Genomic DNA, 72,089 nt, shown 5'->3' on the forward strand with positions numbered 1-72,089 from the left:
AAATGCAAGGGTTGCACTCCTTTCCTTCCAAGGACACAAAACCTCAAAGAATATGCAAACCAAAGAACTAAAGACAATAAATGACCCAAATATGCACTAAAAAGCATGGGAACAAGGCTAATTCGGGGACTAAATATGCTCTAATTATGGTCACATCAAATATCCCCAAATCGAATCTTTGCTCGTACCGAGTAAAGAGGTGACAAAGACTAGGACCATTATTTAAACTAACCTAATAAAATAGCCGATATGAGACAAATAGCGGGTCTCACTCCGCCCCTTCAACTCACAACAAGACAACCATGAGGTAGGATGCCTTCTTGCAAGGCAAGTTGGGTCTTGCCAAAATGGCGACACATCCAAACATTAAGCACACAAAATTAAATAATGGATGCATCTACAAATGAATAGCAACTTTCCTCATCTAAGTGGCGGAAATTATCTACAAGGGAAGCAATTCAAGGGTACACACTCCTTCATAGATGCAATTTCTTCAAACTACTAAGCCTAGAAGGATACCAATAAATCACCTCCAAGTTGTGTCAAGCTAGGGTACCTTTGTCCTCAATCGTTAAATGCTTTTGTCAAGAGTAGACTCCCTATGGTGTTAGAAACACTGGAGGATCGCGGAATTCCCCCTCTTGCCTAGACAAGAAAAAGGGTCGTCCCCTCTCTACCATGCACAAAAATGGATACGGTGGATAAAGGGATCAATAGATATTTGAGTTTCACTTTGGGAGTTTGCTTTCATTTTTGTTTTTCCCCCCAATTTCATGTGGCATATAACATTTGAGAACACTTTCTTGCCATTTCTTTTTATTTTTGGCATTTCAACACTTGACAACTTTCTTTGCATTTCTTTTGAACATTTTCAAAGTCACCCCATATGTAGTGAGGGTGCCTTATATTTGAAGCTTTAGGAGTTCTATTTTTGCTCCTCTTTTCATTTGGTGCATTTTTTTTGCAAACTTTCTCTCACTTTTCATTTCATTGAACTCAAATCAATTTCTTTTTGTGCCCATTCCCTTTGATGACAAAAATATGGTAGAACATGGATGATGGATGGATGGATGCATGGTTTCAAGGGTCACCTTGGAATAAACGGTAGCCAAGGAGTTATCACACCACAAGGTACTCTTGACTAGGCCTTAATCCATGGGTCAAAGGATATTAGCATGACACATCCTAGGGTGTTTTACAAGTATTCTAACAAGCAAAGTCTTAAGAAGAAAAAGCATCTACTAGGGCCTATATACACTTGTCAAGCTTCCCAAGTAGACGGTTTCGCAAAATTTTTCTAACATGCAACTACATGCCATGATGAAACTAGCATATATACATCCTAATGCAAATGATTCTACCAACTAACATGACATATAAACTAAATGCAAGTCCTAAGTTCACATTGTTATACCGCATCAATCAAGATAAAGCCACATAGTCATTAACATAAAGAGGAAAAAGGAGATTTGAAAGATCATACCATGCGGTCTTCAATATCCTCATGTCTCGGATGTGGCGTAGTCAATCAATGTGAACAAGGGTAAAACAAACACAATATATACAATAATATATACACGACTACACTACAAAGGAAATGAACTTGTTTTTGGTTTTTCAATTTTTCAAATTTTTATGGTTTTTTGAAATTTTCAATTTTTTTGGTTTCCATGCACAAAAGTTAAGTTAGAATTCCCCATCCCCACACTAATATGGGCATTGTCCTCAATGGCCAAAATGATGGGAAATCATGCAAGCATGATGCATGAATTCTACACTAAATGCAATCTACACTACATGATGCATGGGTTTTTTTGTTTATGACGGAGAGGATAATTTAGATTACCTCCCGTTGTGTATGTATGTACTTCCCCAAACCGAGTTAGACATTATTTCTAATGTCCTGAGGTTGGGTGTAGTTCATGCACACACGATGTAATGCATGAAACTAAATTTGTCATTTTGGATTTTCAAAAGTGGGAACAATAAAATAAGAACACCTCAATGGGGCCGAGGTGTTAGTCCGCTATGTTGCTAGGACTACTCTAATCATGATCAAGATAAATAAATAAAACAAAGAGGGAAATAGACAAACCTCAAGAGGGTAGGAGCCTCCAAAGCTTGCTAATCTTCCATCATATCATCACTATCATCATCTTCCTCAATAGAAGTGGACTCATCACCACTTCCCTCTTCACTTTCTTGTTCACTTTGTTCATCATCCCTTTGTTGTCGGATAATGTATTCGGCCTCTTTTGAGAGGGGAAGGAGGTAGTTGGTCCGATGGACACTTAAACGACAAATCTTCGAAAGCAAAGTAAAAGATCTAGCCTCGCTAGTGAGCCATCCATACTTGGTGTCAAGAGGGTTATGAGAGACCCACTTGTATTTGTTTATCATAGCATCAATATCAATGAGATGACCACCCTTTTTCACCACATACTTGCTATCCTTGTTGAAGTTTTGATCAAAGTATTTAGCCAAAAGAGTGACTAGACCTCCATTCACAATAACGGTAGTGCCTTGCTTCCCACAATCAACATTTAGCCATCTATCCACCAAAAGCCTTAGAGAGTTGAAAGGCTTGGTGAATTCCCTTCCAATGTTTAAGGCCGACTCAAGAAGAACAAAATCGAGCTTGGTAAAGTGGTTGGTGTCTTTTCTTGCAATGATGGTATTCCCTATGACCTTGTGCCACACTCTAATGCCCGGATGGTGGACTAAAAGAGCACGACTAGCATGATAGTTCTCAAATTTCCTTCCGGAAATCGCCTCCCAAAGAGGAGCAGGGTCATACTTGCCAACATTCTTGAAATAACTAGGTGAATCACTAAGACCCAAAGCTTTACTCATTTTCTCAAAGGAGATGCGCCTACTAACATTAGCTAGGCGGAACTTGATGCTTTCCATAGTCTCAACCTTTGTAACTTTCAAAGAACTTAAGAATTCTAAGGTAAGGGAGGGGTATGTTAATTCTTTTGTTGTAAACAATTTGCCCAACCCCATGGTTTCAAAGAAGGCTCTAGTTTGCTCAAGGACACCCAACTTATCTAAGTCATCTTCACAAATAAACTTGGTGGATAGAAAGGATTTTCTAGCATACTTGGCAAAAGTTTCCCTATGGGAGTTAGAGATGAAAATTACCTCCGGATAGTTCGAAAGTTGAGAAATTTCCGGAGTAGTAGAAGTTGTTGCTTCCAAGGAAGGTTGTTGTTGTTGCACTTCCAAGTTTGAGCTAGCTACCACCATAGCTAATGAGGCTTTCTTTGCTTGAAGACACTTTTGCCTTGTTGATAGTGTCTTTGCCTTTGGTGCCTTTGTTGCTCCTTTTGTCCTTGCCATTGATGCTTGAACCAAGAAAAGAGTGAAAATCTTCAATTTCTAAGTGTACCCAAATCGATTTTAATATGAAAGGCTTTGCCTTTATAAATTCAAAAATCGACTCAAAGGTTGAAGATTTTGGTGCTTGGTTTGATTTTTGTTGAAAGAGGAGTGATTAATTTTTGTTAGAAGGATGTTTTGATTTGATTTTGATGAATGTGGTTGAGGAAATCTTGTTTTTGTGATGGAGAGGATGAGGGTTTTGAGTTTTGGGGTTTATGGGTAGTGTTTTGAATGAAGGAATGAAGAAATAAATGTGGGAGGGGGTTTATAAAAGACCCGAAAAATTTGAAATACAGGGGGAAGACGGGCGGATTTCATTCGGGACGCCCGGATTCTGTCTGTTCTGGGCTTCATAATTCTTGCCAAAAGACGGGCGTCTTTGAGCAAAGACGCTCGGATTGTTCAGATGCGGGACGGGCGTCTTTCAGTGAAGACGGGCGGATTCTTTTCCAGGGAATTTTCTTGTTTTTCTCAACAAAAAAGACGGGCGTCTTCTCTTGCAGGACGGGCGTCTTTTTGAGGACGGGCGGATTCTTTTTCAGGACGCCCGGATTTGCTAACACTCCCAAAATTTTAAAAATTCAGCTCAGAGGGACGGGCGTTTTGTGACAAATACGCCTGGGTTGCCTGAAGACGGGCATATTCTCTTGAAAACGCTCGGATTCTGCCCCTTTTACCCGGATTCAGTTCCATCCGTGTACTTGCATATCCCGTGTCATTTTTCATTCTTGAAAATCTCGTGTTCTTCATTGTGGGGGCACTACTAAGGCATGGATAACCTTGGCAATTGTTATCCCCACACTAAGCTAAAGCACTACACATCAATTGAAATCATTAGTCCCTCCCTCACTTCTCTCAAACATGATAATTATCTTGATCAAGGCATAAAAATCCAAAAATGACAAAAATGCAATATGAGAATTAAAATGCGAGTTAGGGAGTTAGAAATATTTACAAATGGTGGTTTAGGGAGGACTCCACCAAACTCTCATCCTTAGTGAGATGTCATGGGGGCATGTCCAAGGTGTTGTTGATGTTGCTCAACACCTTGAAGAAGTAATCAAAAGCTTGTTCATTGTCATGATAAAGATCTTCAATAGATTTTTGCCCTTGTTGTCGGTCTTGATCGATAGCATTACCAATATAGGGATTGAAAATCCCTTCAAACTCATCATCCCAAAGACCACAAACTTCATCTACTTGATCACTAAAGATCTCTTGAATTGATAGAGACAATTCTCCCATTTTCTTGTCTTGGCCAATGAGGCCATCTTCTTCATTGCTTCACTTTGGTGAGCTTTTCAAGCTCTCTTTGTTACAATTCACTTACTCTTTGAATGGAGCATCTTCAATTTTCTTCTTCCATTGGGGTTCCGACTTCTTCCTATCATCCTTCCGGCTATAATGATCAATCATAAAACATGGTTCATGCAAACGGGGAGCTCTCATGGTCTTGTCAAGATTGAAAGTTATACTCTCATCTCCCACTTCTAGAGTGAGCTCTCCATGTTTCACATCAATCACCGCACCCCATGAGTGTGTAAGAAAGGTCTTCCTAGAATGATTGGAATGTTGGAGTCTTCTTCCATATCAACAATGACAAAGTCCACCGGGATGAAAAATTTCCCAATTCGTACGGGAACATCTTCCCATATCCCTAATGGTGTCTTCGTCGATCTATCGGCCATTTGGAGTGTGATATTGGTGCATTTAAGCTCTCCCATCCCCAACCTTTTACTCACCGAGTACGGCATAACACTCACACTAGCCCCTAGATCACATAAGGCTTTGTTGATCGTGGTGTCGCCAATGGTACACGGTATTGAGAAGCTTCCCGGATCCTTGAGTTTTGGAGGTGACCTCCCTTGAAGTATTGCACTACTCACCTTAGTGAAGGCGATAGTCTCAAGCTTCCGGATCGACTTCTTCTTTGTGAGGATGTCTTTCATGTATTTCGCATAGGCCGGCACGTGATTGATTAATTCCGTGAAAGGAATTGAGACTTCCAAATTCTTCACAATTTCCATAAATTTTCCAAGTTGGTCATCAAATTTGGGCTTGGCTTGACGACTTGGAAAAGGAAGTCTAATCACAATGGGCTCCTTCTCCTTGACCTTGTCTTCATTTTTCTTTGAAATTTCTTCTTTTGATGGTTCTCAATCCTTGGAGTTTTGCACAATTTCTTCTTTGTCACTAGCTTCCACAACTTCATTCTCAACTTGCTTCTTCGGTGCTTCATTCCTTGTACCACTTTTCAAGTGAATGGCACTAACCGTTTCATGTCTTGGGGGATTACTTTGAGGTGGTAATTGCCCCTTTTGTCTTTGTGAGCTTGAAGATGCTAGTTGAGCCAATTGGGTTTCCAACATTTTGGTGTGAGCTAGGATGTTGTTGATGGTGGTTTCCTTTACTTGACTATCTTTTTGCATTTGAGTGAAAAACTCTTGTTGATTCTTTTGCATTTGAAGGACCGCTTTTTGAACATCAAAACCTTGGTCATTTTGTTGATTGTATGGAGATTGATTTTTGTAACCTTGGTTTTGGTTGTAAAAGGGTCTTTGATTTTGGTTTCTCATGGGAGGTGGGGTGTATGTTGTTTGAGGGTTTTAAACATTTTGGCTTTTGTATGAGAGATTTGGATGGAATTTGGTGTTTTCAATGTAATAGTTGGAATAAGGGGTACCACTCTTGTATGCTTGGAAAGCATTCACTTGTTCATTTGTTCCCCTACATTCACTTGGGTCATGTCCCAAAGTTCCACAATTCTCACATATCCCACTTGGGATTGGTGAAGATGTCGTCATGGCATTAACATGATGCTTTGGTGATTTTGAGGCTTCTTCAAGTCTAGCCATAGCTTTTTCAAACTTGAAATTGATGGTATCAATGTGAGCACTAAGTTGAGCACCCAATTGAGTAACGGAGTCCACTTCATGCTTTCCTCCTCTAGTAGCCTTGCGAGGTCTACTATATTGTGAGTTATGGACCGCCATTTCCTCAATTTTGTTCCAAGTTTGATTGTCATCAACTTCGGTGAACATTCCATTTGATCCTATGTGGAGAATGTTCCTTGAATCTCCATATAGACCGTTCCAAAATTGTTGTACCAAGAACCACTCGCTAAGTCCATGGTGAGGACATGAGCGACAAATTCCTTTGAACCGCTCCCAAGCTTCATACAAAGATTCTTCATCTCTTTGCTTAAAACCCGTAATTTGAGCTCTTAGCATGTTAGTCTTTTCCGGTGGATAGAACTTTTAGTAGAAAGCTAGAGCCAACTTTTTCGAAGAATCAATTCCGAGAGTGGCCTTGTCAAGGCCCTTCAACCATTGTTTCGCGGTGCCAATTAGAGAGAAAGGAAATAAGACCCATCGAATTTGGTCTTGAGTTACACCGGTTTGAGAAATCGCATCACAATAGTCACAAAAGGTCTCCATATGAGAGTGAGGGTCTTCACTAGGCATCCCCCCAAAATGGCTTCTTTCGACTAATTGGATAAATGCGGATTTGGCAATGAAATTTCCGGTTAGATATTGTGGTGTGGGAGTACCATTGGGTAGGTTCTCCTCGGTGGGTACGGAATGTGATGAAAACTTAGGCAATGTGGGTTGATTTTGTGTTGTATTTTGTGTTGGGTTCTCTTCACCTTCTCTTGCAAAAGGGTTGATGAACTCAATAGTTGGTTGAATATCTACAACCTCACCAATACCTCTCAAATTTCTCCTAGCAAGTCTTCTATTGGTTGTCAAAGTTCTTTCAATTTCACGATCAAAAGGTAACAAGTCACCTTGTGACCTTCTAGACATGCAAAATATCAAACAACTCGAAAACAATTAGAACAAACCTTGAGGAGTTTTACTTCCCCAAGGCAAAGAAAGACACAACTAATAACAATATAAGAAAATCTAAATCAAGTTAACACCGTCCCCGACAACGGCGCCATTTTTGGCCGGACTATATCTTTTCGGTAACTTGTCGTTAGGAGCACCTAGACCAAAACACAATTTATAGCTTCACAAACAACTCTACAATTAGTAAAGAGGCAAGTAAAGGTCGGATCCCAAGGGACGGGAATTGAGATGAGAATTCTATTGCAACTAGCGGTGTCTTGGGGGTGTCACAATTGGGTTGATGTAGAAGGTCACTAAACTAAATAGCAATGAAGGTAAACAAGCAAGATGAATTAAAAGGGTTGTAAACAATTGATAAAAAGCACTAGGGTATCATGGGGTCATAGGGGATTCATGGGAATTGATCATACAAACATATTCTCAAATTATAAGCAAGCAATTATTGTTGTGATGGATTGAGTTGGGTTATATCTTACAATCCTAGGAAAGTTTGGGTCCCGGAGCCGAATCGATTAGATTGTACAACACCTACAAGTCGACTTAGCCTTCCCTACTCAACAACATGCATGGTCTAATGAGACTCGAGTTGGTTTATGTCTTACAAGTCTCATTGAAAAGATAGGTGATGGGTAAAAAATGCAAGGATTCATAGGCTCGCATTTCATCAAACATAACATGTGCATGAGTTGAGATCATAACAAGCAAGCAAATAAACCATGAAAGCATATTAATTTAAGCATGAATCATTCCCCATGTTGGTTTCCCCTAATTACCCATTAACCCTAGCTAAGGAACTACTCACTCATTATCATGTTGAACATGCTAGCAAGGTTGTCAATCATACCAACAAAGTGAAACATGATGAATAAATGAAAGTAATTAGCAATAATTAAAAAGGGATTAAGAGAATTATACCTACTAATGGTTCCAATAATAAAGCAAAGAATAAAAGAAGTACTTGATGCTTGATTGAGAGGTTGTCAATCTCCCAATAATAACCCAAATAATCTTCAATTACCCAAAATAAAGGATGAACAAAAGAGAGATTAAGGAAATAAAACTTGTATTAAAACTTGATTAATTGTTGATTACAATATTAAAGAGATATTTGATTGATATTAACTACACTAAAGATTGCTAAGAAGAACCTGCTCTTCTAATTAGACTAATGGGGTATTTATAGTGGGGATTAGGTGTAGGAATTAGGGTTAACTAAGGGCTTAAATGACGATTAAGTCCTTACTTAAGGAAACGCCGGTATTTTTGGAAGGATGGGCGTCTTTCTTGAAGCTTGAAGAAACGAAATTGTCTGCCTGGGAATCCGTGCGTCTTTAGCACGGGACGGCGGGATTCGTGGGTCTCTGCTCGGGCGTCTTGGGGAGAAGACGGGCGTCTTCTGGTGTTGCTGCCTGGGCGTCTTGGAGTGAAGACGCACGGATTGTGAAGGTGGAGGACGGGCGTCTTCAGGACAATCCGCACGGATTGCTGGACAGTCTCATTTCTCTTCTTTTCTTCCCTTTTCTTCATAAAATCCTTGGGAATTTCCTCGGGGATGCAAGGATCTTTTCTCATCATTGCCCATCTACTATAGTATGTACAAAGGCCTTCTAATCTTGTTTCTCCTTGATGCTTGGTCATTTGAATTTAATCAATTTAGTCTCATTTTGCCATGAAAATGCAAGGGTTGCACTTCTTTCCTACCAAGGACACAAAACCTCAAAGAATATGCAAAACAAAGAACTAAAGACAATAAATGACCCAAATATGCATTAAAAAGCATGGGAACAAGGCTAATTCGGGGACTAAATATGCTCTAATTATGGTCATATCAATGACCCATTCATATGTAAATAATCTGTTAAATCACTTTCATCCGAGTCAAATATCAGCAATTGATCATTAAATTACTCAAGAACATTAAACGATATGCAGTTCCGGCTTCACAGCCAGAACTCACCTCAGGAACAGATGCAGTGACCACTGCGCCTCTTCAAAGGGACGCAGCTTTGTCGCGCATGTTCCGGGTTGAGTTCTGCCTCTGAACTTCCGTTGTTTCTCTAACCTAGTTTATTAGCTTACGTATTAATTGACTATTACCCGTATTATCACTACTAATCTGTTCGTTTTCTACCCTTAATTTATTTTCCCTTTTCTTTTATCAAATTATCCGTTTTAAGTGTATTTTCGACGTAAATCAATCAAACCATTAAAATTATTGTAATTTTAATTATTGTATTTTATGGTATTTTAATTATTGTTTGTTTGCTTCCACATGTAATCAACGTTAAATCCCTACTTTGACCTAATTGTATGTTAAACTACGTGTTCACCGACTTAGTTAATTCTCACATGCTAGGTTCAAAACGTTGGATGTTGCATTGCATGCATATAATCGGCAACATATCGAGTACAAATGACTTCCCTAATCATTAGTAGAGGCCGCTATCGAGGCGGGCAGGATTAGGTGTTCGATCAAAAGAGCTTCCTAATACGTACCCTCACCCCTTACTCCAGATCTCTGTGAACATCCGCGTTCATTGGCATCCACGAGAGTCATTCTAAACATAGAATGCTAAGGGTAACGAGTTTTTGGTGTTCTTGTCACTACTTAGTGTCTTGACATGACACGAAGTATTCGAACGGTTTCCAATTTTCCACAATAAATTGGTGGCGACTCCACAAATGCAAACGCTTGTTTACCCAAGCGACCCCGTGGGCCCCCCGTGTCCACGGATTCTACGATCCGAAAAGTGGTGAGCGATCCCGATCCTAGGTAGGATCTTAATTTTGTAGGATCTTACGATTCAACTTGTGTCAAATTTTTTTTAAACTAGAATCTTAACCCGATTTTACGATCCTACGATTATACGATCCGATCCTACATTATTAATATTCGATTTTTTCAGTTTCTGTAGATACCCGTATCCGTCGATATTGGAATTTACAGAAAACCCGACAAATACCCGATGATGATAGGACGACATGTATTCACTAGTTGTCATTGTCATTATTTGGAGCTCGTTTTACGACGTAGAATGGGCGTACTCGATGAAGTATTTTATTAACTTAAATGATATTTAAAATAATGTTTTATTAAAGTGAATTCATTTTATCGTTTTTAATTTGAATTTAGTTTCTTAAGTTTATTTTATTGAAAATACAATAAATATGATTTGAAAAATCATTCTTAAGTTATTTGATTTGAAAAATCAATTTGCAATTTGTAATCGTTTTATAATTGATTTGAAAACTCGATGATTTTATATTTAATTTAAATGGTTTTTCTCCGACGGATAAACTTTTTTTTTTTAATTATTTAAATTTTAATAAATTCATCTTGAGTTTATTGTCAAATGTTTTAAGTCGTTTTTTAAACTTTAATTTAATTATCGTTTTAAATAGAATATTTAACTCGGTTTTCATTTCAAGTTTTCAACTCGATTTCAAGCTCATTTTCTACTCAATTTGGGCACAAATTTCGATGCAACTTTGGCCCAATCCCCTCTCCTCCAACCCGTGTTCAAATCCCACCACAAAACCCTGGCTTAGCCCTCCCAAATCACGTCCCAAACAGCCCAACACCACCTTCGCTGCTCTGTTTTGCAGCCCCAAACCCGACACCAAAACAGCCCCGTATTCGACTCCAATGCGACCCATATCTCACCTCACACCTAGCCCACATATCAAGCTATAATTCCAAGCCCTTTCCCATGCAACCCACGTCCAAACTCCTTCACAAACCTCACGCAACAAGCAGCCCCCCTGTTTTCGTTCTCCAAACCCGAGCCCAATCAAACACTTCCAAACCCACTCCAAACGGCTACCAAACCCGTGCCCATGACCACCCATCCATACCTGACTATCCTAAACATATTACCATGCCTTTCCCACCAAGAAAACACACCCTAAACCTTCAAAATAGCTGCTGGACAGCAGCTATGCGAAACAGATCCAAGCTGTTGTTCACCCTTCAAAACCCTACTATTCCTCCCTATAAATACCTCCCCTCTGCCATACATTCAATCCTCTAAGTTCTCCCCACATCATACTGCAAATAACAACCATCAATCATCCAAAAAAACCCTAAACTAAAGCAGTGACAGCCACTCGAAAACAGGGACACAAATCTTGTTTTCGAGTTTCTGTCGTGGTCTTTGGCCTTGATTCTCGTTCTTAAATCCTATCAAAACTTCTGTTTTCTTTACATATTCACAAAATTCAGTCTTTCTAGTTTCTAAAACATCTTTCGGATTGAAAAATCGTTGAGAAACAAAGTCGTGGTGAGTGATTGAAAATCGCTGCTCAAGTCTGCCTTTTGAACGTGTTATTTCAAAATTCAATTTCAATTGTCTTCGTCGACGACGGCCCCTTGAGATAAAATCTACGATCGATTACGACCCAAGACGGTGTCAACGATACATGTAGGTTGAGGGTGCATCAAATCCTCCTTCTTTCCGTTTTTATTTCGTTTTTTTTATTTGTTTTTTATCGCTTATTTTATATATTATATATTGTCTAACATCGTTAACTATGAAACATTAGTATAGTATGAGTATGAGTTAAAGTGCCATTCCGAATACCCGCGTTGACTTGAGTTGGGAAAGAAATCCGCCAGATTGGTCGGTCGTATCCCCTACTCATTTACATATCCTCGTATTTGAAATCAGACAGAATTAAATCGATCTAATTGACGTAGTATGTTATTTGTACCTTTGCTTTAACTTTGATCTTTTCATTCATAGTAATAGTAGGCCACGTTACACACAATTATTTCGATTAATTTATCGCCTCAAATTAGTTTGTTAATTCATTAGGCATCGTAGGATTAAAATAACATTATTGTAAATAAAATTTGCAACCTTCTAATTTTCAATTGAATTCATCTTCCCTTTCACTAATTTTCTCGCTAGCATGGAAGTGCGTGCTTAACACCTTTTCATTTGCACTCGTTAACAAATTAGAATTGCATTTAACCTAGTTCGTAATTATTTTATTCAATTTGTAATTAATTAACCTTTAATTTGTTTTATTTATGTCTAATTTTCGAAAATTTGTTTTTATTATTTTTTATGGTTCAAAATCTATAAATTAAATTTAGTGAATTTTTTCATAATTTATTTTACTGTTTTCAAAATTAAAACGTAATTAACTTTGTTTTTCTACAAAAAACCGTGCACTGCACGGGTCTGTCTTACTTCTGATCCGTGCACTGCACGTGTCTGCTAGTTTTGATTTCTTTTCTTCTTTTGTTTCTTTAATTGTTTACTACTCCTATTTTAATAAATATGGATTGGTGAATAATTTTAATAAGTTGGGTTCAATTTAATTAATAAGTTGTACCTAATTTATTTCAAGCCTTTTGTATTTATTTATTTTAATTTGTTTAGTTTAATTCTAATCTAATTTGTTTATTAACTATTAATTCGGCTAACCTCATTAATCAATCTAACTTAGTTTTAGCTTTTTTGTTTACATTTGTCTTATTTGTTAAGTTATAATAGTTTAAGTTGTATTTTGTTAGTTTGTATTAATTTTTATCATGTATATAGGTTTTATTTCAATTGAGTCAAAGTAATTTCGATAGTTGTTGTAATTAGATCGAGTTGTAATTTATTTCTCGTTGTGTCGGCATGGAATGCCTGGGTTGTAATAGGATAGATCCCAATGGCTCCCCCATTCCTCCTAAGCCGTGTTTGCGCATCTTTTATTTCAAATCAACCAACATGCTAAAACAACTTTGACAAAGTTAGTATTCATGCATTAAACGACATTGAAATTGTTGTCACATGTTAGGGTTTTAAAACAATGTTTGCATATCATATATCGTAGTAGCTACGACCTTGTTTGAAATCCAATACTTGACTTAGTAGAGGCCGTCATCGACGGGCGGGGTTAGGTGTCCTTATGGGCTTCCTAACACGTACCCTCACCCCTTACTCAAGATCTATGGTTTGTGGATCCGTCTAAATACCATTGGATTACGAGAGTCATTCTAATCGAGTGATATAGGGTACAAGTCTTTATCTTTAATCACTCGTAGTCGATTGGCTTTATGCTTTTCGATGAAAGGTGTAAAGTTGACTTGAACGGTTCCAAGTTCCCATAAAACTTGGTGGCTACTCTAATTTGTCTTAATTCGATTCGAAGGAACCTCGAGTCGATAATGCCCCATGTGGATCCCGCGGACGCAGATCCCGCGGGCGTTGTCCACAGTTTGGCAACTCTGCTGGGGAAAAGAGGACTAGTTGCACTTTGTTTCTAGGGTCTTTTCCTCCAAGGTGAAACTTGAAAAGAAAGTATTGGAAAGTAAAACATTACTCGTAGTGTTACGATTCATGCATAAACCCTTAAGGACTTTTCCCGGACCGTCCCAGCGTTTTTTTTTACGTGTGGGGGGCGACATCCCATTATGCCAGGTGCTTGCACATTGCTTGCTTCCACTCCGCTTCTACGTGGTTCTTGGGGGTGAGTGTGCTCTTCTAGGTACTCTACGTAAAGGCCCTTGCCCTACTAGACCCGAAAAGATGGAGGGTATAGACCTTCTTATAGAAGACTTACCGAGACTTAGAAATGTCTAGGAGCATGCATCCTTATAACATGAGAATGACAATGTACAATGTGAATTTCCCGAGTCTTTTTCAAATTTTCCATGTCAATTTCAAAGCTGAACTTTTGAACAAATCACTTTCAAAATAGCATGGATGGTTTTAAAAACCCGGAGTGCTGCCCAAATAGTACTAGATGTTTTTGGCCCAAAATGAGCTTTTATAGCCGGCATGCCGCCCATTTCAAATCTCATTTTCAAATCAATCTTTCGTTTTTCAAAATCAATCCAAAATGTTTCTCGAACCTTGACCGAGCATGAAGTGCGTCGAGTCGTGTCCAAGTACTGGCCGTGTTGGGCTAGGCGTGTTTTGTCCCAAGTGTCTAGAACACGACCTTGTTAGGTCACCCAAGCTCACCTCTTGGGATTCGAGTCATGTGGGTCGACCAACTGGTCCAGGATAGTCCACAGAAACGTCCATGCTAGGCCATTTTGGGCGTTTCACTTGCCTAAGGGATCATGTTTGTCCATTCACGGGTTCAGTCCAAGTCAATGTCTAAGTCAAAGTCAAAACCGAGTCCAGTTTAGAATCGAGCTATGATGGCTTGGGTCATGTCGTTCTGTCGAGTCTAAATTGAATTGATCCAACCGTGAGTCGAACCATTTGGTTAGCTCAGTCTTAAGTCGAATCTTGGTTTGAGTTAAGTTGGTGTCGTGTCCTTAAGTGTGCAAGAGGCTCTTACATTCGAATATTGACTCAGTTCGGGGTTTTCTTGTAGAAAGGCCGCCAAAAACCCGACTTCAAGCAATGGAAGATGCTGTTAACAAGCTCACTGAGGCCGTGAACCTCATGAGAGGCAGAATGGATGCGATCGAATCAAAGCTTGGTGAAGATTCCTTTTCATCCACCCCACCCCTGACTGATCTGGAGAAACGGTTCAAGTTCATTGAGGACTGTCTGAAACTCTCCCAGGGGAAGAACATCCGCTATGAAAATGCTAGGGCCTATGCCCCAGTTCAGGATAGGTTGCCCACAAACATGGTACTTACTGATATCCCAAAGTTTAAGGGCACAGAAGATCCAGTCCACCATGTCAAGGCCTATAAGGGGTACTTAGCACTGAAGGGAATACCTGCTGACATGCTCTCTGAAATTTTAGCCCAATCTTTGGATGAACACCCAAAGGCGTGGTTCTATAATCTAGACCTTAAGAACTTCCCGACTTTCGAAGATATCACGGTTTTTGTAAGCACTATGCTGACAATGTCGAGATTCAGACCAATATAAGAACGCTAGAGGTTATGACACAAAAAGAAAAAGAAGGCTTTACTGAATTCCTTGCAAGATGGCGCGCTGAAAGCGTGAAGTTAGCCAAGAAGCCTGACGAAGTTGAAATGGTAGATAGGTTCGTAAAGAATCTACGACCTGTTTACCGCAATGCTCTTAAATACCAGAATTTTGGCTCTTTCAAAGAATTGATAAGAATCGGGATAAAGGTAGAAGATGATGTAAGAATGGCAAAAGCTGAAAAGCCTAAAGGATACCAAGGGCCCTCGTCGTCTAAGATGAAACCCCCAGCTGCATCCCACTTTGTTGAAACTGTCAATCTCTTAGAAGGACATTCAAAAAGGCCTCTGCGCCAAGCTCCGAGGGCGTTCACTGATATCGGATGCACTTATACATACGCTCTCCAAAGGCTCATAGCCCAAGGAAAGCTGAAGCCTATTGGTCAAACTCCGGACCCACCCGCTGTGCAACAAGGTAAATGGTATAAACCAAATGCCTATTGTGCCTTTCATCAAGGGAAAGGCCATGATACTGAAAGGTGTTATCGACTGAAGCACGAAATTCAAGACATGATTGAGAGTGGAACATTCCCGATGCCAACTGTTAAACCCAATAACATCACCAATCCATTTGGCGATCACACTAACTTTATTTCTGTCGAAGACAGTGTCGACTATTCCCATTTTATTCGCCCATGTCACTAGAAAAGGGTGTTTATTGGGAAAATATTTTTGAATTGCTCTGAATTCTTGCCAAACCCGAAGAATGAAATTCAAGTCGGGAGTCTTGGTCTAGAATGCACTCCTCTCATTAACGAAGTTAATAAAAGACAATTCGATTCACCAACCTTCATCATTGGCGTAGATCCTCAGAGGACTACCTTGGGATGGAGGCAGGCCATCATAAGGATCAAGGACCAGAGCCGAGCATCTAAGCTGACAGCTGAACAAGAGAAAGCTCAAGACCAGATTTGAAAATTATGAGTCGGGATCTGTTTTCTTATCTTAGTCGAGTCGAGTCTAGGACTTTCTTTTCTTGAATTTGAGTCGTTTGTTCCATGATGACCTAGGGTGTGTCCTAGCAATCATTCCTTCGAGTCTGTTAAGGATTTATCATTCAAATAAAAGTTGCAGTTTCATTTCCAAATATGTCTTGTTTTCAATCCTCAATCATTCCGAAAGCATGATTAAATTCACAACACATTCAAAGGCATCCCTGGGGTAGAAATATGTCCTATTTCAAAATGTAAGGTACACTAGGATCCCGTGTTTGATTCCTTTACCTATTCCATGTCTGGATGTAGAAAACCTCCATCATAACCAGTGCTTATGACAAGCTTTTAGATGATTCTATGACGAACTCGTACTAGCTTCTTGTTTCCCCCATCGATGACGGAAGGTAACCCTTTTCCCCATAAAATCGTCCCCTCTCAAAGAGAGAAGAAACCAACCCGCTCTAACAAGGAATTGTTAGTTCTGACCCAAATTAGTTGGCGAAGCCCAGTTTTCAAGGTGTATCTATTTGTGACTATGAGAATGAGTAGAAAACCATCTTTCAAAAAGAGTGAAAAAATGGGAAAAAGAGAAAAATGAAAAAAAAAATGCAAAAAAATGAAAAATGAAAAAAGAAAAAAGAAAAGTGATGAAAGAAAAAGAAAAAAGAAAAAAAGATGTTAAAATTATTGCAGAATTCTTTTGGTTGGATGTCGAAGTTACGGAAGCCAGAACTCAAGTCAAGTACCCATAGTTGAAGTTCAATGGGCGAAGCCCAAAAGCGTAAGTAGTAACCTCTTTACCCTCTAAGTCCTTCCTGAGACAGTTACAAGGGATAGTCGGGAATTTTGAGAATCATTCTACTTGTGTTGCTACACCCAGCCTTTAGGGTCCAGATATGGAGATTTGAACCCACATTGTTTTCCAACCCATTTGCACTCGGGTTTCATGAAACCCGAGACACCATTTCCAGCCACAGCAGCAGCCATAGCCCTTGGCCTTAGCACCACAAGACAAACCTTCAGAATGATTTTTAAGCATTTAAACTTGTTATTACCAAGCTCCACATCCCAAAAGATCCAAGCCTTTTACACCTAACCCCAAACACAGAATTTAACGGTACTTTACAGGCTAGAATGGGATATGACATGATATCTTAGGTGAAACCTTCGAGTGTGTACACACAATCAAAATGCCAATTTAATGCACCTTCATCGAACTACGTCGGATTTGATTTCGCTCCACGCGAATACGTAGGCAGTCCTTCAGAATAAGGGATTCAATCCACTCATCAACCAAGTTGTCATCTTGTCGGTTTCTTACGGGTCCTAACCAAGTCCAAATGAAGCCACCTTTGTTTGAGTCGGTCTTAGCACTCGATGTAGGCTAGGATAAGGATATAGGTTCAGATGAGTAGTGTCAAGTCTCGGAATGAGCTTTATCTAACGGTGTAGGCAAAGATGCTCAGTCATATAGATGTGGGTTTGCGTTAGGAAAAGAAAATATGAAAACCCGCTGAAAAGAAAGAAGGCGTGGAAGAAAAATAGTAAAAGCCCGCTGAAAAGAAAGAAGGCGGTGGCAAGAAATGACGAAAACTCGCTGAAAAGAAAGGAGGCGAGGAGAAGTGTGACAGGATGTTCCCAACAAGAGTGATGTGTGACGTCTAAAGTGTTCTCATAAAATCAGTCTGTGTTTAGTGTCTGGGCGAATCCAACGTTGTTGCTCAGTGAATTAAACCCACCTTGTCAATGCCAAGTGATCTTGATTCTCATGTGCCCTCGGGAGAACGCCCATGCCATAAGATATCTACTTCCTAAGTATGACGACCTTGTGATTCACATTTGCCATCTTTTGGCGCCATAATGGCCAATTTACATTTCTACCCCCAACAAGTCAATAATTGAATTCAAACCGCTGCACACTTACAGTTTTATTTTCTTTTTTGTTTTACGGTAGCGGGCTACGCCCACGTTATTTACGGGTCATACAGAGTGTCTGAGTCGTATTTCCTGCACACCGGTCAAGGTTCGATTTCAAAATGCCAAATATTTCGGAAGTGCGAAATTTCAAAAACTTTTTGCGAATTATGGATAGATGATCCAAGTAGTGGAATCTCGTTTCAAATTCAAATTTCAGGTCGATGGCCAAACATCCAATTGATTCGTTTCAAATTCAAATTTCGGGTTGATGACCCAATTACTCAAAATTTTCAACAGGTTCAAATTTCGGGTTGATGACCTAAGTCTTTCAAATTCAACATCAGGTCGACGACCCAGCATTCCAACACTTCAACTTCAGACCTCGGGTTGATGGCCCAAATTTCAAAAAATTCAAATATTCAAATTCAATTTTTTAGGTCGATGGCCCAATATTATAAGTGATGACAAATTCAAAATTCGGGTCGATGACCCAATTATTTAAAATTTTCAAATTCAATTTTCGGGTCGATGACCCAATCTTTCAAATGATCGAATTTCAAGGTCGATGATCCAAATGTGCATATGTGATGATTATTGCTCGTACATATTTTTGCGTTTCAAATATAGCAGAATATGCTTCAACTGGGGGCTCAAAGTCTTCGACTTTAGAGCCATCACAAACTGGGGGCACTGAAGCCGATGGCTTCAGAGACCATTATCAAGATGAAATGGATGACATCCACTCAGAATTCAATTCAATACAAGAGTATGAAATGGAAGAATTCCGTAGCTGAAAGCAAATGATGAAAGCAGCGGCAACCTCCTCGGAAAGTCCCGTCCCATTTGGGCACCTGGCAACAGATGCTAAACTTTGGGCAAGGGTCAACAGATGATGAATTTCGGACAAGTGCCAGCAGTTGACAAATTTTGGGCAAATGTCAGCAGATGACGAATTTTGGACAAACGCCAGCAGATGATAAACTTTGGGCATGTGTCAGTAGTGCCGAACTACGACGTGGGTTTGATTCCGTCAGAAACGGATAAGTAGGCGCCTGAGGATAAGGCTCAACCCACCATATATGCAAGTTTATGGGTCGACGACCAACGATGATAATTTGACGCAACAGAAGCAAGAGTTGATCCCCAGCGAAGTTTCAGGTATGATCTCTTCTTATGGCTGGCGAGCTTATATACGCAAGTCTAATGGACTATAAACGACCCGCGGAATCCTCAGGTCGAGAGGGACCTGGGGTATACTTTGACTTTCGCCTTGTCCAAGCCTCGGTCAAAGTGGGGGCTCTGCAGATACCTGTATCCGTCGATATTGGAATTTACGGAAAACCCGACAAATACCCGATGATGATAGGACGACATGTATTCACTAGTTGTCATTGTCATTATTTGGAGCTCGTTTTACGACGTAGAATGGGCGTATTCGATGAAGTATTTTATTAACTTAAATGATATTTAAATTAATGTTTTATTAAAGTGAATTCATTTTATCGTTTTTAATTTGAATTTATTTTCTTAAGTTTATTTTATTGAAAATAAAATAAATATGATTTGAAAAATCATTCTTAAGTTATTTGATTTGAAAATCAATTTGCAATTTGAAATCGTCTTATAATTGATTTGAAAACTCGATGATTTTATATTTAATTTAAATGGTTTTTCTCCGACGGATAAACTTTTTTTTTTAATGATTTAAATTTTAATAAATTCATCTTGAGTTTATTGTCAAATGTTTTAAGTCGTTTTTTAAACTTTAATTTAATTATCGTTTGTCGCGCCTCTTCCAAGGGACGCAGCTTTGCCGCGCCTGTTCCGGGTTGAGTTCTGCCTCTGAACTTCCGTTGTTGCTCTGACCTAGTTTATTAGCTTACGTATTAATTGACTATTACCCGTATTATCACTACTAATCTGTTTGTTTTCTACCCTTAATTTATTTTCCCTTTTCTTTTATCAAATTATCCGTTTTAAGTGTATTTTCGACGTAAATCAAACAAACCATTGTAATTATTGTAATTTTAATTATTGTATTTTATTGTATTTTTATTATTGTTTGTTTGCTTCCACATGTAATCAACGTTAAATCCCTACTTTGACCTAATTGTATGTTAAACTACGTGTTCACCGACTTAGTTAATTCTCACATGCTAGGTTCAAAACGTTGGATGTTGCATTGCATGCATATAATCGGCAACATATCGAGTACAAATGACTTCCCTAATCATTAGTAGAGGCCGCTATCGAGGCGGGCGGGATTAGGTGTTCGATCAAAAGAGCTTCCTAATACGTACCCTCACCCCTTACTCCAGATCTCTGTGAACATTCGTGTTCATTGACATCCACGAGAGTCATTCTAGTCATAGAATGCTAAGGGTAACGAGTTTTTGGTGTTCTTGTCACTACTTTGTGTCTTGACATGACACGAAGTATTCGAACGGTTTCCAATTTTCCACAATAAATTGGTGGCGACTCCACAAATGCAAACGCTTGTTTTCCCAAGCGACCCCGTGGGCCCCCCGTGTCCACGGATTCTACGATCCAAAAAGTGGTGAGCGATCCCGAGCCTAGGTAGGATCTTAATTTTGTAGGATCTTACGATTCAACTTGTGTCAATTTTTTTTAAACTAGAATCTTAACCCGATTCTACGATCCTACCATTATACGATCCGATCCTACATTATTAATATTCGATTTTTTCAGTTACTGTAGATACCTGTATCCGTCGACATTAGAATTTACAAAAAACCCGACAAATACCCGATGATGATAGGACGACATGTATTCACTAGTTGTCATTGTCATTATTTGGAGCTCGTTTTACGACGTAGAATGGGCGTAGTCGATGAAGTATTTTATTAACTTAAATGATATTTAAATTAATGTTTTATTAAAGTGAATTCATTTTATCGTTTTTAATTTGAATTTATTTTCTTAAGTTTATTTTATTGAAAATAAAATAAATATGATTTGAAAAATCATTCTTAAGTTATTTGATTTGAAAATCAATTTGCAATTTGAAATCGTTTTATAATTGATTTGAAAACTCGATGATTTTATATTTAATTTAAATGGTTTTTCTCCGACGGATAAACTTTTTTTTTAATGATTTAAATTTTAATAAATTCATCTTGAGTTTATTGTCAAATGTTTTAAGTCGTTTTTTAAACTTTAATTTAATTATCGTTTGTCGCCTCTTCAAGGGCACTTTTGCGCGCTTTGTTCGGGTTGAGTTACGCCTACGAACTTTCGTTGTTGCTCTGACCTAGTTTATTAGCTTACGTATTAATTGACTATTACCCGTATTATCACTACTAATCTGTTTGTTTTCTACCCTTAATTTATTTTCCCTTTTCTTTTATCAAATTATCCGTTTTAAGTGTATTTTCGACGTAAATCAAACAAACCATTGTAATTATTGTAATTTTAATTATTATATTTTATTGTATTTTTATTATTGTTTGTTTGCTTCCACATGTAATCAACGTTAAATCCCTACTTTGACCTAATTGTATGTTAAACTACGTGTTCACCGACTTAGTTAATTCTCACATGCTAGGTTCAAAACGTTGGATGTTGCATTGCATGCATATAATCGGCAACATATCGAGTACAAATGACTTCCCTAATCATTAGTAGAGGCCGCTATCGAGGCGGGCGGGATTAGGTGTTCGATCAAAAGAGCTTCCTAATACGTACCCTCACCCCTTACTCCAGATCTCTGTGAACATTCGTGTTCATTGACATCCACGAGAGTCATTCTAGACATAGAATGCTAAGGGTAACGAGTTTTTGGTGTTCTTGTCACTACTTTGTGTCTTGACATGACACGAAGTATTCGAACGGTTTCCAATTTTCCACAATAAATTGGTGGCGACTCCACAAATGCAAACGCTTGTTTTCCCAAGCGACCCCGTGGGCCCCCCGTGTCCACGGATTCTACGATCCAAAAAGTGGTGAGCGATCCCGATCCTAGGTAGGATCTTAATTTTGTAGGATCTTACGATTCAACTTGTGTCAATTTTTTTTAAACTAGAATCTTAACCCGATTCTACGATCCTACCATTATACGATCCGATCCTACATTATTAATATTCGATTTTTTCAGTTACTGTAGATACCTTTATCCGTCGATATTAGAATTTACAAAAAACCCGACAAATACCCGATGATGATAGGACGACATGTATTCACTAGTTGTCTTTGTCATTATTTGGAGCTCGTTTTACGACGTAGGATGGGCGTAGTCGATGAAGTATTTTATTAACTTAAATGATATTTAAATTAATGTTTTATTAAAGTGAATTCATTTTATCGTTTTTAATTTGAATTTATTTTCATAAGTTTATTTTATTGAAAATAAAATAAATATGATTTGAAAAATCATTCTTAATTTATTTGATTTGAAAAATCAATTTGCAATTTGAAATCGTTTTATAATTGATTTGAAAACTCGATGATTTTATATTAAATTTAAATGGTTTTTCTCCGACAGATAAAGTTTTTTTTTAATGATTTAAATTTTAATAAATTCATCTTGAGTTTATTGTCAAATGTTTTAAGTCGTTTTTTAAACTTTAATTTAATTATCGTTATAAATAGAATATTTAACTCGGTTTTTATTTCAAGTTTTCAACTCGATTTCAAGCTCGTTTTCTACTCAATTTGGGCACAAATTTCGATGCTACTTTGGCCCAATCCCCTCTCCTCCAACCCGTGTTCAAATCCCACTACAAAACCCTAGCTTAGCCCTCCCAAATCACGTCCCAAACAGCCCAACACCACCTTCGCTGCTCTGTTTTGCAGCCCCAAACCTGACACCAAAACAGCCCCGTATTCGATTCCAATGCGACCCATATCTCACCTCACACCTAGCCCACATATCAAGCTATAATTCCAAGCCCTTTACCATGCAACCCACGTCCAAACTCCTTCACAAACCTCACGCAACAAGCAGTCACCCTGTTTTCTTTCTCCAAACCCGAGCCCAATCAAACACTTCCAAACCCGCTCCAAACGGCTACCAAACCCGTGCCCATGACCACCCATCCACACTTCCAAACCCGCTCCAAACGGCTACCATGCCTTTCCCACCAAGAAAACACACCCTAAACCCTCGAAATAGCTGCTGGACAGCAGCTATGCGAAACAGATCCAAGATGTTGTTCACCCTTCGAAACCCTACTATCACTCCCTATAAATACCTCCCCTCTGCCATACATTCAATCCTCTAAGTTCTCCCCACATCATACTGCAAATAACAACCATCAATCATCCAAAAAAACCCTAAACTAAAGCCATGATAGCCACTCGAAAACAGGGACACAAATCTTGTTTTTGAGTTTCTATCGTGGTCTTTGGCCTTAATTCTCGTGCTTAAATCCTGTCAAAACTTCTGTTTTCTTTATATATTCGCAAAATTCAGTCTTTCTAGTTTCTAAAACATCTTTCGGATTGAAAAATCGTTGAGAAACGAAGTCGTGGTGAGTGATTGAAAATCACTGCTCAAGTCTGGCTTTTGAACGTGTTATTTCAAAATTCAATTTCAATTGTCTTCGTCGACGACGGCCCCTCGAGATAAAATCTATGATCGATTACGACCCAAGACGGTGTCAACGATACATGTAGGTTGAGGGTGCATCAAATCCTCCTTCTTTCCGTTTTTATTTCGTTTTTTTATTTGTTTTTTATCGCTTATTTTATATATTATATATTGTCTAACATCGCTAACTATGAAACATTAGTATAGTATGAGTATAAGTTAAAGTGCCATTCTGAAAACCCGCGTTGACTTGAGTTGGGAAAGAAATCCGCCAGATTGGTCGGTCGTATCCCCTACTCATTTACATATCCTCGTATTTGGAATCGGACAGAATTAAATCGATCTAATTGACGTAGTATGTTATTTGTACCTTTGTTTTACCTTTGATCTTTTCATTCATAGTAATAGTAGGCCACGTTACACACAATTCTTTCGATTAATTTATCGCCTCAAATTAGTTCGTTAATTCATTAGGCATCGTAGGATTAAAATAACATTATTGTAAATAAAATTTGCAACCTTCTAATTTTTAATTGAATTCATCTTCCCTTCACTAATTTTCTCGCTAGCATGGAAGTGCGTGCTTAACACCTTTCCATTTGCACTCGTTAACAAATTAGAATTGCATTTAACCTAGTTCGTAATTATTTTATTCAATTTATAATTAATTAACCTTTAATTTGTTTTATTTATGTCTAATTTTCGAAAATTTGTTTTTATTATTTTTTATGGTTCAAAATCTGTAAATTTAATTTAGTGAATTTTTTCGTATTTTATTTTACTGTTTTCAAAATTAAAACGTAATTAACTTTGTTTTTCTACAAAAAACCGTGCACTGCACGGGTCTGCCAGTTTTGATTTCTTTTCTTCTTTTGTTTCTTTAATTGTTTACTACTCCTATTTTAATAAATATGGATTGGTGAATAATTTTAATAAGTTGGGTTCAATTTAATTAATAAGTTGTACCTAATTTATTTCAAGCCTTTGTATTTATTTATTTTAATTTGTTTAGTTTAATTCTAATCTAATTTGTTTATTAACTATTAATTCGGCTAACCTCATTAATCAATCTAACTTTGTTTTAGCTTTTTTGTTTACATTTGTCTTATTTGTTAAGTTATAATAGTTTAAGTTGTATTTTGTTAGTTTGTATTAATTTTTATCATGTATATAGGTTTTATTTCAATTGAGTCAAAGTAATTTCGATAGTTGTTGTAATTAGATCGAGTTGTAATTATTTCTCGTTGTGTCGGCATGAAATGCCTGGGTTGTAATAGGATAGATCCCAATGGCTCCCCCATTCCTCCTAAACCGTGTTTGGGCATCTTTTATTTCAAATCAACTAACATGCTAAAACAACTTTGACAAAGCTAGTATTCATGCATTAAACGACATAGAAATTGTTGTCACATATATCGTAGTAGCTACGACCTTGTTTGAAATCCAATACTTGACTTAGTAGAGGCCGTCATCGACGGGCGGGGTTAGGTGTCCTTATAGGCTTCCTAACACGTACCCTCACCCCTTACTCAAGATCTATGGTTTGTGGATCCGTCTAAATACCATTGGATTACGAGAGTCATTCTAATCGAGTTATATAGGGTACAAGTCTTTATCTTTAATCACTCGTAGTTGATTGGCTTTATGCTTTTCGATGAAAAGGTGTAAAGTTGACTTGAACGGTTCCAAGTTCCCATAAAACTTGGTGGCGACACTAATTTGTCTTAATTCGATTCGAAGGAACCTCGAGTCGATAATGCCCCCTGTGGATCCCGCGGACGCAGATCCCGCGGGCATTGTCCTCAGTTACTAAAATTTTATATATGACTTTTAAGATAGAAATCTACAATAAACGAGAATAATTAGTAGGCACATGCTAAGATAATAATATTTCAGATTTAAACACGAGATTTTTTTTTTTTGGAACGAAAGAACTCAGATTAAATAAAATTCAAGTTCAAGAAAAATACATCAAGGGGGCGGGTCAGGGGGAAGCGGCTCAATGGCCGATACAAAGTCCATAGTACACAAACTAATAACAAAAGAAGGGGCGAAGTCCCAAATAAAACATCCATTACAAGAAGTAGTATCTTTTAAAGAGAACTTGGCTAGAGCATCCGCGACTTCATTAGCCGACCTCTTCTCAAACATGAGCTTCAAATGGTGAGAGTTTTCCAAGAGATCCCTACACTCAAGGATAATGTTAGTATACGGACCACAAGGTGGGGCACTACTCAAAATGCTATTGACCGCAACAAGACAATCCGAGGCAATAATACACTTATCCAAAGATTGAGCACAAAACCGAAGTCCCTCCCGAATGGCGAGGATCTCACAAACAAAGGGGTTAGGGGCAAACAATCTAGACGACCAACCCTTCACCCAAGACCCAATATCGTCCCTAACAATACACCCAATGCCAGCAAAGGAGGAGGAAGGGGAGAAGGCCTCATCCACGTTGACTTTGAGCCAACTATGCGGAGGGAGAGCCCAGCAACACGGGTAGCAACAGGCAGAAGGGGGGCACAAACCAAGGTCGGAGGGGCATAGTGTGCCACGACCCAGGCAGCGGACAAATCAGAAGCAATTCCACGGAAGGCCTGGCTGGGGGTGGGCGCGGGATACGAGAAGATAGAGTCACACCTCCTGGTCCACAGACGCCATAATAGGAAGGAGAAAGTGGTGGGCCAAGAAAGGTTGGAGGACAAACAATTTGAATGAATCCAAGACTGAAGGTCTAAAGAAAAAAAAGAGGGGGGAACAACAAACTGAGCCCAAACAGACGAAGCAAAACTACACTCACGGAGAAGATGCAGGGTATATTCTTCAAGAGACGGGCTAGAGCAAAGGGAGCAAGAAGGAGATGAGGCAATGGAGCGTTTAAAGAGATTGAGGTTTTGTGGGAGTTTATCCCACCAAGCTAGCCAAAGGAAGAACTTGATTTTTGGGAGGGTGGGGAGATCCCAAAACCACCCCAAGTCAGGCGTGAAAGAGGGTGGGCACGGAGAAAGGCTACAAAGGGAGGAGTAGGCGGAGCCAACGGAAAATTTATTCTTGGGGGCAAGAGATGTAGTAAGGATGTCAAATCGACCCGGAGAGGGGAGGGGAATTGCTAAAATGTAGTTCATGATATCACAGGGAAGGACAAAATCAAGGTTATCAAAGCTCCATGACCCGTTAGAAATGATTGAGATAAGTCTAGCATCATTAGAACTCACATTGATCCTACATATATTAATAAGACAATTATGTATTTTAATTAATTTGTAGGATCTTACGATTCTACGGTTCTATCCTACCGATTCGATTCTAGGAAGCTCATCGATCCAAAGTAGGATCTCGATCCTAACAACATTGATCACAGCCATCCAAATCTAATATTTCAAGAGCTGGAAACCTTTCAAGAAACGAATGGAACTCCAAATCATGTAGAGCAACACCGATTGCTTTCAACCTTTTCAAATTAATATTACAATCTCCTTCTTTCCCAGAATACATACGGAGTATAATTTAGGTCTAAGAGATTAGGAGCTGAAATCTCAATCTCTAATGGTTTGTTATTGTACTTAATGGTCACCTTCTTGAGTTTTTCACATCCTGAGATTTCGAGCCTTTTTAAGCCTTGGCAAGTATTGAAAGTGAAGTCGTCAAGCTTAGGGCAGTTAGCAAATATCGTCCCCATTGCTTGTTCTTTAATATATACCGATCTAAGGCACAAATAGTATAATAACGACAGGTTTATATCCCCTAAAGAAGATTCATGTACTTCACAGTTTGTCAGAGTTACCTTTGTGGTTAAACTGGAGCCAAAAACAATTTTTGGTAAAACATAGTAATAAGTCGGGATACCTGATTTATACTTGACCCAGAGCTCAAACTCCTTAAGCCTATACCCAAATGCGCGACTAATCCATTTATCTACACGGGATTTCAACTCCGACACATAACAAGGTACACAAAGCTTAAACTTTTCCGCCACCAAAACTGACTCTAAAGCGAAGTCCACAAAATTGTAAAACAACTCTCTCGTTTGAATAATGCCCGCTTTCCTCCAATCAGTGCCCAAATAATGATCCGATAAGCTTAAATCTACGCTAGGAATTTGAGTCCAAAACAACCGCTATGACTTCGATAAAAAGCTCGTTCGAGCAGCATCCTGAGTCGGTAAAAATGAAATTATGTGTTCCCTAATAGGATCTGGTAAACTAGATAGTCTATCAAATCTTTCTACAGAATGAATCTTTTTCGGTCGTCTCATGGTCATTTGGCTAATAATTTAGTAAGAATAATTAGCAAACGCATGAATTAATTACCGAAAACAATGCAAATTAGACACGCTTACCCTAGAACTTGAATAAGTACTTCATAATCGTAGAGGGATACGCCGATCCTTGTGAATTTGTGTTACGTATTTGTTATGCACCCACTTAGCGTGTGGTTGTTTACTCTAGGTTATAAAGTATAGACTTTGATATTGGCAAAGATGATATTATTGATAAAGGTTAAGAGTTTAAATACAAGGGTTAGGTGCTATAAACATGGTAACTAATAACAAAAAGATATGTACTACCTATTCTAAGGAAAAGATTAAAACAAGATAATACAAAAATGTAACAATATTATTTACTAAGATAATTTAATATCTTTATCTTCAATATGCTCCCGCAAGTCGGGCTGTTCAGCTGAAAGACCGATCTTGGACAAAATAGGCACTAGGCGCGAGCGGGAGAGAGGTTTAGTGAGTGCATCAGCGAGTTGATAATGTGCACTATTATGTTGTACCCGTAGCAGACCATTACTAACTTGTTGTCGGACAAAGTGAAAAGCAATGGCTACGTGTTTCATCCGAGAATGAAAGACGGGATTAGTAGAATATTGCGTTGCACCAAGATTATCAAAATAAATTACAGGGGGTGCCAAGACGCAAAAATCGAGTTCAGCCAGTAGCGAACGAATCCACATAATTTCAGAAGTAGCGGTGGCAACGGCTCTAAACTCAGCTTCCGTAGTAGACAGAGCTAGAGTGTGCTGTTTGCGTGAAGACCAAGAGATGAGATTACGTCCTAATTAAACAATGAAACCCGTTGTAGAAACATAATCATCAGTATCACGGGCCCAATTTGCATCACAAAAGGAATGCAGTGAGAAGGGTGTATCACAATGTAATTGAATACCAATATGAACAGACCCATTTAAGTGACGTAACAAGCGTTTTAGTGCAAGCCAATGTGTATCACGAGGTGAATGTAAAAACTGTGCTAGCTTATTGACGCTATAGGCAATATCGGGACGGGTGAGGGAAAGGTAAAGGAGACTACCAACAAGAGCACGGTAGACTGATGGGTTGGGGAGAGGTTAGCCTGACGCAAGGGTGAGGGGCGGATAAGAGCTCATGGCGGTGGTGGTGGGTTTGCAATCAAGCATGTTGGAGCGGGTAAGTAAGTCGTGGATGTACTTGGTTTGTGTAAGGCGAAGACCGTGAGAGTTTGGGGTGACCTCTATGCCAAGGAAGTAGGAGGGAAAGCTAAGATCCTTTAAGGAGAACCGGGTCGCAAAGGAATTAAAGAATGTGGTGAGGGAGGGGGTAGACGGACCAACGACTATAATGTCGTCTACATAGACTAGAAGATAAATAAGGGTGGAGTTTTTGTTGTAAAGAAAAAGAGAGGGATCGGAGAGTGATTGTGTGAAGCCATAAGAGAGAAGATATGAGGTGAGTTCATTGTACCAAGCTCTAGGAGCTTGATTAAGACCATAGATTGCTTTCGATAATTTGCAAATGTGAGACGGGAATTGAGAATTTTTAAAACCAGGGGGTTGGGAGATGTAGACAGTTTCAGTTAACGTACCTTGGAGGAAAGCATTGTTGACATCGAGTTGCTTGAGAGACCATCCACGGTAAAGTGCTAATGATGAGATGAGACGGACGGTCACCGGTTTGACAACAAGACTAAAGGTTTCAGAGTAGTCAACACCGGGTTGTTGATGGAAGCCTTTTGCTACAAGACGGGCTTTGTACTTATTAATAGAATTGTCGGGATTGTATTTGATACGAAAGACCCATTTGTAGCCTATAACATTTAGTGAGGGATCGAGTGGAACAAGGGTCCAAGTTTTATTTTTTAGAAGAGCGGTGAATTCATCCTCTATGGCAGTGCGCCATTTGGGATGAGAAAGGGCTGTTTTGAGTGTGACAGGAGGTAGAGTGGGAGATGAAACAGAAACCATGTGAGCAGTTTTGGAGGTTTTTGCGTATTTGGGATTTGGGCAGCGAATGTTGTTCTGAAGTCGAGTGGTTACACGGGGTGGAGGGGGGGAGGAGGGGAGGAGGGGGAGGAGGGGATGCAGAGGCGCTCGAAAAAGAGGTGGGGGAGACAGGACTGGTTGTAGTCGTGGGTGTAGAGGCAGCAGCGGAAGGATGAGGGTTGGATGTAGGGGAGTGGGGAGGGGCAACAGCGGTGGTGTCCGTTGCTGGAGAGGGGGTCTCGGGTTGAGGTGAGACCGGGTCCGGGGGGACAGGTTGAGCTAAAATGGGTAGGACAAGGGGGCACCAATCATCAGGGGACGGGAGAGATGGTGATGTCGAAGATTTAGAGAGGTATAAGTAAGGGAATTTGTTTTCGACAAATTGAACATGTCGAGATGTGTAGAGTCGTTGGGTGACGGGATTGAGGCAATGGTAAGCACTTTGAGTGGAAGAGTATCCAACAAAGATACAAGGGGTGAACTTAGGGTCGAGTTTGTGTTTAGTGTAAGGTCGTGACCAAGGGTAGCAAAGGCACCCAAAGCTACGAAGCTTATCATAATTAGGGGAGACACCAAATAATTTCAGGTAAGGGGAAATATTTTGGAGTATGGGGGTGGGCATCCGGTTAATGAGATAAACAGCAGTAACGAATGCATAAGACCAATATGAAGGGGGAAGGGACGCATGAGTAAGGAGGGAGAAACCAGTTTCGACAATGTGACGATGACGTCGTTCAGCAATGCCATTATGTTTCAGGGTATGGGGAGGGGAAGTTAAATGAGTAATTCCATCTAAGGTAATAGAAGGAGTTAATTTTAAATATTCTCCACCATTGTCGGAGCAAAGTCGCTTGATGGGTCGGTTGAAATGTTTTTCAACTAAGGCACGAAATCGAGTAAAGACAAGAGCGGTATCAGATTTTTGTTTAAGGGGATAAATCCAAGTATAACGAGTAAAATGATCAACAAATACGATATAATACTTGTAGTTATCAATAGAATAAAGGGGAGAGGTCCAAACATCCGAAAAAATTAATTCAAGAGGATTGGAGGAACATAAAGAAGTGTCAGCAAAAACAAGCTTATGACTCTTATTGATCGAGCAAGAATTACAATGAGAGTCTAAATTATTCCGAAAATCAAAACCACACAACCTAGAGATAGAGTTTAAAATAGGAGGAGATGGATGACCGAGTTTGTGATGCCACGACTCATAGGAGGACCCGTGAACAAGGAGAACCGAGCCAGGGACCGATGGACGCCACTCATAAAGGCCGGAGTTAAGATGACCCCGGATTAGCACTTTGCCCGTGAGCCGGTCCTGCAAAACACACGAGTTGGAAGAAAAATGAGCAGTAGCATTATTATCGGTACAAAATTTGGAAATAGAGATAATATTTTTAGAAATTAATGGAGCATATAAAACATCAAGAAATTGAATAAGAGTGGGAGAAGAAGGGATAGTGAATGAACCAATATTTGTAATCGAGAGAGGCGACCCGTCACCAATTAGGAGCTCGTCATTTCCATCATACGGAGCATGGAGGGCCAAGTTTTGAAGGTCATGAGTAATATGGTGGGTAGCACCGCTATCAAGTACCCAATTCTTCGGCATAGTTTGAGTGAATGCCGCAGTGTGGGCACGAGGTTGGTGCGGTTTGGGCAAGGCAGCAGGTGAAGGGCGAGGTGGGACAGAGATGGAGCCGTGTTGGGCTCGAAAATCTGGGCAAATTTGGAGGTAATGCCCAGTGGTGTGGCACCACTGACATTTTCCTTTGAATGGGTTATTTTGGGTAGGTGGGTCTCAGGGTGTGGGAAGTATTCCAGCAGTAGTACGGGTAGATTGGATAGGGCGTGGGTAGTTGGGTTTGGTGTAGGCAGCGAGGGCCGTGGCAGGGAGGGAGGCGGAGAGCGGGGGAGGGGCATGCGTGAGCGAGAGGTCAAATTGCGGTAGCCTCTCGTAGAAAGCATCAAAGGAGTTTAGGGTGTCCCGATGTTTTATATTGTCAATAAGCGAGTGATAAGTGTCAACATCCAAACCGTGCAACACTTTGGTGATAATGTCTTCATCATCCATTGGCTTTCCCATGTGAGCCAATTCATCGACACAAGCACGAATATATTGCATATATTCAGTAGCCGAAGAACCACCTTTAGAGATAGATTGAAGGCGTTCCTTCACCTGAAGAATATGACCCCGAGACGTACTAGCATAGGTCGATTTGAGACTAGACCAAATTTCAGCAGATGTCTTTGCATTAAGAAGCAGGGGCGTGATACTCGAATGGATTGTACCACGTAAAGCACCTCTTAGCAACCGGTCTTGACGAAGCCATGTTGCATAAGCGGGATTAGGCTTAGAAACCTTTGCAGCATCCTCAATAGTGGAGGAAGGACAAGGGTGAGAATCATCCAAATATTTGGCGAGATCAAACTCGAAGAGCAGATCTTCGATTTGGCGTGACCAAGCCCGATAGGTGGATGGGGTGAGTTAAGTAACGTTGGAGAGACTGATAGCAACAAAAGGTACAGTCGGCTCTCCAGCGTTGGGAATTATCGAGGCATTAGAAGCCATAGCAAGCCTTCGAAAAAAAATTGATTTGTGATTGAATTTTTGAGAAGCAAGAGAAACCAGAAACGTTGAATGCTCTTATACCATATAGACTTTGATATTGGCAAAGATGATATTATTGATAAAGGTTAAGAGTTTAAATACAAGGGTTAGGTGCTATAAACATGGTAACTAATAACAAAAAGATATGTACTACCTAATTCTAAGGAAAGGATTAAAACAAGATAATACAAAAATGTAACAATATCTTTATCTTCAATATAAAGCTTGTATTATTACTTCTTCCCGACTTGTGTCCCGGTTATTTATTTGCCTTAGTGGGCCAATCAATTATTAGGTGAATCAAATTAGGTGTAGAGGATCCAATTGTCCATCAAAGATATTCTTAAAATAGAAAGTCAAACAATTAATTGAGACACTAAAAAATAAAATAGATAAACAAATGACCGAGACAAACAGAATATTGTTTAATGCGAAACTTATATGTACCCTATCTTATGGAGTTTTCTTACATATACCTCTTCTTTAACAAAATTCCGCTATTACCTAGTGGTGGGTGGGGCGGGTGCCTACCCCCATGTATTGAATTAACATTTATGTTTGCCTTCCAAGTTTCATAAAAAATTTCTTAGTTCAGTAGTTTCTAGAGATGGGTTGAAATTACGGGCTTGATAGTTAGGGGTTCGACACCTTTGTCTTAGGTACACAACTTTTTTTATCTTTTCCTTTGACGTACTCTAAAAAATAATTTTTTTCTTTTTGAAGCCCTCTAAAAATAAATTTTAGAACTTGCCCAAAAGTCAAGTATGAAAAAAAAAATCAAAAATGGACAATTTTAAACAGTAAAAGAAAGTTTAGTTAGCGATTTCTCTATTATTCATTAATAATAGTTGAGGAATATGTGATCTGATAAAATAGGCTCACCAATTTAAGAATCACTCGGAGAAAAAAAAAAATGTGTGTCTACCCAAAGTAAAATCTCGACATCTGTCCTTACTAATGCATGGCCTGTATTTTATTAATTGTTACTCCCTTCAGTGCCCTTATCATCCAAAGCTGTCAATTAATCTCCTTTAAGTGTTGACTGTGTTGAGCTGGCTAATATAATGGGATGAGTAGGATGATGAGTAAGGTAAATTGGTTGGAGGGCATATGAGGGTATTGTAACGGAAAGTATGAAGCCGCTAGTTTAGGAGGTTGAAAAAATATGATTGGTTATTGACCAATAAAGGATATTCGGATCATAATATACCCTATAATAATAATAACAACAAAATCAACAACGTTACCCAGCGCCTCAATGATTTCACAGATTGAGGAGGAAGAGGGTTCGGATATACACCGGCTTACACTTTTTAGCAGCACACAGAGTTTTCCTATTAACCCAAAAAAAAAAAAAAAAAAAAAAAAAAAAAAAAAAAAAAAAAACTTACATTTGAAGAAAAATGAAGGCAATTATTTCTTCACTTGGATCTGTTTCATTCTATAAAGATGTATTTTTTTTCTTTCATCCACCTTTTGACAACCATAATCACGATATAACCAACAACAAAATCAAACATACATTGGAGTTTATGCTTGAAAAAAAGCAAGCCTCTTGTGATTTTGTCTCTGTGTTTAAGGTGAGTCTGGACAAGCCACGAACGCCTAAGCTGCGGCCGTGTGACAGTGAGACCCCTTTTTTTTAATCACCCATACAACTGAATCAAATCTTTATATATTACGTCCCCTGAGTAATTATGTCATTAGCAAAACACAAGTCTAATATTTTGATGTCACTAGTTTAAGACTGAACACTCTACTATCTTCCCATCAAACTTGGCTTTCTGAAAGAAAGTTGGTAGTTCAATATCGTCTTTTGCTGTTTTCTTGACCTCGATAGATACCTTGTTAAGGGAGTGTCGCCAACAATGGATAGGGAGAGAGTTCCAGCAACCACATGTTTCCTGGTATTTCAACGGTGTCTCGTACTCGAACTGGCGATTCAAAACAAATCTCATATCATTATTTTCCCCTTGTGTGACAAAAACAGTGTGTGATTTTTGAGTTGTTGGATTCCTCTCATTAGGCTCAATAATTCTTGTGCATTTTCCATAAACACCCTTTTGATCCTTTTCAATAACTAAATAGTTTACGAGTACGAGAGCCTGTAAATGTGTAGTATTTAGTAGATGGATGATCGATTTCGCCATTCAAGCGCGTAAACAAATGTGTATTTCAATAACATCATCCCTCTTTAGACAACCAGAACCACGAGTGTTTTTTCTGTTTTGTTTTATGTTCAAAAGCAAACTAATTATCAGACTGGAATTTAGTTAAAACTATTTATCAGGTTGATGAAAGATTTGCACATATACGAATACGACCCGTGAACCACCCCAAGTTATCACAATTCATTCATGAATATAACTAGCTGAGTCAGCTAATAAGGGATATAAGAATGAAACAAAATGCATTTTAAAATATAAAAATGGATCAATTATTTTAGGATGGGCGACAAAAAAATGAAGAGGGTACAAATTAAAATTAAAAATACCTGAAACGACTTGTAGATCCGAGACTGGTAGTCAGATATGGATATGGTCTGGGGACAAGGAGCAAGCCATAGAAGAGCGTCGATAAAATCTACATCAATAAATTGTCTATAGGCGGTTGTATCAAGCTTTACCATGAAATGCTTCACACCAGAGATTGGAGGCTTCGTCTTCTTCCTTGTTCTTTTTGGAATGACAAGATCCTTTTATTAACAATAACAATAACAAGCACAATCACATCATCATTCAATTTATCACCGTCTATTTAATTATACTTCCTTTGTCCCAATCATTTATTTGCCTTTTTTTTTTTTATTATTCGTGAAGGGTATTTTAATCAAAGACAAACAAAAGATTGGGAGGGAACATTGCCAAGAAGGAGAGTGTATCTACCTCTGTCGAAAGAACGTAGAGTGTCAAACGTTCACAATGACGCAACATTGCCAAGAACTTGACAAGATTATCATACCACTTATTACTCTTTATCCAACACCTCAAGTGAATGGTAGAGTCCTTCAACCTCGGTGTCAAATCTCTTGGCGGAAATTGAATTGGATTAACACCCTTATAGTCAAAAAACTTGAGATTAGGAGCATTCACATCGGCCGTCTTCAACAATTCACATCTCCTAAACGCCAAATGGACTAATTCAAGGCTTGAAATCTCAACATGCTGCAATCGATTGCAGCCATCCAACTCTAATGTTTCAAGACCTGGAAGGTTTTCAAGAAGCGAATGCAAGTCCAAATCATCTAGAGCAGCACCGATTGCTCTCAACTTTTTCATAATTGTGCATCCAATTAATTCAATTTTACAAACTCCTTCCTCGTCATAATAGTTAGGCCTTACAGAATAGTGTAGCTCTAAGAGATTACGAGCTGAAATCTTAATTGGTAATGGTTTCTTACAGTACTTAATAATATTCACCTTCTTGAGTTTTTCACATCCCAAGATTTCGAGCCTCTCCAAGCCATCGCAGATATCCAAAATGAAATCCTCAAGGTTAGGGCAATTAGCAAGTATCTTCCCCATTGCTTGTTCATTAATATTTACCGATCTAAGGCACAAATAGTATAACGAAGGCAAGTGTATATCTTTCAAACAAGATTTATTCACTTTACAGTCTCTCAAAGTTACTTTCCTGATCAAAGCGGAGCCAAAAACAATTTTTGGTAAAACATAGGATTGACACGAGAACTCAAACTCTTTAAGTTGATACCCAAAAGCGCGTTCAACCCATTTATCGACACGAGGCTGCAACTCCGACACATAACAAGGGACACAAAGCTTAAACTTTTCAACCACTAAAAGCGACTCTAAAGCGATGTCAATAAAATCGTAAAACAACTCTCTCATTCGAATGATGCCCGCTTTCATCCAGTCAGTGTTTAAATAATGATCCGATAAGCTTAAATCTACGGTAGGAATTTGAGTCCAAAACATCCGCCATGACTTGGACAAAAAACTCATTCGAGCAGCATCCTGAGTCGGTAAAAATGAAACTATGTGTTACCTTATGGGATCTGGTAAACTAGTTAGTCTATCAAATCCGTCAACTAAACGAATCTTTTTTCGTCTTCGGGTAGTCATTTCGTTCATAATTTATCAAGCAGAATAAACGAACACATAAATTAATTACAGCAAACAAATGCAAATTAGGGACGCTTACCCTAGAACTTGAAAATGTACTTCATAAATCGTACAATCGAAGAGCGCTATCCGGCGATACTCGTGAATTTGTGTTATTTGTTATTTCGCACACTTGAACATGGTTGCTTACCCTAGGTTTTTATAAGCCCACGTCTGTTTTTTTTTTCTTTTCTTAAATGCACATGTTATTCGAACTTGTCATAAGCGCAGTGAGTGTTTTTTTTAGGGTAAAATATAAATTTTATTGACTTAACCTTTGAAATTGTTAGATATTTTTATTGAAGGGAAAATTGTTAGATATTGAGTATGCACGAAATAAGAATTAACAATAATAAATCATATCGAATGGATTTATAATAGAAATCATAGTATATGGAAAGCATATAATTGTTATTCAATTGTGTGTTTGTACAAAGGCTATGCTAAGCTATTTATGCAACTTATCATATTTACGAAAAGATATTACAACAGCTATAAAATCTTTATACACGGAAGGAATCACTTTGATTGCCTTGATTGGTGATGGAGGATATATGATGAATATATGGTGGCAATAACGGCGGGAGCGGCTCCATTGGTGGCAACGGCTAGCTGCTCTACTGGTGGCAACGTCTATTACCCCCTCAAGTTGGTGCATGGAGGTTCGTAACGCCCAACTTGGACAAAAGATCGGTCAAAGAAGCACGCCCGAGGGATTTAGTGAAGATATCTGCGAGCTAACGTTTAGTATGAACGTAGCTGGGATCAATTGTACCCTTTTGTATCTCGCCGCGAATAAAGTGACAATCAATTTCGATGTGTTTGGTCGTTCGTGGAAGACCGGATTCCGAGCAGTATATAGTGCGGATTGACTGTCGCAAAGGAGTTTGATGGGCTTAGGGTCATGTATGCCGAGGAAGGTGAGGAGACCCTTAAGCCATTTTAGTTCACAAATAGTGTATGCCATGACACGATATTCGGCTTCAGATGAAGAGCGGGAAACCGTAGTTTGTTTTTTGGTCTTCCAAGAAATTGGAGAAGAGCCCAAGAAGAATAGGTAGGCCGTGAGTGACCGTCGGCTAGTAGGACAGCTGGCGTAGTCGGCATCGCAATATGCATGAAGTGAGAGATCACTACCGGAGCGGAGGAGAATGCCTTGACCTGGTGAGATTTTAAGGTATCTGGCGACTTGTAAGCCTGCTTGCCCGTGTTCGGTAGTTGGGGCGTGCATAAATTGAGCTAGTATATGGACAAAATAAATGAATTCGGGACGAGTAATGGTGAGATAAACGAGGCGACCAACTAAGCGACGGTACGATTGTGGATCTTTCAAGGGATCGGCAGAGGAGGTTCTCAATAGATGGTTAGGCTGCATTGGAATAAAGGATGGTTTGGACCCGAGAAGAGTTGTCTCCGTGAGTATGTCAAGGGCATAATTCCGCTGGGAGATAAATATGCTTGATTTATTTCGGGCATAATTTCGCTGGGAGATAAATACGCGTTCGTGTGGCCCCTGGCTCCCTCCCCCGATCTCTGTCTTAAAATCAACGTTGATGCGTCCTTTTGTTCTACCTCCCTCTCTTGTGGAATCCGGGGTGTTGTGAGGGATTGGACTGGGCGGTGGGTTTATGGGTGGTCGACTCGTTGCCTAGCTCCTAATCCCTTAGCGGATGAAATCTTTGCCATTAGGGAAGGAATTAAGTACGCGGACATCACTTATATCATTAGTTGGGATAGCAAAGTTGCTATGAATCTTGTGTGATCTAGCTCCCCTCCTTTATGCCCCCTTGCTAATATTATTATGGAGTGCAGGGGACATTTAAGAGCCTCTCCGTTTTTGAAGATCCTGGCCTATTCGAAGGAAGATTAACCAGCTAGATAGCTGATTCTCTCGCTCGTTACTCGCTCCATGATCGTTCCCCATGCAATGGAAACTTTTGTTGGCATTTTACGCCAAATTTTGTAAAAACACTTTGTAATATTGACTCGGCTACTGTAATGTTGTCCCCTGACTCGCCCCCCTAGTGTACTCTCCAAACTTAGGTTTTTTTTTTTTTTTTTTTAATTTATCGTTCTTTCCGACAAAAAAAAAAAAAAGTTACCAAAATACAGGCATGCAGTTTTCCTCGTAATAACTCATGCTCATCTATAAACGTCTTAAAGAGAACTTATCATGAGACATTTTTTTTTCAGCAATTCTCCTTTGTGACGGTCACAATTTGTGACGGGCAAATGTGACCACTTTTTGATAAAATGTAACCACTGAAATACTGTTCATAAAATGTCACCTAAAAAAATGGTCAAATTTTATCAAAAAGTGGTCATATTTGACCCGTCGCAAATGTGAACAGTGTTTGTGACGGAATAATACCCGTCACGAGGGAGAATTTGCGTTTTTCATTAACCCATACACCGTAATCAAATCTTTATATTTAATTCGCCTGCCACTACACGGCTTTGGTAGTAAGGTGAATTAACTACTTTCACATCAGTTTTTTTTCAAAGAAATTTGATAGTTCCGTATCATCTTCTGGCTTTATCTTGGTCTCAACTGAAACTTTGTCAAGGGAGTGTCGCCAACAGATAATAGGGAGTGATTTCCAACAACCGCATTTTTTCTGTCGTTTCAATGGCACCTTATACTTGAACTGAAAAAAAAAAAAAAAAAAAAAAAAAAAAAAAACAAACATTTTTAAAGCGCTTAAAAGTCAAAACAAAATATCAAGTGACTGGGGCTGAATAAATAGAGAACAGGAGCAAACTACAAAGACCCAAGCTAAATATAAGATGCTCAAATGCTCATCAAAAAACATTGAAACTACTATTTAAGAACTACGGTCCTCTGGAGGACACAAGATTTTTTCTTGTTATACATTGATCATGAAATCAAACTTTAAATATAAGGAGAGTAATGGTATGAAAAAATGAGTTGAATTACATTTACAGTATAAAGGGGCGTTTGGTTCGGGGATTTTTAAGGAAAAGAGTATGGAAATGATTCATTGGTGATGGTTGATGGCGGTGGAGGTGGTGGACGTTCGTTTTCATGGTGACGAATCCCTTACACGTTAATATCCAACCAAACAATTAAGGATATTAGGGGTAATCCTTTTTCATTCCTTTTCTTACTCTTTTTTTATTTCACTTTCGAACCAAACGCCCCATAAGTTAGATTGAAATTGAATTTGAAAGTGGAATAAAAGTGTGGTATGATTTGGGTTTGTTATACTTAGATTAGTTGAATAATGTTGTGTCTATGTATTAAGTTTGTGTGATTTAGTTTTGTGTTATTCAAGTATAGTTATAATGCTGTATGTATTATTGATGTGTGAAACTTGAAAAATTGCTTAAAGATGATGTTCTAATGGGTGTAATCATTAATAGGAATATTTATAATAGTTGGGCCTCAACCATCACCTTAAGGTTTTGGTTGAGTTGGTTCATCTATCAATCATTTCTTAATTTTTTTAATAAATATGTTGTATTTATGTATATAAAAGATATTGTAATACAGAGCGAGGTTGGAACGAATATAGATTTATGAAAGTGTACGTGTTAGGAAGAAGATTAAGTATGCGTTTGTAGGGTGGATGGATAATTTTATTCGATATGTCAAGGAACAAGGATAATTCATGAAATCACAACTCGTTAAATATACATGTGTGAAGTGTAACAATATGAATTACTTGAAGACTTCTTTATGATATGTTACAGGCCGCGGAGAGTGCTTTTTATAAGGAGCATTTCATAAATAAGATACTAGTACACAATGAACTCATTTTCTAGGGGAAACACATGAGAACAAGGGGCTAGTTTATTGTTTTATCTAGTGCTCATTTTGTACTATTTATACACCTTTCTTTACATCCTTCATCCTATTCATTCACATTAACTCATTCTTAAGTAAAACCTTTGATTGAAAAAGAAGCCTGGATTCTTCGTTTACCAACTATATGGATTAAAAAAAATATATATATAAGGTCAGAGAAGTAGATTTACTTACCTCAAGACACTTGGAGAACCGAGCCAGGTGGTCGGATATGGATATGGTATCGGGACAAGGAGCAAGCCACAAGAGACTTTCTACAAATTCCACATCTGAAAGACTTGTATAAATTGCACGAAGCTTTACCATCAAATGCTTCACACCAGAGAGGGGAGGCTTGTGCTTTTTCCTTATTTCTTGTGGGATTATAAGATCCTTTATTAACAATAACAAGCACGTCATCATTAAATTTATCATCATCATTTTCTTATTTAAGACGGGACATATCCGTTAAAACAGGTCCAACATATATCATTTGAAAATATATTTGAAAGGAAGATAGATACCTGTGTGAAACTAACACAAACTGTCAGGCGTTCACAATGACGGAACATTGTTAAAAACTTGACAAGATCCTTAAACAACTTTTCTTTTTTCTTTTTATAGGGTGGTCTCAATGAAATGGCAGCCTCCTTCAGCATCGGTGTCGAAGATCGTCTTATTAGTGGAAATCGAATTGGATTAGCACCCTTATAGTGAAAATACTTGAGATTAGGAGCATTCACTTTTGCTTTTCTCAACCTTGTACAGTCCATAAACTCCAAATGTACTAAATGAGGGCTTGAAACCTCAATGTGCTTCAATTGACGACACCTATCCAACTCTAATCTTTCGAGGAGGGGAAGGCTTTCAACAAGGGAATGCAAGTCTGAATCCCCTAGAGCATTACCAATCGCTTTCAACTTCTTCATATTAGTGCAACCAACTAATTTAATCTCACAAACTCCTTTCTCATCCGAGGAGACATCATAACTAATGGTTAACTCTAAGAGACTCGGTGCTTCAATCTCAATTACTGATGGGGTGTTACGGTTGTACTTAATATCCGCCTTTTTGAGTTTAGCAAGACCAGAGATTTTGAGCCTTTGGAACCCATAGCTAGAATTATAATTCAAGTCCTCAAGATTAGGACAATTAGCTAAGAAATTATTCGCATGTTGTTCATCAATATATACCCATTTAAGACACAAATAGGACAGTGAAGGCAGGTTTACATCCCTCAAAGACGATTCATCCACTTTACATAATGTCAACGTCAACTTTGTGATCAAATTCGACACAAATATAATATTTGGTAAAACATAGTTAAGCTCAACCTTGGATTCATATTTCACCTGCATCTCAAACTCTGTAAGTCGATGCCCAAAAGCCCCAACAACCCAATTATCGACCCGAGACTTGAACCCGGAACTGTAACCAGGTACACAAAGCTTAACCTTTTCAAGCATTAATACTGACCTGAAAGCGAAATCAATGAAGTCGTAGAACAACTCCCTCAATCGAATGTTCTCCTTTTCCGTCCAATCCGCGTCTAAAAAACGATTAGACAAGTCCAAATCTAAGCAAGGCAGTTGAGTCCAAAATGCACGCCATGACTTGGACAAAATGCTCATTCGAACTGCTTCCGGTGTGGGCAGATGTGAAACAATATGTTCCTTAATGGGATCGGGTAAACTAGATAGTCTATCAAACCCTTCTTCTAAGTGAACCTTCTTCCTTCTTCTCGTCGTCATTTGGTGCATAATTTACAGAGATGGCGGTAATGTGTACTTGAGATTATGTCATCGCCAATTTGAATTTTTTTTCATTAGGGGATTTTGAGATTTTTGAGGGAACGAAACGCCGTTCGTACAGAGTTATTTATTTGGTGAGATTTTTGAACAAGTTTGGTTGCCCTAGGTTCGATACTACAGAGTTAATTGTTTTTGACGATTTTGCAGCTCTAATTGCTATGGAGATTGTAGATATCACAATGACTGATGATAATAGTGTTATTGAATCGGGTATATCGTTTTTTATGTAATTTTTGTAAAATCTCATGTTTTCTTATTCAATTTGCATTTGTCAAAATTTCTGCTCGATTATTATGGAATATATGGATCGATATTGTATCTCATTTTTTTTTGCAAGGTTTAGTTTATGAATTGAGTTGAATTTGTGAATCTTAGGACCTAATTGTGTGACTGTAAGAGTTGGTTGAATTGTTACTGTAAGAGTTTATGAATTGAGTGGATTTTGTTGTTTGGTGAATCTCAGACCTTATTTTGTGAATCTCAGACCTAGTTTAGTGAATCTTAGAGCTTGTTTTGTGAAACTTGGTCATCATAAGTGGTTAGAATCACCTTTTCTACTCTTTTACTTATTTTGTGAATCTTAGACCTTATTTTGTGAATCTCAGACCTTACTCAGTGAATCTTAGCAAATGATGATAGTGTGATAATTAATTAAAACATAATATTCAGAAAACTTAAAAATCTTGTAATTTTTCATCACATAAAATTTCGCAGGTTCATGGCTTTTGAATTAACTAAACAACAACATTCAAAAATAAAATAAAATGAAAAGCTGAAAAATTAAGCAAGATATGATATTTGTTTAGTTTATCAATCACCCCTATTTGTTCGAGGCAATGCACATAGAGCAATATTGATATAGCTATAGGTGCACCATTCATCTGCATCAGCAATATGGGACTCTTCTACATACTGGAGTGTAGTTAAAATATTTTGAATCAAGCCTTGATGCTACCCATAGAAAGGGCCCCTGAACTCGGGAATAGGTAGCCAGCCATTCAGATCTAGTACGCCCAAATTGCTCGTACTTCTCCTGCAACTTAAAAGCCTGTTTGCAGCTAGTGTCATTTGTGCCAAATTGAATTAGTACTAATCCCATAAAATGACAAGTCTGCCTGCACATAACAGGCACCAAAGACTCTATCTCATAATCTTGGCTCATTAAACAATCTGCCAATTTAGAGAGGTCAGGACAAACATACTTCCCTTTTTTATCCATATAACCTGGAACATTCGCCAAAACACAAGTATAGGGAAATACAAATAAATGAGACATTGTGTGCAATAGGGATTTTTGAAATGTTTTACAGAAGAGAGAAGAGAGGTTATTGGTATATACTATTATGTTTCAGAAATTAGATATTTATAGGCCTGGTATTTGGCACAACTGTCAATAGTGTCTGTTCACATTACCCATATATTAAATTTTTTGATTGAATGCTTGATTTTTCAGTGTCCTTTTCTTGGGAATGGAAGTGTAATACTCCGTATTTACGAGTCTTTGGGTACTCTATCGAGTAGGCCTTACTCTGTCGAGTAAGGGTAAGTTGCGTTTTAAAATAGTTTCTGACCTGTTGGGTACTCGATCGAGTAACTAGGATACTCGATCGAGTAAGGGGGTACTCGATCGAGTACCTTGGGTACTCGATCGAGTAGCTGGTTTTACGGGGAGTTTTTCTCGGGTTTTGTTAATTATGCGATTAAGATATATAACCTTCTTCGTCATTATACTAAACACTTTTGCAAAACCTAATTTACTGTCAAAGAGAGAAAGCAAGTACGTTCATCATCTTAATCGCATTGTTAACAAATCCCGGAGTTTGGAAGGTCGGTTTTCATCGTTTGTTATACCGTTGAGATCCTTGCGTCGAGGGTAAGATCTATGTACCCTTTTTGTTGTCTTTCCTTTAAGTTGGTTAAACCCTAATCTAGGGATTTGGGGGTTTTTGAGTAGTTTGTGATTTGGTAGCATTTGTATGTTGTATGATAGGAGGAGGTTTCGTAGAAGAAGCTTTTGATACATTTTTGTAGAGACCGTCGATAGTTGTGCTTTCCGGTGCAGGATTTCCTACTCAAAAGTATTAGTCCCATAATGGGATGATTGTTGATGTGTTGTGGTTGATTGAATAATATAGTAATTGTATTGTGACGGTTTGTTGATTGTGATTGTTTGTCTATGGTTCTCGAGGCGTGTCCCTACGGTGAGTGGGGTCACTTGCGGGAGTGGCTTTACGCCCTAGTTTCGCCCTTCGTGGAACCCGCCACGGAAGGGGATGTGCACATTAATGGACAGGGTTATTGCTCATTATGAGGAGCGGGGATTTGGTGGGTACGGTGCGGTCCCCATGGCGGGTGGTCCGGTGGACGTCGGTGATTGAGATTGTTGGAATTGGTGTGGTTGTGTGTGTGATGTTTTCTGTTTATCTTATTGTTGATATATATTGAGTTGTGTGATTTATCGACCCCGGTTGTTGTTTTCTAAACTGCGGTGATCCATTCGGGGATGGTGAGCGATGGTGAGCGAGGTTTGAGTTGAGCATCGGGATAGTGGGAGGTGCCACCGTCGACGATAGAAGTCTTCATTTGTAGTCTTTGAGTTTTATGACATTTGTATTTCAAGAGGCGGTTGGTTTTAAGAACTTGTACCCGTATTTTGGGATTTGGTTTCAGTTGTACTTTTCACTAAAGTTATATTATTTAAGTTGTTTCGTTATTGTCTTATGAATATCATGCCTCGGGTAACCGAGATGGTAATATCTTCATACCTGAGTGGTCCTGGTAAGGCACTTGGAGTATGGGGGTGTTACAAATGGTATCGAGCGACGATCCCGAAACCTCGTAACCAATGAACCTAATGAACATAGGGAGTCAATTAAAATGAACCCGGGGTAAAGGTTGTAGGAGCTAATGCAAAGGCTTGGGAGACGTCCTGAAGTCGCGAACTCGCCCTACAATTTTGAACCGGTCACATGGGGGGTGTATGTCAAGGTCGTATGCGTTGTTTGGTTAGCTTGTGTGTGAATGTGATGAAGTGTGTGTAACCGTTGGGTGTTTGCGGTAGGAAGTTGAGAATGTGAAAGAAAGGTTGATGATGTATGTAGAACTGTTGTTGGAATGAGAAACATGTTGGATGTTTACAATGTGGCGTTTAATAACATGATATAATGATTTCGTAGATCGTATGAAAAGATTCGTAGCATTATATGCTTAGTTATGATATAATGTTGGTTTTATAAAGTTTTTAGCATGTTAGCATATGATATATCATGCGGGTAGCGTTTCTGAGTTAGCATGACTCGATCGAGTGGGACTGACTTGATCGGGTGGGTTTTTGACGATTTTGAGTCCAGAATCGTGTTTTTGGGCACTCGATCGAGTACCTCGGGCACTCGATCGAGTACCTCGGGCACTCGATCGAGTAGGGGGTCACTCGATCGAGTAGCCTAGCTACTCGGTCGAGTATGTTAGAGATCAGAAGGTCTGTTTGGGGTCTGATGTTGGGGCACTCGATCGAGTATAGTGGGCACTCGATCGAGTAGCCTGTTACTCGATCGAGTATGTTTGGGAACTCGATCGAGTAGGGTCCGGGCAGCTTGTTTTCTTGTTTTGAGGTTTTGGCGCGTATGTTTATATCCACCCCTTTTTCTGTTATAGTTTCAAGATGCCGCCCAAGAAGAATGCGTTGTATGCGAGAGCTGAGCTTATGAACATAGATGACATCGTTAAGATGTTGGAGCATCGGGATGCTCTTACTGAGGCTTTAAAGACTGTGGGGAAAGATAAGGATAAGGAGAAAGAGGTTGATCACTCTAAAATCAGCCTCTATATAGCGAGGTTTAACCCGAAAGAGTACAAGGGAGTTGGGGAGCCAAACCTTCTTGATAGCTGGCTTAGAGAGATGGAGAACATATTAGATTTGGTTCACTGTCCTGATGAGATGAGAGTGGAACAGGCTGCATTCTATCTGAGGGAGGCAGCTGGTAAGTGGTGGGATACGGTGAAAGTGAGTGCTAAGGAGTTGTATGTGAACCAAGGTTTACCTGCTATACCGTGGGAAGAGTTTCGTAGGGCTATGAGAAAAGAGTTTGTACCGGAGCATGTGAGGAGTAAGTTGAGAGAAGAGTTTGACTGTTTTAAGATGACCGCTGAAATGTCTGTGGCCGAGTACTACAGGCAGTTCAATGACAAGTCTAGGTATGCTGAGGATATAGGTTTGAGTGAGGAGAATCTGGCGCTGAGGTTTGAGAGGGGTTGACCCCTAAGATTATGGATCGATTACCCGTGGGAGTCCTTGCGATGTTAAGGAAGCTTATGAGAGGGCCGGGAGAGCCGAGAGGTTGGTGGAGATGGCTCGGGAGAGGTCGGGTGGTGAGAAAAGGAAGTCTCGAGAGCGAGGGTGGTGGCCAATCTAATCACAAGAAAGGCAACCACAATCGCCCAAAGGGTTTTCTTCCGGGTTAGGGTTCGATCTTTGGGGCTTCCTTTGGGCGTGGCCGTGGAAGTGTTAGTGGCAGTTGGGGAGTGACCTGCTATAGTTGTGGTGGTGTAGGTCACAAGAGACATGAGTGCACAAGTGCACCTGGAACTTTCCAGAGACCTGCGCAGAGCTATGCGAGCAATAGACCGGCTGGATCATGGGCAAACCGGGGAAGTCAGAGCTATCAGGGTGGAGGTAACCGCAACGGTGGTAATTCTTATCAGAAACCATCGACGAACAACAACAACAATCAAGGGTCGGGTGCTAAGCCGACCACATCACCAAGATCTTGTCCAGGAGGTGGGACGGAAGACAAATGGAAAGTTATTCATCATGATGGAGAAGAAAGCAGCTGAGGAGGATGCACACGTTATCACCGGTACTTTTCTTGTTAATGGTATTCATACCTTTGTTTTGTTTGATTCGGGGGCTTCTCAGTCGTTTGTATCTTCGAGTCATGTTAAATGGTTGGGTTTTAGGGTATATGAGTCTGTAAGTGAGCAAGTTTTTTATACCTTCGGGTGAGTCTGTATCTTGTGGGAGGTTATATAGGGATGTACCTATGATAGTTGGGCAAGTTGATTTCCCGGTAGACTTGCTAGAGTTTCCTTTTGACGGTTTTGAGATGATAGTTGGGATGGATTGGATGGGAAAGTATAAAGCTAAGATAGACTGTCATCAAAAGAAAGTGTCTTTAAGAGGTCCTAAGGGTGTTAGTGTGTCTTATCGTGGGTTTCTAGTCAAACCCAAAGTTAAGTTGATTGCAGCTGTCACCTTGAAGTCTTACTTGAGGAAGGGGTGTCCTTTGATCTTGTGCCATGTGAGAGATGACCGGATAGAGAGTCCAATAGTTGATCAGATACCGGTGGTGGGAGAGTTTGAGGATGTGTTTCCAGAGGAGATTCCGGGGTTGCCGCCGAGAAGAGAGATAGATTTCACAGTAGAGTTGAAACCAGGGACGAGGCCAATCTCTAAGGCACCGTACCGTATGGGTCCTAAGGAGATGGAGGAGCTTAGGAAACAGTTGGATGATCTGATAGAGAAGGGATACATTAGACCTAGTGTATCGTCGTGGGGAGCACCAGTTCTTTTCGTGAAGAAGAAAGATGGGAGTTTGAGGTTGTGCATAGATTACAGGGAGCTGAACCGAGTGACGGTGAAGAACAAGTATCCTTTGCCAAGGATAGATGACCTGTTTGATCAGTTGAGTGGTGCATCGGTCTTTTCCAAGATTGATTTGAGGTCGGGGTACCATCAGGTGAAGATTAGAGAAGTGGACATACCAAAGACAGCTTTCACGTCGAGGTATGGCCATTATGAGTATGTAGTGATGCCGTTTGGGTTATCTAATGCAGCGGCTGTGTTTATGGATTTGATGAACAGGATCTTCAGACATTTTTTGGACAAGTTTGTGGTGGTATTTATTGATGACATCTTAGTCTACTCTAAGACTAAGGAGGAGCATGAGGAGCATCTGAGGATCGTGTTGCAAGCTTAGAGGGAGCATGAGTTGTATGCTGTTTGTCCAAGTGTGAGTTTCGGTTAGAGAAAGTTGCTTTTTCGGGGCATGTGATCTCTAAGGAGGGAGTAGTGGTGGACCGGCGAAGATTGAGGCAGTGACAAAGTGGGAAGCACCAAAGAATGTTGCTGAGATCAGGAGTTTTCTGGGTTTAGCTGGGTACTACAGACGGTTCGTGAAAGATTTCTCCAAGATAGCTAGACCTATGACAGCGTTGATGAGGAAAGAGAACAGGTTTCGTTGGGATGAGAGTTGTGAGACGGCGTTCCAAACATTAAAGGAGCGTTTGACCACAGCTCCTGTCTTAGCATTGCCTGAAGGGATCGAGAACTTTGAGGTTTATACAGATGCCTCAAAGAATGGGTTGGGATGTGTGTTGATGCAGAACGGTAAAGTGATTGCCTATGCTTCTAGGCAATTGAAGCCTTATGAGGAGAACTACCCTACTCATGATCTGGAGTTGGGTGCGGTGGTGTTTGCTCTCAAGATATGGAGACATTACCTTTATGGAGCAATCTTTAAGGTATTTTCTGATCACAAGAGTCTCAAATGTATTTTCACTCAAAAGGAGTTGAACATGAGACAGAGGAGGTGGATGGAGCTGATTGGCGATTATGACATGGAAATTATCTACCATGAAGGGAAGGCCAATGTAGTTGCTGATGCTTTGAGTAGGAAGAGTGTAAATTCTCTGTGTACAGCTCTATCTTTGATGAGGCTGAGAGATGAGATAGCGAGGTTTGGGATACATATGATGCAGAAAGGAGATGCCATGGGTGATCTGACAGTGCAGCGTGAGTTTTATGATGACATTCAAGGTAAGCAGACGTTGGATCCTAAGATAGTGGAGTGGAGAGCTGGAGTAGAGAATGGGACAGTGTCTCGATTCTCCATTCACACAGATGGTAGTTTGAGGTTTGACGGTAGGTGGTGTGTTCCTAATGATGAGGAGTTGAAAAAGACTATCATGACAGAGGCGCATTGCACACCATATTCAGTTCATCCAGGTGGAGATAAGTTGTATAAGGATTTAAAGAATACGTTTTGGTGGCCTGGAATGAAGAAAGAGACAACTGCGTTTGTGGCCCGTTGTTTGACATGCCAGAGAGTTAAGGGGGAACAGCGACGATCACAAGGTAAGATTCAGTCTTTAACGGTACCTGAGTGGAAGTGGGAATCCATTTCCATGGATTTTATCGTGGGTTTGCCAAAGAGTCAACAAGGTAACAACATGATTTGGGTAATAGTGGATCGAATGACCAAGTCAGCTCACTTTGTTCCAATGAAAGATACATGGACTAAAGCACAATTGGCTATGGCCTATCGAAAGAACGTGCTTAAGTTACATGGAGTCCCTAAGGACATAGTTTCTGACAGAGATGCGAGATTTATATCAAGGTTTTGGAAAGAGTTGCAGGAATCGTTGGGAACAACCTTGAAGATGAGTACAGCATTTCATCCCGCGACAGACGGACAGACTGAGAGAACAATCAAGAATCTTGAGGATATGTTGCGAGCTTGTGTGATGGATTTTGGTGGTAGCTGGGAACAGAGGTTGGACTTGATAGAATTTTCTTACAATAACAGCTATCACACTAGTATTGGTATTGTTAGAAATCATAGGACAAAATCACAATTATAAAAATAACAATAATAACAATACAAGAATTACAGATAAATATTTAATAGTAACGGTGAAATAGCGAATATCAAAAAAACGATATACAAGAAATTATATAATATAAAAGAGAGAGTTAAGAGAATGTGGCATGGGTCGAAGCACGCTAGGCGCTTTCCTAAGAGAGATAACGCCTCCACTGCACTGGTTACCAAAATAATGCGTTCCTCTTCCAAGATACGACAACCCGTTGGACTCCTTCGGTAGCAGCAAGAGGAATCCCCGAACCGACGATCACCCAATGCTCGATAATATTAAATTATAAAAATAACTTTCGTAAATCTTATAGTTGTATAGTAAAATGTTTATCTCTACTAATCGTCTGGTTATACACCAAATTAGTTGTAATGTTTCTCACTTTTTATTGAATCCAAAAACCATACGCACTAAACCAAACTTCTCCTTTTTATATACTCTTTGAGATGCTGGTAAAAAATACTTAAGATCCCATTAACCACAAGTTTAATGGAGCCCATAAATAAGAGTAACAACAACGTTCACAAACCCAACGTTACCAAACGTTTGACAGTATTAAATTGTGATATTAATCGCTGAGTAAATCACCACAATAATTGTAAAAGATTATCTTAACAAAAAACTTTGACCAAGTGTAATAATTCAAATAATATTGAATAAATGACTACTTAACCCAATTTAAAATTACTTGATCAAATAATAAAAGTCCATATTTAATTCTTAAATCACAATATTTTCCAACAATCCCCCACATGATTTAAGAATTCGAAATAAATATTAAAATATCAAATAACTCCCCAAAAAAAATAAATAAATAAATAAATAATTATAATTTTATAAAAGTAAAGTAATAATAGTGAGCATACAATACCGCGTAATAGGTGTAGGTACCTTTCGGGTTTGAACCAACACTTAGTGTAAATGAGCTTGCACTCGAAAGAACCATAGTAGTATAAATACTTTGAACTAGGCCCCTTAAATCAAGCTTGGACTCACCACACACACGGTACGGGCAATCGATCAGGTTCTATCAGTGGTGCGCGTTAATGGTCATGCGCAGGTATCTTATATCATGAGTGTTTCTAGAGAGTTGCCCACGTCCCATAGTAGCGACCACACTACGAACACCCACTAGGTGAATCCTCCAAGGGTAGGTGTGACCTCCACCCCGCAAAAAATTATGCCTTCGGATTCATTAAGAGTCAAAGCTCAGCCTTAAACCGTCACAACCAACTCAAATCAATGAGAGCACCTCAATATCACAAAATATAATCTCACTTCGCCATAGGAATGGGACGCGGACACAAAAATCCGCCAAATAAATGGTGCTCTCCTAACTTAGCCCACCCACAGCTTCGTTATTACCCGTTGAACTTCTTTCATGGGATCTCCAATCTTTGAAGACGGGTTTCCACTGCGATGGCTATCACATGGGCATAAGTCCCATTCCCCTCGACGATTCAAGTACTTGCTGGCGCGTCAGTCCTTTTGTAAGCGGATCCGCAACATTACTTTGAGACCTGACAAAATTCAAAGAAATAACACCATGAGAAATCATATGTCTCAAAGACTTATGTCTCACCATCAAATGTCTCCTTTTCTCGTTAAACTTTTTGCTATTAGCCTTGGCTAAAGCAGCCTCACTATCACATAATAAAGATATTGGAGGAATAGGTTGAGACAAAATAGGTATATCAGATAACAAATTTTTAAGCCATTCGGCTTCCATGCTAGCGGTATCCATGGCAATAAGTTCAGCTTCCATAGTTGAACGAGAAATAATAGTCTGCTTTGCAGACCTCCATGATACCGCACCTCCACCGAGTAAAAATACATAGCCACTTGTGGCTTTAGTCTCATCGATATCAGCTATCCAACTAGCATCACTATACCCTTCAAGTACACCTGGAAAACCACAATAGTGGATAGCATAATTCATAGTACCCTTAAGTTACCTAAATACTCTTTCAAGAGCATTCCAATGGGCGGTGCTAGGATTATGAGTATACCTAGCCAACCTGCAAACTGCATATGCAATGTCTGGTCTAGAAAAATTAGTAAGATGCAACAATGATCTAATAATTTGTGAATATTTATGTTGGGAAATACTATTCCCCACGTTTTTCCTCAGTTTAACAGATGAATCAAACGGTGTAGACACTGGACTTGCATCAAAATAACCAAACTTACGCAACATCTTTTCAACATAATGACTTTGGGTTAATGCAATACCATTATCGGTTTTTACTAATTTAATACCCAAAATCACATCAGCTTGACCAAGATCTTTCATATCAAAATTTTGAGATAAAAATGCTTTGGTCTTGTTAATGACATTCATATTACTACCAAAAATCAGAATATCATCAACATATAAACAAAGAATGACATATGTATCATCAATCTTTTTAAAATAAACACACTTGTCACCACTATTAATTTGAAAACCATCGGAAATCATGGTAGAATCAAATTTTTCATGCCATTGCATTGGCGCTTGTTTTAAACCATAAAGACTTTTAACAAGTTTACAAACTTTGTTCTCTTGACCTTGAGAAATAAAACCTTCGGGTTGGTCCATGTAAATTTCTTCTTCTAAATCACCATTTAAAAAAGCGGCTTTTACATCCATTTGATGAACTTCTACTTTAAAAATAGATGCAATAGCAATTAAAACTCTTATAGCCGAAATTTTAGAAACGGGTGAATAAGTATCAAAGAAATCAACTCCCTCCTGTTGTGTAAAACCTTTTGCAACAAGTCTAGCTTTATATTTATCAATCGAACCATCGGTTCTCAATTTCTTTCTAAAAACCCATTTGCAACCAATAGTTTTTGAACCAGGAGGAAGATCGGTTAAAATCCAAGTTTTATTTGAAGAAATAGACTCCATTTCGTCATTTACCGCTTGTCTCCAAAATGGAGCATCAACGGATAACATGGCTTCTTTAAAAGTTTTTGGATCATCCTCGACTAAATTTATTTGAAAATCTGGACCAAAACTTTTAGCAATCCTAGCCCTTTTGCTCCTTCTAGGCTCATCGCAATCATCGGGCTTATTATTTAAAACTTGTGTAGAAGACTTACCAAAATTTAAACAAGTAGAGGCATCTGAAATAGATTTAGAAATTTTATCTATCATAGGAAAAATATTTTCAAAGAAAACAACATCACGCGACTCAATAATAGTATTATTAGAAATTTGAGGGATAGTAGAATTAAAAACAAGACATCTATATGTAGTACTATGTGGAGAATAACCAACAAACACACAATCAACAGTTTTAGGGCCAAGTTTCTTTTGTTTTGTAATAGGAACATGCACTTTAGCCAAACACCCCCACACTTTTAAATATTGTAAATTAGGCTTTTTATTCTTAAATAACTCATATGGGGTTTTATCAAAACTCTTATATGGAACTCTATTCAAAACATGACATGCAGATAATAAAGCTTCTCCCCACATATTTTTAGGTAAACCAGAACTAATCAACATTGCATTAATCATATCCAACAAAGTCCGATTTTTCCTTTCAGAACCCCATTAGATTGGGGACCATAAGCAGTGTCACCGATGTATAATACCATGTGTCTCACAAAATTCATTCATCTCGGTGAGTTCATATTCACCGCCCCCGTCGTAACGAACAATTTTTATCTTCTTTTCTAGCTGATTTTCAACCTCAGCTTTATAAGCCTTAAACCTGTCAAAAAGTTCACTCTTAGCATTAATCAAATATACATAACAATATTTGGAGTAATCATCAATAAAAGTGATAAAATATCTTTTACCACCACGAGTCAAAACATTATTGTTATCACAAATATCGCTATGAATCAACTCTAACAATTTAGTGTCTTTTCCACCCACGGGTTTAAAAGCTTTTCTAGGTTCCTTAGCTTGAACACAAATTTGACATCTTTCTTTCAAATCAACATTGGATGAGGGAATAAGATTTAAATGCATCATACGTCTAATAGTTTGCAAATTAACATGACCAAGTCTACCATGCCAAGTATTAGAACATTCAACATTAGAAACAAACAAAGACATATTAGCTTCATCATAATTAACCTTATGAGTCACAACGTTAAGCTTAAACAATCCATCACACAAATAACCTTTGCAAACAAATAAACCATATCTAGTTATAACCACTTTGTTAGATTCAAACATAACTTTAAAACCACGTTGGACCAACAAAGATGTACTAACAAGATTTTTCTTAATATCGGGAACATGATAAACTGACTCTAAAGTAATAAACTTACCAGAAGACAACTCTAGTTTAACCGATCCAACACCTAAAACAGATGCGGGAGTACCATTACCCATACTAACAATTTTTGATTCCAATTTTTCATACGTATTAAATAAATTCTTATTACCACAAACATGAACATTAGCACCCGAATCAATCCACCAATCATTTGAATCATAGGTCATACAAACATGTAGGTCGGAAATAACCCCCACATTAATCAAGTCCATTTTAATAAAATTAATATAAGCAATATTAGTTAAGATAGTACTCTATATCACTCCTAGAAAATAAAGCACTTGTTAAAACCGAATGAAACAAATTGTATATATTGTGGCTAACTTCGATGCAGAGTGCATATGAAAATGTCTATGGTTAAAATAATTATAGAAGAGGGCAATATCAAATATGAAAAGCTTACACATGCAAAACTACTACTGCCGTAATCAAATTTTAAAGAAACAAATGGAATTGTGGCTGACTACAAATTTCAATATGATAATGTCAAATATACTGCATGCAAACAACCATACGTGTTTAATATCAAATAGTATAACACAGATTTATAGTATGAATGCCATGCAACTGCTCAATACTTTGTTATAAACAAGTGTATTATCTCTCTTAGATTGTTAGAAATCATAGGACAAAATCACAATTATAAAAATAACAATAATAACAATACAAGAATTACAGATAAATATTTAATAGTAACGGTGAAATAGCGAATATCAAAAAAACGATATACAAGAAATTATATAATATAAAAGAGAGAGTTAAGAGAATGTGGCCTGGGTCGAAGCACGCTAGGCGCTTTCCTAAGAGAGATAACGCCTCCACTGCACTGGTTACCAAAATAATGCGTTCCTCTTCCAAGATACGACAACCCGTTGGACTCCTTCGGTAGCAGCAAGAGGAATCCCCGAACCGACGATCACCCAATGCTCGATAATATTAAATTATAAAAATAACTTTCGTAAATCTTATAGTTGTATAGTAAAATGTTTATCTCTACTAATCGTCTGGTTATACACCAAATTAGTTGTAATGTTTCTCACTTTTTATTGAATCCAAAAACCATACGCACTAAACCAAACTTCTCCTTTTTATATACTCTTTGAGATGCTGGTCAAAAATACTTAAGATCCCATTAACCACAAGTTTAATGGAGCCCATAAATAAGAGTAACAACAACGTTCACAAACCCAACGTTACCAAACGTTTGACAGTATTAAATTGTGATATTAATCGCTGAGTAAATCACCACAATAATTGTAAAAGATTATCTTAACAAAAAACTTTGACCAAGTGTAATAATTCAAATAATATTGAATAAATGACTACTTAACCCAATTTAAAATTACTTGATCAAATAATAAAAGTCCATATTTAATTCTTAAATCACAATATTTTCCAACAGGTATGGCACCGTTTGAGGCTTTGTATGGGAGGAGATGTAGGAGTCCGATTTGTTGGGACGATAATGCTGAGGCAGTGGTTTTAGGACCAGAGATGGTGCATGAGATGGTGGAACAGATTAAGATGATCAGGGAACGGATGAGAGCAGCTCAGGATAGGCAAAAGAGTTATGCGATCTACATCACGGACATAGAGTTTCAAGTTGGGGACAAGGTTCTTTTGAAAGTGTCTCCTATGCGTGGGGTTATGAGATTTGGGAAGAAAGGCAAGTTAAGTCAGAAGTTTATTGGACCTTATGAGATCTTAGAACGAGTTGGGGAAGTTGCATATCGTCTGGCTTTACCAGCTGCGCTAGAGAGAGTGCATAATGTGTTTCATGTATCGCAGCTGCGGAAGTATGTGAGTGACCCGTCACACGTGTTAGAGGCAGAGAGCTTAGAGCTAGATGAGTCCTTATCATATCTTGAGGTGCCTAAGCAGATTCTTGACCGAAAGGTTAGGAAGACTAGGAGTGATGAGACAGTTTTGCTTAAGATCCTTTGGTCTAACCACGAGACTGAGGAAGCTACATGGGAGCCAGAGGAAGCTATGAAAGAGCGTTACCCTTTTCTTTTTGATCAAGTATGTATGGTTACGGGGACGTAACCTTGTTTCTTTTAGGGGGGTAGGAGATGATCGCGAAGAGTTTTTAAGAGTTTTATACCCTTTTTGTATGTTGTGTCGGTATGTTTGTCGGGATGAGTTGGGTTAGTAACATGTTTTATGTTGAGTTTTGTTTTGGTTGTTGAGTCGGAAGTGTTGAGGGAGTACCTTTGTTTAGTAGTGGTTTGAACTTCGGGGACGAAGTTCTTTTTAAGGAGGGAAGACTGTAATACTCCGTATTTATGAGTCTTTGGGTACTCTATCGAGTAGGCCTTACTCTGTCGAGTAAGGGTAAGTTGCGTTTTAAAATAGTTTCTGACCTGTTGGGTACTCGATCGAGTAACTAGGATACTCGATCGAGTAAGGGGGTACTCGATCGAGTACCTTGGGTACTCGATCGAGTAGCCGGTTTACGGGGAGTTTTTCTCGGGTTTTGTTAATTATGCGATTAAGATATATAACCTTCTTCGTCATTATACTAAACACTTTTGCAAAACCTAATTTACTGTCAAAGAGAGAAAGCAAGTACGTTCATCATCTTAATCGCATTGTTAGCAAATCCCGGAGTTTAGAAGGTCGGTTTTCATCGCTTGTTATACCGTTGAGATCCTTGCGTCGAGGGTAAGATCTATGTACCCTTTTTGTTGTCTTTCCTTTAAGTTGGTTAAACCCTAATCTAGGGATTTGGGGGTTTTTGAGTAGTTTGTGGTTTGGTAGCATTTGTATGTTGTATGATAGGAGGAGGTTTCGTAGAAGAAGCTTTTGATAATCTTTTGTAGAGACCGTCGATAGTTGTGCTTTCTAGGTAGGATTTCCTACAAGTATTAGTCCCATAATGGGATGATTGTTGATGTGTTGTGGTTGATTGAATAATATAGTAATTGTATTGTGACGGTTTGTTGATTGTGATTGTTTGTCTCTGGTTCTCGAGGCATGTCCTCGGCTGAGTGGGGTCACTTGCGGGAGTGGCTTCACGCCCTAGTTTCGCCCTTCGTGGAACCCGCCACGGAAGGGGATGTGCACATTAATGGACAGGGTTATTGCTCATTATGAGGAGCGGGGATTTGGTGGGTACGGTGCGGTCCCCCATCGCGTGGTTGGTCCGGTGGACGATCGGTGATTGAGATTGTTTGAATTGGTGTGGTTGTGTGTGTGATGATTAAGTGTCTGTTTATCTTATTGTTGATATATATTGAGTTGTGTGATTAGTACTGACCCGGTTGTTGTTTTGTAAACCTGCGGTGATCCATTCGGGGATGGTGAGCGATGAATTGATCGGTTTGAGTTGAGTACCGGGATATTTGGGAGGTGCCACCGTCTGACGATAGAAGTCTTCCGCTGTAGTCTTTGAGTTTTATGACATTTCAGTATTTCAGTAGGCAGTTGGTTTTAAGAACTTGTACCCGTATTTTGGGATTTGGTTTCAGTTGTACTTTTCACTAAAGTTATATTATTTAAGTTGTTTCGTTATTGTCTTATAAATATCATGCCTCGAGTAACCGAGATGGTAATATCTTCATACCTGAGTGGTCCTGGTAAGGCACTTGGAGTATGGGGGTGTTACAGGAAGTGTTATTAACAAATCAACAAAATATCCTCATACATACAACCTGACCTTTTCTTAAAAGTGAATTCATAATCTTCACCAAAAAATTTTTAATTATTTGAACTAATAATCTGATACTTTATTTAGTGAATCTCGGAGTTTATTTGGTGAATCTCAGCCTTTATTTAGTGAATCTTGGGCCTTATTTTGTGAATCTCTGTTGTTAAACGTTACTGATGCAATTTATTTATTTCTTATTGTGTGAATCAGAGACCCTAGTTTGTGAAACTAGAAGGTTATTTTGTGAAACTTAACAACTAATATATACAACCTGGGTAAGATTAAAAACTGAACTAATAATCTGAACCAATAAGTGAACTTGTGAATCTCAGTCCTTGTATTTGTGAATCCTAGAGCTCTTTGTGTGAACCCTTTAGAGGAAAGACCTATTCTGCTCTCTTCCTTGCTCAGATAATATCCTCAGACTTTATTTGTGAATCACAGACCTTATTTAGTGAATCTTAAACCTTGTTTTGTGAATGTGAGATGTGACTCTGTGAACCTTTTATCTTCTTAGGTATTGATTCAAATGTCAACAACAACTCACAGTGTAGTGGGACGCCTCGTGTCGGTTGTGGTGAGGTTCCTTGCTCTAATGTTGGTTCTCGTCAGGATGGTGAGGGTTCTACTGCTGTCTTAACAACCCCTACAATGCCAACTATTTCCACACCTACTACTTTGGTAACTTACACACCGGGTGGCACTGAGCAATGGATAAGTAGGATTGAAGAGAAGTTTACACCCGTGCTTGGCAAAAAATTTGTGGACTTAGAGTCAACAATGTTGTTCTATAAAATCTATGCTATTGCTTGTGGGTTTGAAGCAAGGAAGTCTTCAACTAAGAGGTTTAAAGATGGTACTATTCGAACAAAATGCAGGGTGGAGTTGCAGGTGCAGGTGAAGCTGATAGTTCCAATAAGCAAAGTGGTACAAGAATAACTAAAATTAAAAGGTGGGATTGTGAAGTAATGATAAAATTCATGTTCCATGAAAAGATGTACAAGATTGAACAATTCCGCGAGGGTCGCAATCACCCAGTGACGCCTGTCAAAAATAGGGAATTTGAGAAACTTGCTCTTAATATAAATTAACTGAACGAATATCATAAGCAATTGATTATCCAAAATTCGAGATTGAATGTCAAGGCTAGTTTAACATACAAATTATGCAAGGAACAAGCAGAGGGTTTCAAAAATGTTGGAGCTACCCTTACGCATTTCAAGAATTTCCAAAGGGAAGTAAAGTGTCTACTTAGTGGCAAGGATGGACATATGTTCATCTCTCGTTTAGAAACCCTCCGAGAAACAAAAGGGTTGGTATTTTCATATGAAACAGATGCTGACAGTGCCTTGACAAGAATTTTTTGGACAAATGCGGATTCCATCAGATGTTACGCATTGTTTGGTGATGCTATTTCATTCGATCCAACCTATGGAACGAACAAATATAACATGAAATTTGCACCTTTCACTGGCATTGACAATCACAAAAAGTCAATAACATTTGGATGCGTGCTTTTAGATCATGAAGACGATGACTCGTTTATTTGGGCATTTCAGCAGTTCCTGAAAGCAATGAGTGGCAAAGAACCCAATTACATCATCAGTGACCAAGATGCCGGAATAATAAATGCAGTTCCAGGTGTGTTTGGAATATCTTACTTTTGTGAAACTGGTTATTTATTTGGTGAATCTTGAAGTTTATTTTGTGAATCTTGAAGTTTATTTTGTGAATCATAGAGCGTATTTTGTGAAAGTTAGATCTTGATTTGTAAAACACAAAGCTAATATTCTTAAACTTGGTCATAAGTTGTTGAAATTGCCTATTTTTTTATTTCTCTTATCTTGTGAATCTGAGACCTTGTTTTGTGAATCTCAGACCTTATCTTGAGAATCTCAGACCATATCTTGTGAATCTCAGATCTTGTTCAGTGAATCTTTGGGCTTGTTATGTGAAACTTGGTCGTGGTTTAAAATCATCTATTTTACTCTTAATTTTGTGAATCTCAAACCTTATCTTGTGAATCTCAGACCTTGTTCAGTGAATCTTTGGGCTTGTTATGTGAAACTTGGTCGTGGTTTAAAATCATCTATCAGTCTCTTAATTTTGTGAATCTCAGACCTTATCTTGTGAATGTCAGACCTTGTTCAGTGAATCTTAGGGCTTGTTATGTGAAACTTGGTTGTGGTTTAAAATCATCTATTTTCCTCTTAATTTTGTGAATCTCAGATGTTATCTTGTGAATCTCAGACCTTTTTCAGTGAATCTCAGGGCTTGTTATGTGAAACTTGGTCGTGGTTTAAAATCATCTATTTTGCTCTTAATTTTGTGAATCTCAGACCTTATCTTGTGAATCTCAGACCTTGTTCAGTGAATCTTTGGGCTTGTTATGTGACACACAAAGCTAATATTCTTAAACTTGGTCATAAGTTGTTGAAATTGCCTATATTGTTATTTCTCTTATCTTGTGAATCTGAGACCATGTTTAGTGAATCTTAGATCTTGATTTGTGACAAAAGATCTCTGACAATAGATAATGTGGATTTTGTGACTTGCAGCCGTGTTCAAAAAAGCAAGACATCGCTTTTGCGTGTGGCACATTATGAAGAAAGTAACAGACAAGGTTGGGAGCACAATTTGCAAAGAGACTGATTTCTTAAGTCGTCTGAACAATGTTGTCTGGAGCGAGGACTTGGAGCCTGAGGAATTTGAAGAGAATTGGGCTAAAGTCATTAGCGAGTTTTCGTTAGAAGAGAATAAATGGTTGACTGACAAGTTTGCGGAACGAGATCAGTGGATACCCGCTTATTTCAGGAATGTGCCGATGGGCAACATTTTAAAAACCACACAAAGATCAGAGAGTTCGAATAGCTTCTTCAAGAGATTTGAAAATAAATATGGGACTCTTGTAGAATTTTGGATGAGATTTGAGAGTGCCATGAACCAACAAAGGCACAATCTAAAGCTTCTTGAAGCACAGAGCCACAACTCAATGCCTGAAACCCTATTTGGGTCAAACTGGGAGGCCCATGCAGTGAAGGTCTATACACATGAATTGTTCTTTGATTTCCAAAAGGAGGTTAAAGTTTTGGTAAATGCGTGTAGTGTTTGTGGATACACCTCACCAGATTCAGTAACTAACTTTGAAGTTTCAATTGTTGAGGACGCGAACAAGCGAAAGAGATATGTAGTTGAGTACAATCGGAGAACAATGGATGTCCGTTGTGCATGTAAATTGTTTGAAAGGAAAGGTATCTTATGCAACCACATCATTTGGATTTGCTCGGGAAAGTTTAAGGAAATTACTGAGAAATACATTTTGCGTAGGTGGAGTAAGAATGCACTCAGAAACCCGGTTTATGATTTGAATGGAAATCTACTGGAAAACAATGATCTTACTGGTAATAGTAAGTTTGGAATGTCTCGGGTGTGGTCTGAGATTTACGCAACTGTTGGTATGCTCAAAAGAAAAGAAGAATAGTCAGATATGAGAGAGTTTGCCAAGCTAATAAAAGAATTCCGAGAGAAGTTGGAGCCAAACCCAAAGCCTTTGACCAAAGAACAAGAATTAGAGGCCCTTCTCAACTGCAAGGCTCCAAAAGAAATCAAGATCTTACTACCTAAAGTCTCTAGAAACAAAGGTAGTGGTAAAAGGATGGTGAGCAGCAAAAATAAGGCAATTATGAAGGCAAAAAAACCAAAAAGGTTGTGTGCTAAGTGTAAACGCATGTCACACCACGATAAAAGAAATTGTCCAAATGAGTTTGCAGAGCATCCTCCTGAGAATCAGGTATGTATAATTCTACTCTTGTCTTTCCATTTTAGTGTTGCTTGAAAACGCAACAACTATTGTCTACTAATTCTTTTTTTTCTAAAAAAAAGTATCTAATAAAGGTTTGATTCTTCACATAGGGAGACACATCGGAAGAAGAGGAAGAAGAGGAAGAGGTCGAGAATGAAGAATGATGTAATGAGAATAGAGATGACGATTGAAGAAGACAAGATTTAAGCTCGTTTTATTTTTGTCAACGTTATGAATCCTGTGAATCATGAACCTTATTTTATGAAACTGGAACGTAGAATTGTGAAACTTGGTTCTGAATCTAGCATCAAGCGTTTTTATCATTTCAGACCTTGTTCAGTGAATCTTGTGAATCTCAGACCTTGTTCAGTGAATCTTAGGGCTTGTTCTGTGAAACTTGGTCGTGGTTTAAAATCATCTATTTTGCTCTTAATTTTGTGAATCTCAGACCTTGTTCAGTGAATCTTAGGGCTTGTTCTGTGAAACTTGGTCTCACACCTTATATTGTGAATCTCAGACCTTGTTCAGTGAATCTTAGGGCTTGTTCTGTGAAACTTGGTCGTGGTTTAAAATAATCTATTTTGCTCTTAATTTTGTGAATCTCAGACCTTATCTTGTGAATCTTAGACCTTTTTCTCAACTCATTGACAATGTCAATGTCAAACTTGGTCGTGGTTTAAAATCATCTACTTTACAACTATCAAAATATCTTTACAAGAGTTGATGAAGGCAACAATCTTTACAACTATCAAATATCTTTACAAGAGTTGAAATATCTTGCCTCGAACCATTTTTGGTCAACTCAATGTCAATGTCAAATTAGCTACATAAGTCACATAAGTGACCCTGAAAAATTATTACGACTTTACAACTATCAAAATATCTTTACAAGAGTTGATGAAGGCAACAATCTTTACAGGAGCCTCGACCCACTTTTGCATATTATGACTTCATGGACAATTGTCTTCTTTAATTAAACACCTATACAACCAAAAACAAGTACAATCGACTTATTTACGAAATATTTGCCAAAGTTATGAATAAATGAACTTCACATCATTTTTAAGACAATGAAGTGTACCTTTTTAGTATTTTTATCCCATCTAAGTAGTTCCAATATGATCGATTTTCGATATTGTGTCAATTTCTGCCAAGAGCGACATATATTAATGAAGTATATAGACAACGAACCTATCTTTATTTGGTGAATATCAAACCTTGTTTTGTGATTGTCAAACCTTGTTCAGTGAATCTCAGAGCTTGTTCAGTGAATCTCAGACCTTGTTGATTTTAAACCACTTATAATGACCAAGTTTCACAAAAAAAGCTCTGAGATTCACTGAACAATGTCTGAGATTCACAACATAAGCCTTTATTTTCGTATACTAATGAACTTACCTCAAAATATTCACTTTTGGTCCATAAACTATCATCGTCCAAGGCACTCAACCACTTCAACAGAAAAACTCCACAATCATAACTAGACAAAAAAAAACAGTAAATGGTTTAAAATCAACAAGCTCAAAATAATAACTATTGATCTGTTAACAAAAGGAAAAAGATACATGCTTACATACCTTGTTGTTTGTTGAGGGACTTTGAGATTGACAAATTCGTTCGTGTGCATGAACTCCAAAGATTTATATGACTCTGGCAAAATAGCTGAAACATGATGTACCTAAAAAAGAAAAGGCAATAACAAGATCAAAATATATTTTGGAGTATACTTTTAAAAGAAAAGGCAATAACAATATTTTGGAAAAAAAAATCATACAATCTCTTTGGCATGCTTGTTGTCAGGATCCACATTAACAGCCACGCATGAGTCAAGGATGAAATTTTTTCCTGCTTTATATCACAGACACAAGCCCACCAATGTTGCGCTCTCGTGTTACTATGGAAAGGGATAAAAAACCTGAGATAGTAAATGTCCAGGATTCACAAAATAAGGTCAAGGATTCACAAAACAAGGTCAAGGATTCACAAAACAAGGTCAAGGATTCACAAAACAAGGTCACAAACTAAGGTCAAGGAGTTCACAAAATAAGGTCCAGGATTCACAAAACAAGGTTCAGGATTCACGAATTATGTTCCAGGATTCACAAATAAGTTCACAAAATAAGGTCCAGGATTCACAAAATAAGGTCCAGGATTCACAAAATAAGTTCACAAAATAAGGTCCAGGATTCACAAAACAAGTTCCAGGATTCACGAAATAAGGTCAAGGATTCACAAAATAAGGTCAAGGATTCACAAAACAAGGTCAAGGATTCACAAAACAAGGTCAAGGATTCACAAAACAAGGTCACAAAACTAAGGTCAAGGAGTTCACAAAATAAGGTCCAGGATTCACAAAACAAGGTCCAAGATTCACGAATTATGTTCCAGGATTCACAAATAAGTTCACAAAATAATCCCCAAGATTCACAAAATAAGGTCTAGGATTCACAAAATAAGTTCACAAAATAAGGTCCAGGATTCACAAAACAAGTTCCAGGATTCACGAAATAAGGTCCAGGATTCACAAATAAGTTCACAAAATAAGTACCAAGATTCACAAAATAAGTTCAAAAAAAAAAGCTCCAAGATTCACAAAATAAGGTCCAGGATTCACAAAATAAGGTCCAGGATTCACAAAATAAGCTCGCAAAATAAGGTCCAGGATTCACAAAACAAGTTCCAGGATTCACGAAATAAGGTCCAGGATTCACAAATAAGGTCCAGGATTCACAAATATTTGACCTTGTCGATATGGCTACCAGCAAGTGGAGTGTAACTGTCCTTTATGTGTGCACCCCAAATTTCGGGGTTGTTTTCTCGATGAAGACTCTACAAGTCACAAGAAGGCAATTTTAGAAACAAAGCAACTTTAAGAACGCAAAATACTTGAATATCAACATATAAAGGATTTGAGACTGACAAATATTATTGTTGGCAAGTAGAGTAAATTTCTTCTACTGAATGTGCACTTAATTCCAAATATATCAATCACCTACAAAATTAAATTTGTTAGGAAACATACACAGCGAGTGACGTGAACAAAATGAAAACATGGGGAGGAAAAGGAAAATAATACTCAGGGGTTACTTACCTCATCCATAATAAGGCCTTTCGGTCCAAGGCTATTCAAAGCTTCTCTTGTGACTTCCATCCACGGAGTAGACACCATAACGTCACTTCATTATTGATAAAATTCAATTAGTAGATATATTTATTACAATAAAAAAAATAAAAAAATCAAAGCAAAAATATGACATTGCTGTTTATTTTTCTTTGATTTCTTTCGAACAAAATTCACCAATTCATTGTCAGTGTATCGAGGCCATTCTAGTGCATCATTTTGTACTATTTCTCTGGATAGGTTCTCTTGATTGCACGCCCTCAACTCCTTACTGGCAGATGGTTTATCGAGGCCGAAAACAATTGGTGTAGAAGGAGGATCATTGTTCCCTACCACAGGAGGAGGAGTAGAAGTTGCAGGAGTAGCTAGAACAGTAACGGTGCGGTGAGTGGGCTCACTGTTCTCAGAACATGTAATAATTTGATCGCACGCCCTCAACTACTTACTGGCAGATGGTGAAGAAGGAGGATCACTGTTCCCTACAACAAGAGGAGGAGGAGGAGTAGGAGTAGAAGGAGTAGCTAGAACAGTCACAGTGGCGTGAGTGGGCTCATTGAGGGAAGGGAAATCATCAATAGCACTGGAACTTGTTTGCATATCTCTTTCACTTGTTCTCCTCCTATTGTACTCAACACACCGTTCTTGATTATGATGATCATCCGCAACCACTATGGGCTCAGAATGGTCAGGTTGTTCATCATTGACGGGAGAGGCATCATCACTGACGGGAGGGAAATCATCAGTAGCAATATTATGAGAGGGAGATAAAAGATGATCAGGTTGTTCATCAGCTTGAATACAAGATGTTGAAGGTTCACCAAGTGATATGATTTGGCATTCTGGTTTTGGTGGTGAACGACGTGACTGTATTGGTTGTAAAGCTTCACCCATCACGTCCAATGCCTCCAACAATTCAGCTAGATTATCCCCACTATTACCCTCCACACTCTCCTGGACATTACCCTCCACACTCTCCTGTACATTACCCTCCTCATTATTGTCTTCTTGAGATAACCTAAAACCATCTGCAATACCATCTACAGCTGCAACTAGTTTAGAAACTGTTGTTGAGGAAGGTAGTTTGCTCAGAGCTTGGCTAGCAAGAGATTTGTACTCCATGAAAGCTTGACCCATGACCTTTGCGGAAACTGCAAGTTTATTAACAAACTTAGTAGTACTACATGAATTATTAGGTAGAAGAGGATCAACATTTGCGGAAAGCGCAAGTTTATTAATAAACTCATTAGGAGGATCAGAAGGTTCTTCATCTTCAGAATGTTATTGTTCACTTGTTCGCTTTGAAGACTGCCTAAACTCAATAGTAGGCAAAGGTGCGCTCGGTGGGTTTGAAGACTCCCTAAACACAATAGTAGGCAAAAGTGCATGTGCCTTATGCTGAGTGATGACTAGTGGAGGCTCAATAGAACCCTTGCCGAAAGTTTTATTGTCCGAATTTTTGTCATTCACTTCCTGCTTAATTCTCTGGGATATAGCTTCTTTAGTCCAAGTTGAGAGCGTTGGAAACTGCCGGGTAACAAGGCGTGCTTTGAAGACACATCGGTCTAGATAAATAAAAACCAAGACCATAATAGGTCCACCAAACCAATTTTCTTTCAGCTTTTGGTCTTCCACTCCTCCGTTTGCCAAGACTCAACTTGGTCAACCAATTTACGTTTGATAAAATTGCACCAGTTGAATTCGGAGATCAACTCAGTGTTTACCAAACTTTTAAGAAGTCTCAAACTTGCCCTATTGCCTACAACACCGCCTAAAAGAGTATTGAAGATATAAATGATGAAAGTGCGTTTGAAATCATCTCCACCATCTCTTTGTGTAGATTTCCATAATGTGTTTGAGCTCAATAGAACTATCTTTGTATTGACTTCTGAACTGCTCCAAAAGAGACACATAAGAAGGGCACTTATGTCCAATTTTTGCTTCTTCGACAATGTTTGGACCCATTGGCAATCCCATGCACAGATGGATATCTTCCTCTAAAACAAGGAGTTTCCCATCACACAACGATCCTGTACAGGGGTCATAATTTGAAACTAGCCAGTACGCCAAGTGACCCGGAACAACATTTGTTTTAAGATTCAATAGAGAACCAAATCCCATTTCTTGTATAGCTTCAATCTGCTTATCTGATGGTGGATTCTCCTTATTGTTGAGAAAGTGGTAAAGCCCTGCAGGAGACATCCGAGTCCTCAACACAGGCAGTCTGTCTTTGTAAATTCTTGTCTTTTTTGTAGGTGGCTCAGAGAGTGGTTCAGTAGCTTCAGTAGGTGCTTCAGTAGAATCAACAGCTGGTACAACAGGTCGCTTCATTTTAGCTTGCTTCCTATTATGCACCAAGTAAGGCAAAATAACATCAGAACTAAAATCCGAAATGTAAACATTTTAAGTAAGTTTGACAACAGAGAAGGTGATTTCATGCACTTATTAACAAGTATAACAATATTATCTTCCAGTTTCACAAAAAACAGGCTCGAGATTCACACAATTAGGTCCTAGATTCACACAACTAGGTCCTAGATTCACGAAATACAAATGAGATGTAGCTACTGAAAACTTAACCAACAATACATTTAAAAACTGGCAATATAGAAGGATAAGATAATGAAAACAGATAAGGTGATTTCATGCACTTATTAACAAGTATAACAATATTATCTTCCAGTTTCACAAAACAGGGTCTGAGATTCACAAAATTAGGTCCTAGATTCACACAACTAGATCCTAGATTCACGAAATGCAAATGAGATGTAGCTAACAAAAACTGGCAAAAACCCTAAACCCTAAACCCTCACTAACAAAAACATTTAAAAACTGGCAAAGAACATGCATCCAAAGAACGATAAATTAATCACAAAACCATACGCAAGAGAATCGAAATATACTAAAAAAACCCTAAACCCTCACTAACAAAAACTGGCAAAAACCCTAAACCCTCAATAACAAAAACCTGCATAATAAAAACAATAATTTGACGAATTAAAGAAGTTGATTGAAAATTATGGTGAAAAATACGAAACAAAAGGAGGATGAATCGAAACTTGAGAAAGTAGATAGAAAAATACCTAATTTGCGGATGATAGTGATAGTAGAAACGGTAATGCTAATGGCAGACGAAAAGCTCAATGATAATGGCGGATAATGGCGAAGATGGATGTGAAATTGGAGCAGTTAGTGAATATGGAAGTTGAAGTGAAATTTGAAATTGCGAAATTGTGAAATTGCGAAATTGAGACCACGTGGATCTTTACTTAAGAATACATGAAACTGGAGCATGAAATTGTGAAACTGGAGCATGAAATTGTGAAACTAAGTCTTGAATAGTTGATCTTCACTTAAGATGTTTCTTTTACTCAATGTTGTGAATCCTGGAACTTATCTTGTGAAACTGGAACATAAAATTATGAAACCTAGACCTGAATCCAGCATTAAGTATTTTTGTGATTTTGATCAAAATTTAGTCTTTAGTCGATGTCATCGTTTCCCAATTTAGCCTGAATCCAGCATCGTTCCCCAATGAAATAAAGCCTTTAGTTGATGACATTAAACATGTAATTATACATAATACAGAAAAAGGTGCGAATCAAATGAGAAGGCGGCTTGCATTAAACATCTTTGTCTCTCAATAAAAGACCGTCATACGAAGTACACCCGTCTCATCTTATGGTTAAATCGAAGTTTCACAATTTCTTGTAGCATTACATTCTCGACTACTAAATACATTCTCGACTACTCAAATACAAGACTACAGACTAATCAATTCATGGTACCATTACAAACAAACAAGGTCATATGGCCGAATTTCACCATTTTGAATACTGAGTACATCAACACAAGATAGATATAGCGAGCTGCTTTGAAGCAAGGGATGTCCGCCAGTGAACACATATCCATCGGAGAAAGATCATTTGCTTGCAAAAAGACTGTCATGTCATCAATGAAACACCTATACCATCAAAAACAAGTAACAATTAAGAGATGTTCACCAAAGTTATGACCAAATGGACTTTGCATTAATTTTAAGTCAAGCAAGTGTACCGTTTTTGTATTTTTATCCCATTTAAGAAGTTCCAATATTATCTTCTTTTGATAGTCAGGCAATCTCTGCAAAAGAGATTTTCATACAGTATAGTATATATTTAATATGTAGCAATGGCAAGGTAGGAGGCAAAACCCATAAATCTATACCTCAAAATATTCACTGTTGGTCCATAAACTTTCATTGTCCAACGCATCCAACCATTTCAGCACAAACACTCCACAATCAAAACTACAAATAAATAAACATTTATGAGTAAAAGAAACATCTCAAGTGAAGATCAACTATTCAACCATTCATTTCAGCAATATGGGATTGGGTACATGGTTTTGGTCAGAGAGGGACCATTCAAACTTGTACGATATATCTCATAATATAGCCTAAAAAACGAAGATACATGGTTACATACCATGTTTTTTGTTGAGGGACTTGAAGGTTTTCAATTGGGTTCATGTACATCAACCGCAAAGGTTCAAATGCAGATGAACCACCACAAAGAACAGATGAAACTTGGTACAACTGGAACATGAAAAAGCCAATAGAACATAAAAATATGACAAGGATATATTTTTAAGAAACTAAAGATAAAATACTCCAAAAATTTTTGGGAAAAAATCATACAATCTCGTGGGTTGTTTGGTTATCAGGATCCGCATGTAAATCGGTGCTCGAGTCGAGGATGAAATTTACTTTTTGGTTTAAATCGCAAACGCAAGCCCACCAATGACGACACTTACCGTTAAACATAGGGATAAAAACCTGCAATAGACAAACCATTTAACAATACACATGAACGAAAATAAATAAAAAAGAACATAAATAGTAGAAGAGGGATCTTTCACCTTTTGGATATTGCTCCCATCAAATGGAATGTAATCAGACTTCAGGTATTGACGCCAAATAGCTGGGTTGCGTACTTCATGAACGGTGTGCATGTGACAAAAGTAGGACCATTTTAATAAACCAGAGAGGAGCAACATTAAGAAAGCAAATACTTGAATACCAACATCTAAAGGATTTGAAGCTCACATATACTGTGGTTGGCAAGTAGAGGAGATCTGATCTACCGAGTGTGGACTTCACTCCAAACATATCAATCACCTACAAAATCAAATTTAACAAAACATAGGCAAAGGATTCACAAAATAAGTTCCAGCATTCACAAAATAAGGTCCAGGATTCACAAAATAAGGTCCAAGATTCACAAAACAAGTTCCAGGATTCACAAAATAAGTTCACAAAATAAGTTCCAAGATTCACAAAATAAGTTCCAGGATTCACAAAATAAGTTCTAGGATTCAAAAAACAAGTTCTAGGATTCACAAAAAAAGTAAAATGAAACATGAAAAGAAAAAGGAAAGGAAAATGATACTTACCTGATCCATAACAAAGCCACGTGGTCCAAGGGTCTGTAAAGCCTGTCTTGTGACTTCCATCCATGGAGTGGACACCATAGCGTCACTTAAATAATGAGGAAATGCAATTAGTCAATATCTCTCACAATATAACTTTTATATTGTAAAATCAAATCAAAATCATATAACTTTTATATTGTAAAATCAAAGCAAAATCATTACAATTTAGTTTGTGCCGATTTTGATCTGCATATATAATCCAACCATTGCTGGTCACTGTAAGGAAGTGGTCGAGAGCCACTGCCACAATACGAACATATAACATTATTTAATCAACTAAAGTACTAAAGGTTTTGCAAGAAAAATATGATAATATTAAAAGAAGAAGGTTCTTACAGCGGTACACGACTCCATTCTAGTGCATCTTTTTTCACTCTATCTCTTAATACGTACTGACCACATGTAATAATCTGATAGCACACCCTCAGTGCAAAACGCTTCACCTGAGCTTCAATAATGTGTTGCAAACTTATAAAAATTTATATTTATCAATGTATAAATAGAGTTGAAAAAGTAATCTTACAGTATATATGGTTATTAGACAATCACTTTTGTTTCCTTTGTAATTCTCCAATATGTTCAATAAATAGATGCCATTATCTATTTCATCAGAAGTTAAGTTTGATTTTGGGATAAACACTTTGGGCGTCCACAAAATACTTGTCAGTGCTGGCACCTTTGGTTTAAGAAGCCGGATGAGCTTTTCTTTCTGTATGAACAAAAGAGAAATCAGTCTTTCTTAGCATAGGTATAAACAAAGGAAAATCATCTACTCAGACCTTGTTCAGTGAATCTTAGGGCTTGTTCTGTGAAACTTGGTCGTGGTTTAAAATCATCTATTTTGCTCTTAATTTTATGAATCTCAGACCTTATCTTGTGAATCTCAGACCTTGTTCAGTGAATCTTAGGGCTTGTTCTGTGAAACTTGGTCGTGGTTTAAAATCATCTATTTTGCTCTTAATTTTGTGAATCTCAGACCTTATCTTGTGAATCTCAGACCTTGTTCAGTGAATCTTAGGGCTTGTTCTGTGAAAACTTGGCCGTGGTTTAAAATCATCTACTTTGCTCTTAATTTTGTGAATCTCAGACCTTATCTTGTGAATCTCAGGCCTTGTTCAGTGAATCTTAGGGCTTGTTCTGTGAAACTTGGTCGTGGTTTAAAATCATCTATTTTGCTCTTAATTTTGTGAATCTCATACCTTATCTTATGAATCTCAGACCTTGTTCAGTGAATCTTAGGGCTTGTTTTTGTGAAACTTGGTCAACATAAGTAGTTAAAGTGATAAGATTCACAAACCTTAAGTGTAGGCTTCACAAAATAAAGTCATACATTCACAAAGTCATTTCCTAGTAGAATCACAATAACACACATTTTCCTAAGCAAAATGGAAACAATAGACGTACCATCGACTAAAAAAGGAAGGATTCTGATCCAAACTCAATGTTTAGAAACCATCGGCTGAAGTTGGGGATAAACTTTCGATTTGATTCAGGCCTTGTCATAATTCAAGGGGATTCTAAAAGAATTTTGATCCATGGGTAGTTTGACTTACCAAATGTTCCAAGATATAGATCCTTGTTTCCAGCCACTCGACAAATCCTTGCTTGCCAGCGGCCTGATGTAATCCTAAATAACAAAACAAATACTCAGTAAAATAAAAAGCAAAATGACGTAAATAAAGATATAAAGCTGTTCAATAAAAATTATTGATAGGCTTTTCAATGATAAAAATGCAGTAACCTGGATACAGAAAGGCTACTTGGTTTCTATCTCAAAATAGCAATAGAGGATTAAAGCAAGAAACGTTGATTTTTCATTCATGATAATTCCATTATTCTTAATCCACCTAGTTATAGTCTAATAAGATGGTAAATACGAGTTGTTACGGATTATTCCCTTAACCAAGCTTAGATTTTGTCTTTTATGGAAATATGATGTGCTGGCAACTCCTCCCATGTGCTGTTAACGGATGTGGTAACTAAGGAGGATGA

General features: G+C 38.4%; 2 protein-coding genes and 1 non-coding gene across 3 annotated transcripts; 1 reads left to right on the forward strand and 2 right to left on the reverse strand.

Annotated features, from left to right (window-relative positions):
* The first annotated feature begins 6,507 nt into the window (after positions 1–6,507).
* On the forward strand, positions 6,508–6,614 carry LOC141624122 (small nucleolar RNA R71). Its single transcript, XR_012533932.1, has one exon. It is a non-coding gene; the product is annotated as a small nucleolar RNA R71 (small nucleolar RNA).
* Positions 6,615–33,861: 27,247 nt separating this feature from the next.
* Positions 33,862–36,647, reverse strand: LOC141621827 (putative F-box/LRR-repeat protein At3g18150). The gene is made up of 3 exons (XM_074438023.1): positions 35,272–36,647; positions 34,881–35,081; positions 33,862–34,320 (listed from the first exon to the last, which is right to left on the reverse strand). Exons 1-3 carry the CDS (start codon positions 36,346–36,348, stop codon positions 34,123–34,125), a joined length of 1,476 nt encoding a protein of 491 aa, XP_074294124.1. The 5' UTR covers positions 36,349–36,647; the 3' UTR covers positions 33,862–34,122.
* Positions 36,648–38,990: 2,343 nt separating this feature from the next.
* On the reverse strand, positions 38,991–42,194 carry LOC141620147 (F-box/LRR-repeat protein At2g42720-like). Its single transcript, XM_074437091.1, has 3 exons — positions 40,840–42,194; positions 40,511–40,708; positions 38,991–39,155 (listed from the first exon to the last, which is right to left on the reverse strand). The coding sequence occupies exons 1-3, from the start codon at positions 42,073–42,075 to the stop codon at positions 38,991–38,993; spliced, it is 1,599 nt and encodes a 532-aa protein (XP_074293192.1). The 5' UTR covers positions 42,076–42,194.
* Positions 42,195–72,089: the final 29,895 nt, after the last annotated feature.

Source organism: Silene latifolia, chromosome X (assembly GCF_048544455.1).
Source record: "Silene latifolia isolate original U9 population chromosome X, ASM4854445v1, whole genome shotgun sequence".
NCBI classification, from domain to species: domain Eukaryota; kingdom Viridiplantae; phylum Streptophyta; class Magnoliopsida; order Caryophyllales; family Caryophyllaceae; genus Silene; species Silene latifolia.

Excerpts from the sequence above, each read along its gene's own strand:
- LOC141621827 (XM_074438023.1), bottom strand. The coding sequence starts at position 36,348 with ATGAGTTTTTTGTCCAAGTCATGGCGGATGTTTTGGACTCAAATTCCT. Across the intron at positions 35,082-35,271 it reads TCTACGTTCTTTCGACAGAG|GATCTTGTCATTCCAAAAAG; the intron begins GTAGATACACTC and ends TGTTAATAAAAG. Across the intron at positions 34,321-34,880 it reads GGATCTACAAGTCGTTTCAG|TTCGAGTACGAGACACCGTT; the intron begins GTATTTTTAATT and ends TTGAATCGCCAG.
- LOC141620147 (XM_074437091.1), bottom strand. The coding sequence starts at position 42,075 with ATGCACCAAATGACGACGAGAAGAAGGAAGAAGGTTCACTTAGAAGAA. Across the intron at positions 40,709-40,839 it reads TTTGTGTTAGTTTCACACAG|GATCTTATAATCCCACAAGA; the intron begins GTATCTATCTTC and ends TTGTTAATAAAG. Across the intron at positions 39,156-40,510 it reads GGTTCTCCAAGTGTCTTGAG|TTCAAGTATAAGGTGCCATT; the intron begins GTAAGTAAATCT and ends TTTTTTTTTCAG.